Genomic DNA, 64,142 nt, shown 5'->3' on the forward strand with positions numbered 1-64,142 from the left:
TACCCAAGACGTCATTTATGTCCAAATGTGTGCACCCTGACAGTTTAAGTATTTCAGTTTGAGAATTTTTTTTAGTCGTGGCGGTGAAAGCAGTGCTTAGTCTAAGGGGAGAGAGATACGGGCATGGAGCAGCATTGGTATGCGCCAAGTTAGACCGCGATGAGCACACTAAGGCACCTTTCCTCCACGCTCGTCAAAAAAAATAAAATAAAATACGTGCTGTTGCATTGAATCAGCGTGTATACTGTGCAAGAGGCCAGACTGGCTTTCAGTGAGCGGGAGTGGGAGGAAGAGGGAGATTTTCGACGGCCTGGCTAAATCATTGCATCGCTGGACAGCAGGCAGCCGTCCGCTTAATATAGAACCTTTAATAAACAGCCATTCAGAAGAGCTGGGTTTCAGACCGACTGCAGACGGAGTGGGTGAGGACAGCCCGGTGAGATATCGTTTCAGTCCCGCATGCCAGTCATCCCTCTGTTCCCGGCTCTGGCGGGACCTGTCCCCGTTCCCCCGTGACCATTCCGGAGTCGAGGGGGGGGTGGGGGTGTCACCCGGAGGGGGGGACACATTTACAATGAACGTGTCCCGGGGGTGAATGCCGGGGTCTTCTTCCGCAATTAAGAAATTAGCTGACCTTTTCACAGTGATCCGACTTTTTTTTTTTTTTTTTTAACACGCTAACAGAGTTTCTGTTTTTCATGTTGGCGGCGTGAGTGCGTGAGAGAATGTGCGTATGCGTGCACGTACGTGTGTGTATGCGCGTTCGCTCGTGTGTGCCAGTAACGACATGCACTGACCTGGTTTTCACCAGAGTTACAAGATTACAAAAAGCTACGAACATCTGCTAAGACTTATGGAAAACCTTTTGGCTTTGGATAAGACGATGAATGACACGTTGTCGTATGCGTTACAAAATCCTTTTTTTAACTGTAAATAGTCATTGCAATCAAACAGACGAAATTGTTTAAATTTTAAATTTAGCCCTACCAAAACAGCAGGAAACATCTGAGGTCTTACAGGCTATAATCTATGCTATGTACAATTCTTAGATGGTAATAGTTCATCCTTTATTTCTTTTAAACTATTACTTTTAAACTTGCATTTTTTTTTTTTAGCTTTTCATATTTTCAGTTCCCACCCACACACACTGATAATCCCTCCAGATTGATATCTGAGCGTGTTGATTTTGCCTTCCAGTCATGGGAAATGCATTGTGGGAAATGTAGTGTTTTGCAACAGAAAGCAAGGCTACAGAAACCCTGCAGCTGACTGATGGCTATGCACTCCCTGATGTATTAAGAATGGGGTAGGGGGAGGGGGTCACAGTTATAATGATTACAAGGGCCCTGGCTGACTGGGACCCTCAAAAATCCCAGGGATGGGATTGGGGCCCACTGTGAGGTCTGTTCATGTTGCCCAAAATCAATGGTGGTGACCGTGTTCCTACCACTCCAGTGCCACGGTAATGAGAGGGTTGAAAATGTTAGTGCCCCTAAAAAGGGAATTTGTACCACGCATAACGATTCATGGCAATTAATGCACAGTGTAATTCAAAAGTAGTAGCGGCCTCCGTAGTATACATGTATACTGTATGACCTTCCATTAAAATAGAGATATTGCCTTGGTACTGTGCTGTGGGTGATTCATACACAGTATTAAAAATACACCACCGATGCAGCGTGGTCAAAACTCTCGACAGCGCAGCTCGGCTCTTTCTAGTGTCCGTTCGTCCGTCCATCCAGCATTCAACACTCCAGCACCGCTGGGACTCACGGCCAATCAAAACAACGTTACGGTGGCACGGGCCGGTTAGAGTCCGCCGCGGAGCGAGGATCTCGTATCGCATCGCGTAGCGGATTGCCCGGGAGATCGCGGTCCGCGGGTGTCTCAGTCAAACACGGTCGCGTACACAAGGAAGTCCTTCTAAAAAGGGCACCGTAATCCCACCGCCGTCTAAGGAATACGGGCCGGTGCTGACCACGATAATTAGGGAGGAATGCGCTTCCTGGAGTTACGCGGGTCGGCTATTGGTTTCCACAATGCGGCCGAGGCGAGAAGGACATTCCTCCCCTGGACCGCTCGCAGCTGCCCGTGTGCGGCTGATACCGACTGTTTTGACGACAAACTCACAACGGCTTCTTATCTCCTTCAGCTGTCGTAATGCCCGAGAGACGGAACGGGAAGGACACAACCTTACCGTCTGTTAAAGGCACCGTTCACTTTCTGGACCATTTAAATATACATTTATTTTGAGTTTATGTTTTTTGATTGGAGAATAGAATAGAATAGAACAGATTAGAATAGAATTATTTTATTTCTCTCGGGGGAAACTTCAGGTGAAGTAACCAGCATGCAAGAAACAAAAAAAAACCCTTTACATTAATTATGTTAAGACATTACAAAACTTGCATTCACAGATTCCTAAATTATATTACTATTATTACAAATTAGAAATTAAGAATTTTATTAAGGAAAATTCTAGTAAGAACTTCCATACATAAATTATATAGAATTTACATAGATTACTTAAAATCAGGAAATTACTAAAATGAATTTCAGACTATGCTAAAGCAAAAAATGAAATTCAAAATGAAGGTGTTCCGTGTCATTGATGAGCTGAACAGATGTCGGCACAAACAGCTCGAACGGATGATTTCAGAGGATGTCGTGGAACACGATCTCTGTGCTTTCTCCTTCCTTGACCGTCAGCTCTCCATTAAGTTGTTTCGTGTTTTTTATTTGTTTGTCTCCCTGTGATCTTACTACACAGTAATGTCATCACCCTCTCCGGTGTAGCTTGGTCTGGTGGTATTTAGAGGGCCAGACCAAGCTGATAGGCTAAAGGTCAGTACTGACTCAATGAAGCAGGTGTAAACTGCTTGCAGGACTGATTGACTGACTGACTGACTGACTGACATTCAACGTCTCAATTGACATTTGGCATGCACTCGATGACGATTGGCTCCAGAAGTCAGCTGACTGTCTGCGATGATGACCAGATATTTAACTTCTTCCAACTCTTTCTACTGCTTTTGCTCCAACGGTAAGGACTCTCGTGTGAGGCAGTGTTCTCCTGAAGTCCATCACCATTTCCGTTGTCTTTTCTGCATTCGAGTCTTAAAAAGTTTGCATCGCACCGCCGTTGGATCGGGTCGATTAGCAGTATGGAGCGTTTCATCAGAGCTGGAGGAGTCCACAGTCCCTGTGCCACGTGATTCCGTAAGAAAGGTCACCCCACAGCATTAGCTCCAATTAAGCATTTGATACCTACCGAAGCCTCCAGGACCTGGGATTGCAGCACTCCTGGAAAGCGTCTGCGTGATGATGTAAGAGGATATAAAGACACACTCGCTGTATATTCATGTGTGGAACTGCACTTAAATGCTGTGAAATTAACACACTTATATCGACAGCCTCTGGAGACCTGAGACACAGGAAGCGCACAAACGTTCAAAAAAACTCAGACAGGTGGCAAACAGGAGAATGGACTGTATAAGCTCAATCTAAACTCAATCTAATCACAGAATTGTATATCTCTGGCCAACATAGAGCCATTATACAAATTGTAAATACATACGGATAGCCATCCATAATAAGCCAAAAAAACAAGATACTAGAATGCACACACTAAACCCCATTACACACTCCACCCACAAAACCTGGGTCTCAAAAAAAGTATTCTTATTCTTTTAGAAAATAGATTTATTTGTTTTTTTTTGGTTTTGTTTTTTTTAAATAAATGATCTAACATTAATGTCACAAACATTCCCTTTTCTTCTGAAATTGGCAGTGGAGCTGCTAAATATGTACTGCTTCCACCAGCATGCCGATTCAGCCAGCAGCAGTAATGACGTGTGAAGCACAGTGATCTGTCTCATGTCGCCTTGCTGAGCGGAAGATGACAGATTGCACCTGTAGCTACAGCACTCATTCCTTCTACGACTCTAGTGTTCACCAAGTATATTTTTGTAGCCACGCTGGTATTCTTTCTACTCCAGCTGAACCTGTTAAATGATTGATGTACGTTAAAATAAGCCACACGAAGTATGTTCTCGAATATTTACAAATGTCGCCAAATGTCTTTCATGATAGCTTACTTTGTATGCATATTATTATGCAAATACAAAAGTAATGCGTGCATTTAATTTGAAACAGAGGTCAGAACGATATAGGGATATCTGGAAAATTACATTCTTATAAACATAACACCAAGTTATTAGTTTACTATACACATATGTTTTGGAATATCTAAGCCTCGGTATCTGTAAATGTATTCAACCACCTAATATAATATATAATATTACAGTGATTACAATAATATTTAACATTTTTTAATATCATTGTAAAAATTCTGTAGATGACATGGATATTGACTGATTATCAGGCTTTTGCTGCCCCCACATGGTCAGGCTACGCAAGTACAATAAACAGTGCTACTAATAGTATTGAGATAGCGGGGAAGGCCTCTACAAAGTCATGGGGTGAAGGGATCCTATTTTAAAAAAATAATAATAATAACACAATTTAATTAATTCATTTTGGTAAAATATATTCTGTACAATAACTAGGTGTCTTAAAACCGTTTCTCTAGGCCCTTTTCTCACTTTGAGCACCAGCCCCCCAAAAGGTCTCTGCACGGGCCATTTCTCCCTTCCCAGCACCTGTCTGTGATTGGACCAGTTATGGAAAGCGGATAATTTTTTATGTGGCCATTTTGTCTGTTGCTGTTACACCTTACGCGTAGTTATGAGTGTGATTAAAAACTATTAAAGTCAACTTTGTTGTTTAGGTTTTAGCTGCCCCTAAGAAAATGAACCAACAGAATATGAATTGCAATGGTTAGGGAACTCCTCACTCAGAAATAAAATCATTAAAAAAAATTTGCACACATTCTGGCCACTTGGGGGTGCTATAGTCAAGGTTTCCGCTTTGAGATCCAGATAGTGAGGATTTCAGTACAGTGTCAATCAGGTCAACGTTAGGGGAAACGTGCAACAAACGCTGATCTCTTTATCATTGTTTAATCCCATTTTGATTATTAATTTATTTCAACAATGTTGCAGCATTAGGATAATGTAAGTGACACTTCACAAGCATTGTGATATTTGATCTAGCCATTTCTTATAAGCTGACAAATTTTGTGGGGGTGGTCAAAAATATTTTCAAGCACTGTTCAAGCAGAAAGTTTCACTACATGATGCTTAGGAGTGTGATAGAGCCATGCTCAGACTTGACTGTAACACTAGAAAACACTGGATTCCAGGATTTGACGAGTGGTGTATTTCCAAATATGGCGATTCACAAAATATTGTCATAGGAACAAGCCATTGCACTGACGCAGAGTGAATTCTGGGAGAGAAAAAATACATTGTTCCAAATATTGCGCAGATGTCTGTAACAACCTCCGTTGATGCAGAAAGATGCCTTTCTTCCAACTGACAAGTTTGTACAAAGCCCCTTTAAAGAATGACAGATAAGACTGTTAAACAATAGGCTGTGATTCATTTTAATCATAGTTAAAACCTTGCATTAAAATATATATTTATATATATTAATTCATTCGAAATTTCCACACTGTTGTGAACAATTGTCATGGTTATGTTAGCTATTGTTAATTATTATAATTAAACTTTTTTTATCACTTCCTATTATACTTATGGAAAAAACATAAAAATGCCTGCGGTGTGTTTAGTTATACGCACTGAGTGCATGACAGCGTGTGAACATGGCTGCCAATCTGTGCTTAATTAGTGGTAATTGGTGTGTATTACTGGGGCGGGGCAAATTGATAATTGAATGACCAGAGCGGGGGCTCAATCGATCTCTTGCTGAGGAATGCTCTATCTACGGCCTTGGACTTCGGCAAGTGCAACCAGTGCACGCCATTACCCAGAGTGCATTGCGACGGTAACAACAATGGCGCCCTACGAGTTAAAATAGCTAAAATCTCCCATTTGGTTTTAAAGACACACATATATATAATTGAGCGCATTTACAACATATTAAGGCCTACATGTCTTAACAGGCAGGGTTCCCTTTAAACTTGAAGGACGTTTTAAAATGTGGACGTTACGTTACACCCGCTGAGTACCAGATGGAGACATTTACCAATTAGGACCGCAGCTTGGGCCAGTGACGTATACATTAGTTCATCTGCTTGCCGAACTGAAGCATGATCAGCGTCGGAGCTGAATGTGGACTTGCTTGACACAAACTAGCAGCTAGAATGTAAAAAAACGCATTGGCCTACCAAAATGTACAGGCAAGACAACCACAGCGTGCATAGTCGCATACAAGCAAAGGATCCCTTCATCACCATAATGGACACACCTGAAGCAATTGCACCTGGTTTGTTCAGAGGATCTCCCGAATTTATGAGGTAATTACAGCGATAACCTTTGATGGACCGCTCACTAAACCGATACGCACTATCGTTTAGTCAGCTAGATGACAGAATACAGAGAACTATGTGCAAAACGACAGCGACTATTTTGAGGGTGTATAACAGGAACAAATGGCGCTGGATGACCATGCACAATTTAAAAGGTCACCATGTGGCCTACTGTCATTTGCAGTGCACAGGGTATTTCATGTACACGTTTTTATGAGTGCATTCTTCTCCTTATTCTTACATGCCCCCATTCAGACCACTGTCCCGTCCCGTGTTTGCCATGTCAACGATCTCAATCCTCCCCCCCTCCTCCCTTCGCAAACTCATTCTCAATTCAAAAACCTCAATTGCAAATTGTCCATCACTCGCCATACCCAAACCACCCCCACTGCACGGTCGCTATCTGATGTCCCCTGGTTTATAAATCAAACTCCGCCTATGCACCAAATTACTTCGTAGCAGGAGTTATTAACCTCCTCCCGAGTACAGTAGCCCGTGTGTTAGATTACATTGTTAAAAAAAAATTCTTGAATGCGATATAAGAACACCGATCAACGGTGACAAGAAATTGTGCATGTCACTTTTACAGACTTGCAATCTGTTTCTGTCTCAAGTGTCATGTCCTCGGGGAAATCTGAAAAACGTTCGCAGGCACCGGTTAGACTATTGTATGAGACAGGTCATTCAGAATTCCTTATTTTTTTTACGTTGAAAAAAAAAAAAATCACGCATTTCTTAGCAGTCGCTTTCCTCCGCCTGTCCTTTGGTATTGACACAGATGTGTGTTCACCTTAGGCAGGTGAAACGAGTATCTTAAAATGCCTCTGCTTATTCCACGAAGTGTAATTAGCTTTTGCATTAAAGCTTATTAGAATTCGTTTTTATTTTTTATTTTTTATTCCTTTGTGTGGTTTTCTGTGTGTTTTATCTTTGCTGTGTGTGTGTGTGTGTGTGGTAGACAGCTGGTTTTATGATATTTTCAATTTTGTGTTTTATGTGCTGCTGGCGGCGTAACTGTATTAATCCTTGCAATGCCGCCTCCTAGTGGAAGGATACATGCCCAGATTGAGTTACAATAGATCCAGTAATGTTTTTTTTTTTTTGTAATCGGTATATATATTTTTTATAATACAGTTACAGTGTTCGGAATAATGGCTTGCCAGCAGGAAACAGCCTGCCCTCCTGGGACAAACTGTGGCAGTTAATATTGAGATAAAAACAGGCCAGTGGCCTTGGCTGTTTCTCTGTGACTTGGACGCAAGTTAATAAGTTTGTGCTAAGATCTTTTTTCACCTGCAATGCTATCAGTTAAAAATAACTCGGTTTCATTGTTAGCTGTGTACTGTCACTCTAATGGGAGTATTTGAGAGTGAAGGTAATTGATAACTTGTTGACCTAACTCTATCTCCCCCCTAAGTGCAGGTGTTGTGTTGTGGTTAGAGAAGAGTGGTGCGTTTCTTATTTTAGGCCACCTCTGTGATGTAGGGAATAGCTGATTGGTTCATTATCTTGTGTTGTTCAGAAACACAAGGTGATTAGAATCTTGTTTGTGAGACCTCTGAGAGTTGGTAATTTTTTATTTGGGGGAGAAGGTACGCACGCACACGCACACACACACACACACACACACACACACACACGCATACACACACACACACGCATCACAAATCTTACTCATGAAGCCCCTGAGTGAGACATGTTTTAACAAGTAAAATATGAACGCCATTTTGGTTTCTTCCTGCCAACAGCTGAAAGTGCTGGTCCATGGCCCAGGCTACAGGGCTTCGTGCTGGAGTAGTTCCCTTCCCATCATGCAAGAGTCTAGAAGAAGAGTAGATGCTCCTGCGGGCTCTTCTGTCTGAGGCTGCTGACAGGCGGGCTTTGGACCCCACGCCCTTCAGCAGTTTGGGGGTCCCCCTCCAACGACAGACAGCCGCACACCTGCTCGGGGTGGGGGGAGGGGGGTGTGATATGCTGTCGGGGGTGGGGGGTGGGGGTTACTTTCACTTAGGCTGTCTCTGCTGGTAAATTGGGGGCCGTGTGCGACGACTGGTGTGCATCGCTGGCGAGGGGGACTCCAGTGTTCAGTCTTCAGGGGGTGCTGGGGGGGGGGGCAGAGGGGGGTGGGGCGGGAGTGACAGGACCCGCTGCATTTTGTCAGATCCAGCGGGGACGGCTCGCCTTGGAAACGCGGCGCGCTGACTCTTCAATCTGCGCTTGCGTGAGGGGGGGAGGGGGGGCGCTCATGGGGAGAGACTCAAACACAGGTCCTCATCGGCACGCGATGGAGGCGGCGTGCCATAAATCTCTCGGGCGAGCGGTGACAGCCGATTCCCTCGCCCCGTCCGCCACCCTGATGGCGGCAGCTAAGCACCCAGCCAATAAAAGGATGGCTCTGAGCCTCTGACACCCCCCCGGCTCCAACCCCCTCCCCCCCTCCCCCGGTGCTGGGCAGAACGGTGCAGTAAAGCAGCGGCACGTTTTGAGTGGGGAGTCCCCTAACTTTGGGCTCACCCCCTAACTACTGGCCTTCTCTGTGCCTGTCACAAGCTGTTTAGCCATGAAATTTGTGTGTGTGTCCATGTGTGTCTTTGCCCAAGCATGCATGCATGCACACACACTCCTTTCAGTTTTTTGTAGAAAAAATGAACAATTACGTTTACAATTACATTGTCGCAAGCTTGCTGTTTAGCCATGCAATTTTGTGTGTGTACATGCTAGTATGTGTGCGTGTGTACGTATGTGTGTCTGTGCCCAGGCCTGCATGCACACACACAGCCCTTTCGGTTTTTTAATAGAAACAATACGCAGTTACGATTTTTTCGTTTCATAAGTTTAGTGCTGTGCAACTGCACAGGGGGATCTAAGTGCGTAGCGAAATGCATTATGAAAACAGGAAGTGCACCCAGAGGAATCCGTACGTATTAGGAAAGTGAGATAAAGTGGTTTGTCTCTGACAGGAATGAAGAAGTGGCCCAGGCTCTTACTGGAAGTGCCCCCCTCTGTTTCCCGTAAGCTTCGCTTCCACGTGTTACACAAACAAAACAAAAAAAGCGGGGGCGTCTTTTTTCGGCCCCCCCCCCCCCCTTTCCGGAAGTGCGTTTTGGTGTAAGTGAGAGTGAAAACATAACTGTCAACATCGCTGACTGGCTCCCCCTCTCCGCGAGCAAGGGTCCCTGGGTTCGAGAGAGGGGTTGTGGTTGCGCGGTCGGCTAACCCAGGGTTTTTTTTTTTTTCACAACCCTGGTCCTGGGGACCCACTGCCCTGCGTGTTTTAGATGTCTCCCTGCTCCAGCACACCTGATTCAAGTGAATGGGGGTCGTTATCAGGCTTCTGCAGAGCTTGATGGGGTGGTACTATGGCCTAGGTCAGAATAGCGTTCGCTGTGTGAACTAAACTGTGTTCTTGGCTAGAAATGGCTGTGCGAAGTGAGTATCGTACCTTACTGAACCTGTGTTTAGCAGTCGTCCGTGACCATGAAATGCACTTTTTGTACGTCGATTTGGATAAAAGCGTCCGCCAAATAAATGTAATGTAATGTAATGCCTGATAACGACCCATTCGTTTGAATCGGGTGTGTTGGAGCAGGGAGACATCTGAAACACGCAGGGCAGTGGGTCCCCAGGACCAGGGTTGAGAAACACTGGGTTAGCCTACGCTAGGCCGGTCTCCGTGCAGGCGGCTGGGCTGGTAGTGGAACCTCGCGGGTTTTGGCACGGACCAGGCGCCCCTTTTTGCCAGAGACCGGGCTTCATGGCGCATAAATATATTTGCAGGGTAACACGCCAATGAGGTGTTTTTTCCCTATATGGGCGTTGACCGATATAAATCAATCAATCGGGCGATCTGTTTGGCAAGAGGCCAGGCATCGTCACCGGCAGCCATGTAGATGCTGTCAGCTGCCCTAACCCTTTAAGGTATGAGGTCACAGATGTGCGATTAGAATGCACTTAAATTGAACATTCTAACGCTGATGTCACAATCGCTGCTCGTGACTGAAAGCAGTGGAGTTCTAGAACACTGGTTTAGAATTTTGAAAAAAAACATTTAAAAAATGATTATTTTTTTTAAAACTCCCACTGCTCTTCGAAGGGTTAAAGCAGTGGTGTCAAACTCGTGCCATGGAGGGCCGTGTGTATGCAGGTTTTCATTCCAGCCTCAGATCTTGATTTATATAATTAGTTAAATTATTTGCTGAATTAGGGATGCAGGTTTGTGCACAATGGTGACCCGACGTCTATGGTGACCCGCATTGTCTAAATAAAAATTTTCTTATATTCTGTGCTTCAATGCAGTTAAACGCATATGGCTGAATGAGTAATTGGACTCAATTAAGGCAGCATTAATTGGTTGGAATGAAAACCTGCATACACACGGCCCTCCATGGCACGAGTTTGACACCACTGGGTTAAAGGCTTGGCCTTTAGGGTATGGCCTGCAGGGGGCGCCATAAGACAATGCAAAGACTTGCCGAGTACGGCGCAGCATACGCCGACCGAGCTGCTGTGTAGCGTGCAGTCGCGTGGTCTCTCTCGCAAACTCGCTGACCCTTGGCCGGCGTTCACCCCCGGCCTGCCGCCTGCCCCTCCCTGGCAGCGCTCTCCGCCCCCGCTGACAGACGTGACGGAGTGGAAAAATATTTCCCGTTCGGCGGCGTTCCTCAGCGCCGCGCATTCCACCGACGCCTCATTCCTGTTTTTCGCGGAGATTTTAGATTCGGTCACATGCTTTCCTGAAAGTGGCTCGGCCGTCCCTGCTTTCTTGCCTGAAGGTTAGCTGCGAGTCGCAGCGCTTGCAGCAGGGGGCTGGCTAGGTGTTTATTTAGGATGTCGGGTGGGGTGGGGTGGGGAGGGGGGGGGGTCGCGCTCTGATGAGCGATGGGTCGCGGCTCAGGGATCCTGATCGTGCAGCAGCTCCTCGCTTATCCAGCGAGCTATTTCTCGCTGTCGCAATGGCAGAGGATGTGCAATTGGGCGATTGCACCACAACATCCCCCCCCACCCCACGGAAATGAAATAATTTCCTGAAACATCGACTCCCGGTACATTTCTCACACGGGCTCATGCGGTTGGTTGATCATTGTGTTCTGTACTTTGTACGCCTTCATTCCAGGAATCATTGTGCCATATCTGAGACCGGTTACCTCACTGGAGGCAGAGGAATTTCTCTTCTGTTGTAAGAGAATTCTTAATGTTTGTTGGTAGTACACACAGACGCCGCCATTTGTACCTGTGTGTGTACCTGTGTCTGTTCAGTTAACGAACCAAAGTGTATCCGTATCTGCAAGATCGGGGGGCAGACAAACCTTCGACCGGGGGAGGGGTCTTAGAATGGCATTGTCGTAGAATGAGTCATAACTCAGGAGTGTGCAGTCCACTTTAAATGGAGACTACGCACCGACTGGAGTAAAAGGCCATTTAGAACATTCCTGGATATTTCCGTTTATGTTTCCACGTGCAACACAGGAGCCTCTGAGATCTATCTGCGTATGTTTCCACCACCTATTGCTGAGCATCGAGCTGAGAGGGCCTATGGCTCACTGAAGGCCATTGAATGAATGTGTATTCTGTGTGTGTGTGTGTGTGTGTGTGTGCGCATGTATGTGCACAGGCAGCCATCTGTTATGAATGTACTCGTACAGTGCATTCATGCACAGCTGGGATGGACTGCTAGGGCGGTCCTTGCATCGAAACTCACTGTCAAAAGCCCAGATCCAATCAATCAAATGGAAAATTCACCACTGGCCAGACGCTCTCAGCGGTGTCTATGTATCATGTATCTGTCTGAAATTTTAAAACACTTCTGCGAGATCTATTCACAATTCAGGCGGTGGCAACTCTGAATTCCAGTCCTGTCAGATATCAAGTATCTCATTTTAACAGTCAAAGTTGGGTATTAGTGAGTGTCCAGCAAAAACATTGACCTAGCTATCAATCAGAATTCTGACAGTTTGAACTTGAGCCAACTGTCAAAAATGGGCTTGTAAAATCATGAGAGTCATTGAAAACTTCCACGCTGGCCTGTGCTCCAGAACCAGATTACTTTTCATTTATAAAAGCTCAGGGTATTGAATGAATGAATAAATGAAAGAAAACTTAAATTCAAAATGCAATAACGACCCTGTGACGTAGTGTGGCCCCTCTGGGCCCTGACATTCTGAATGGCTTTGTGCGCTAGTGTCTCTTCCAGGAGCCGCCATGACCCCATTACCTCAGACGTCTCTTACATCAAGGCTTGTGATGCTGTCTAGACCGGGGGACGTTTGTCAGGTTCGTTGTATCATTCATATGCAACAGACACCCTGAAAGCAGTTTGTTTGAAGCCAGAATGCCCGACTGAAGGACAGTGTGGGGTCATGGTTTCATTCATACAGTAACTTTGCTTGTTTTTTGCTTGGCAGCTACGAAGAGATGTTCGCAGACTTTGCTGTTAAGAATTTTACCTTTTGTGTTTTCCCCTAAGAATTTTAAGCTTTCAAAAGCGGCCTGAGAGGAAAGCCAATTCAAGTTTGTCCTTCAAGCTGTTTTTTCCACTTGCATTTAGTTTTGATTGAATATAAACAAAGATGCACCATTTTGAAAGTGTTAGGCCTTCGTCAAAAGGCTTTCTGTATCGAAGTCTCAGTGTGATATCCTTGGGTTCTGAAAGGAGGCCAGGTTGACAGGTGGAGGTGAGCTCGAAGGCCGTTTTCCTCTGTGCGTAAGCCTCGATCTATTGCCTCAATCAAATCCGGCACTTGCTCCTTGAAGGATATAATCACACAGAGCCGTCGGTGCGAATTGGCTCGTGTTCAGCGGATCAAAGTAAGCCCGGTCCGCGCGTATGCGCGCATCCGCCCCCCCCCCACTCCCTGCCCCCCTCCCTCGGTAACGTTAAAGTTAATGTTCTTCGCGCGCTAATTCTGCCTCGGCTCGCGTAGACCGCGTCGCGCACCGACGGGTTTTAGGGCTTCCGTTCGGCCGCGTCGGTCGCGAGGCGGAGAGGGGAACAGTTAAATGAGGCTACCGCTGCGACATCAGACTGTAGTAAATGGTTTCCAAGGTAACGGTGGAGTTTTTTTTTTTTTTTTTTTTTTTTTTTTGGCCGGCTGCCAGCCAGCCCGGCCCTGCAGTAGCCGGTGCCGCCGCGGGAGAAAGCCGGCCGGCCTAAAATGCGTCCGCGCCTCTCTGCCGAAACTCAGCGCCGCAAACTCGATTGCGTAAAAAATAAGTAAATAAATAAATAATCTCTCTCGAGCACGACTCGGAAATGCGTCTCTCTTAGCAATGCGAGTCGTGAGCCGTCTCGGATTTGCTCTGTGCGCGTAGGCAAGTGTGGGGTCCCAAGACGGTGAGGTGTGGGCGGGAGTGTGGGAGTGCTACGGAAAGGGGGGGGGGCGGGGGCGGGGGCGGGGGCGGGGGTGGCTTGCAGACTGCTGGGCTTGGTGCTTCAATGCCAGGGTTTTCCGGATAAATCTGGAGCCCCTCGGTGTCCTCAATATTCTCCCCATTCATAAAAAAAGATTCTTCGCCATGGTAACCACACACACACACTTTGAATCTGTGCTCATTGAAATTAACTGATCTAAGAACGCTGTTTGTTTTGTTAAAGGGAACCTGTCAAAAAAATTTTTTTTAGAGCTTCACACTGTTTAAAAAAAGAAGTAAAACCTCCATTAGATTCAAACATTTTATTTTTTGTAAGTCCTGTTTCAGTTCCTTGTTAATTTATGACATGATAACAAGCACGCGAGTGGTAAATTATTTTCTTTTTGACTTGCGGTAGGAGGGGTTGGGTTGGGACATTACATTCTATAAGCATGAAATGAGCTTCTGTAAGCTCTGTATCTCTTACAGTGGGAGCAGGAGAAGACGCGCATCAGGGGTCCCAGAATTCACCAGAGGCTGTAGACCATGACATCACCCCAGAACAATGCCCACCCCTACAGTGTAGGCCCTACAGTACAGAGTCTGTCTCTCTATGGTTTCCCTGCAGCATTATTTAACCGGTGGCTGCAGTTTGCCACACCGCCCATAGGTGGGGCTGCAGAGCGAGCCCCGCCTCCTCGAGCAGTCAGCTGACTGGCCTCTGAGGGCACACGGCACCCCTGAGAACCTTTCCCAGCACCGTTCTGACACAATTCACTTTCCATAGATTAGTCATACAGTGTGTGTGAAGAAAGTGGCCACTGCCTGCCTATTCTTCCGAGTATAAATGAGGTTGTGTGTAGGGTGGGGTGGGGTGAGGTAGGGTAGTGGTGGTGGGGGGGTCAGTGTGAAGGTTCTCCTTTTTTAGCAAGAGAAAAATCCTCTGCAGGAGGCGACATTTCTTAGGCAGCCGACATTTCATTAATGCTTTGAGAATGCAAAATACCTTCAGAAAATTTTAAATATATTTTTTATTTTTTTCCCTTAAAACCCCCCCCCCCCGGCTGCTCCTCTTCGCTCAGGGCCAGAGCGTCTTGTTCCCTCTCTCCACGCCTCACTCGGTACAGCAGCAGCAGGGACTGTGCGTTCCCCCCCCCTCAGGGGCAGGGTGGGGGCGCGGGCTGTGGGGGGAGGGGGGGGTTGCCTGTCAGCCCTGTAGCGCTGTAGCACTGTAGAAAGGGCAGGAGCAGGGAGCGGAACCGGGAGCGGGGAGCTCAGAAATGCGTGACCGCTCCCGCCGGTGTGTGGCTCCTCCCCCTGATGTGAGGGGGGCCACTCTCCCCCCGGCGTGTGGTCCTCCCTGGTCGTGGCCTCCGGCCTGTGCTCCTCCCCCCTGCCAGCTATACTGCTGAAACGCGGCCTTTTCACCCAGCCTTCATTACAGGCCCTGGCATCCCCATAGCTCACGTTTCCCTCCAAAATAATTGGAATGCATTTTCTGTGCACATAAATGGCATTCAAAATGCCAGTGTATAAGCAAATGGATGCATAGTACAGTCTTAATGAGGACTGAGATGTATTAGAAATATTTTAATATAACAGAGGAGCCAGGTTTTATTTTTTTTTACGATTTAAGGAATATATTGTTAAATCTGAATGATTACTGGTTTTTATATTGACTATGCTATCATTTGTACAATGCAGAAATCTTGCCTGAATGTTCAAAATTTCATTTGTGGAGACAAATGTCCATCACCCATTCAGGCTCACTATAAACCAGCGTGTGTCCCAGCATGCATCTGGCAGCTCGGCCTAACCCCAATTCCCCGCCCCACCCCCGCCCCCGCCCCACTTCGGGAGCTCCTCCGTCAGCAGTAATCGTTTCTGACTGCCGTTCCTCTCAATGAGTCTAAACGTGGGGCCCTCCGGGGGTCCCCCCCCCGGCCAATGGGGCCATGGGAAGAGATCTCGTAACCCAGACCCACCCCCCCTCTGCCTGGCCCCCCCACCCCACCCCCGCCTTTCATCTCCTCCGAGCCTCTGGAATCCCGGGCGCGGAATGCTGTCGTCCGCGGAGTTCCGCCCTCCCCTCAGGCATTCCGTCGGGGCATTGTGGGTGGGATTCAATGGGGGTCAGAGCCAAGGAAGTGAACTAGGAAGTTTTCACAAGAGTTTAGGGCTCCTATTTACGATTGGCTCTTTAAAACCACTCAAAGGGGGCCCTCTCCCCTGCCAGTGCGGATCCGTTTCAGCGCGCCAAAGTCTCTGACACTCTTTTAAAAGCACATAAAAGGGAAATGGAGGGCTTTTGTCCAACGTCGAAATACCAGGCCTATCTCCGCCGATGGAAAGCTATAGATCAATTGGAAACTGTTATACAAACTGCTTAAAAAAAAAATAAATAAAAAAAAAGTTCAAACACCAGTTTTGGTTTTTTTATTATATGAAGGTAATACAAATAAATAAATACATTCCCAGGATGAATTGAATAAGGTTATTTATTTGTTTATTTATTTTATTTATTTATTTATTTATTTATTCACTTGGATGCTGGCCTCGCTCCCCTGGTTGTTCGGACAGCGGAAGCCGCGTTGCCGTGGGGATTTCGATCCGGCCGGAACAGAGCCGGACTTCGGTGGCGTCGGCGCTGGCACCGTTCCGCCGGTCAGGGTTCCGGAACGCGAGTCGCGACCAGGGGGGGGGCGTGGTGCGGCGCGAGGAGAGAGTGTGAGTGTGTGTGTGTTTGTGTGTGTGTATGAGAGAGAGAGTGTGTGTGTGTGTGTGTGTGAGAGGGAGAGTGTGGAGTGTGAGTGTGTATGTTTGTGCGTGAATGTGTGTGTGTATGAGAGAGAGTGTGAGAGAGAGAGAGTGTGTGTGTGTGTGTGTGTGTGTGTGTGCGAGTGCGAGTGCGAGTGCGAGTGAGTGTGTGAGAGAGTGAGCATGAGTGTGAGTGAGAGTGAGTGAGACTGTGTGTGTGTGTGTGTGTGTGTGAGAGAGAGTGTGAGTGTGTATGTTTGTGCGTGAATGTGTGTGTGTATGAGAGAGAGTGTGAGAGAGAGAGAGTGTGTGTGTGTGTGTGTGTGTGTGTGTGTGTGTGTGTGTGTGTGTGTGTGTGTGTGTGTGTGTGTGTGTGTGTGTGTGTGTGTGCGAGTGCGAGTGCGAGTGCGAGTGCGTGAGCATGAGTGTGTGTGAGAGTGAGTGAGAGTGAGTGAGACTGTGTGTGTGTGAGAGAGAGTGTGAGTGTGTGTGAGTGCGCCACAGCACTATTCACACAGAACCATTGTGGTGTTTCCAGACCCAAGCGAGTTCCCACAGACACCGAGAGATCAGGAGAGCAAAGAGGGGCGGAGCTAGCTGACATCAAAGGCAAATTGGACTCTAAATGCTAACCTGCTAGCCTTTTTTTATTTATTTATTTTTTAACAGACATTGGGCAATGTGGGCAAATATCAACATGCCGTTTTATCAAATACACACATTTAAAATGAAATGAAATTCCAGGAAACCTTTGCCAGGTTGCCAGGTTTTTTTTTTTGTAATTATAATGTACAATTTTGTCATTTTTAAATTTAAATTGGAATTGGAATAACCTGCAGTGATTGGCCCCCTGCTCATAATACATACTGTAATGAATACAGTACGGTAGCATCTTGTGTTCTATGCACTATGTAGTGTTATTTCAGCTGGTTAACTGATGTTTTTGATGTGTGTGTCCTGGCCACTAGGGATTATTATTAATAATAATATTAATAATGAATAATATTTATTAGCAGTGGACTGTGAACATTTTCCTCTCATCCCCCCCCCCCCCCTCTTTCACAAGCCCTGCTTGCTGGAAAACAAGGCTGTTCTCTTTCTTCTAAAAACAACAGTCTTATCAGATCCTGTCCAGCGCTGCAGAGGAGAAAAATAAGGGGACAAATTGAATGAGCAGCACAAAATGAGCAGATCGCTCCTCTTAGGTTTTCCTAGAAATAGCGAGGAGCCCGGTTGAAAATAGACTCATACCCCCCACCCCCCGATGCTTTGCGCCCCCGCCCTCCCCCTTTGCTTTCCCGGCCGTTCCGGCCCCTTTGAAGCATTAGCGTGCCGTTCATTCGATCAGCTCCATTAGCGACCCGGAAAGCATAGCACCTGCGTTTTTTTGGTCTCTCTCTCTCCCTCTCTCTCTCTCTCTCCCTCCCCCTCTCTCCCTCTCTCTCTCCCCGCCATGCCAGCGGAGGTTCCGGAACGTTCCTGCGCTTCCTCAGCCGACGCCGCGTCGCGACCTCTCCGTATGCTTCTCGTTAGCCGCCGGGGCCGCCGTCATTAGGACGGGCGGTCCTTTTTTTTCCCCTCTATTTTAACAGGGGGCAATAAATCAGTGGAAAGGGACCTTAATGTCAGCTCCCTCTGCCCCCCTCCCTCCCTCCCTCCCTCTCTCTCTCCCTGGTCTTTGGTCAGGTTTGTGTGCGTATTGACCTTGGAAGAGGGGGAAAGGGCTCTGGAGGGTCCCCCCCGAGCTCGGCCGTGCTGATGAGGCTCTTTTTTCGGGGACGCTCTGGAGAGAGCGAGAGAGAGAGAGAGAGAGAGAGGCGGCGGAGAGAGAGAGAGAGAGAGAGAGAGAGAGAGAGGCGGCGGAGATCGCGAACGCAAAATGAGCGAGAAATGCGCCAGCGGGCACTGACCTTTCCTCGATGTGCCTGCTGCTCTGTGGCGGGAATGGTGCTACAGCACTCGTACCGCCTGGGAGAGTTTAGGGAGTGTGGTGGGTAGGGGGTTTGGGGGGGGGTCTGGTGATTGGGGGGGTGGGGTGGGCGGGCAGGCGGGGTTCCACGAGGGGCTGGGAGAGAAAGATGACGGCACTGACCTTTCCTGGGTGTGCCTGCTGATACATGGCGGGAATGGTGCTACAGCACTCGTACTGCCTGGGAGAGTTCGGGGAGTGTGTGGGGAAGGGGGTCGGGGGTAGGGGGTAGGGAGGTGGGAATTTGGGAGGGGGGGCGGGGTTACACGAGGGACTGGGAGAGAGAGACGGTTCTCACCGCTTCTCCCTGTCGGGATTCCCGCCATTTCGCTCCCCAAATCCTGTTTCACGGCCAGTGGGTCTCAATGCGGGGGCCCCCGCTGGGGGTGGCGCTGGGCTGTGGGACGGTGAGCGGGACCTCGTATTCGGCCCCCGGGGGGGGTGGTTCACAGAGGACCTCGATCTACAAGGGGGTAGAACCCCACCCCCCCTCCCCTTTTCATGTAAAGTGGGTCAGGTGCTCAGACTTGTGTGTGTGTGAGAGAGAGACAGCGAGAGAAGGGTCAGAGTAAAAAAATAAATAAATAAATAAAGTTGAAGTTGAGATGTGGCTCTGAAGAGTGCAGGAACAAATTTTTCCTGGGTGCCCTGCTTGCCCCCGGAATGTTACGCCTTGGCGCTGCCGTGAGAGAACACCGTGTGCCCGCGTGCCCGTGTGCCCGTGGCTCTGCGTGGCACGCCTCCTAATGGCGTGTGAAGTCCTTCGCTGAAGTTTTGAAAGTTGTGCCTTTCACCGTCGTCATTAAAAGTGTCCTGATATATTATTCATTTTAACGACCTGCAGGATGTTCTGTTTGTTCCCGCACGCATTCTAGCACACCGTATGCTTTTGAAAGTATATCAGCACCTTATTCATATGTCTTAAATCTTATTTAGCCCCTTTGAATTTATGGCAGGCCTTGGTACCAAGAAGACATGGGCTGCTTAGGTTTGCGTGCACAACGGCACAGGTGTCAAACGAGCCAGAGTGTCTGCTGGTTTTTGGGGGTGTTCTTGCCACCTGTGGCTCATTCACTCCTGTCATTGATTGGCTAAGGAGTCCACACACCTTCTTCTCAAGGCCTTAATTATCAGCCGATTGAAAGAAACCCATAAAGACCCAGTGACACTGCGGCCTCCTTGGTATTCAGTTTGACACCCCCACACTAGCCTCACAGGGGTGCTGTGTTGAATGTTTGTTGGAGCGCCCCCCGGCTGGCTCTGATGGCAGTGCACGTGGACCCAGTTGTGTCGCCTCAGTGTCTGACACCCCATTGCCACTGATTGGCCCAATCCTCCTCACATACTTTCCTTGCGTCCTTTCCTCGCTTCCTTGGCTCCATCCACTGGAGGACACGAGGACTGAGGAATCGAGATGGCGGGTGTTAGGCAAATGGAACATTCCTGTTCAGTCAAACGTCAGTTTGAAGCTACGTCAAGTACAGACGTCGCAGATGGAGAGAGGTGGATCCACAAGTCGATCATTTATACGTCATGCATTCGGTGAAAAAAATACTTCCTGCAAAGAATGCACTCACGTTTCCTTGCTCAAGCGTCCTTCGGGAACCTCCTGGCTCCTTCAAGGAGCATTTAAATGGTTTGGAGTGTCCTTAAAGGTGGCAAACCTCGATTGATTTCTTTGGGTCAGACGAGGACCCGATAAAATGAGGGATTGGAATGAACACCTGGGTTTCCAAGTGTCTGCTCGTGGTGCTCACAGCCAGTTTTAATTCTTCCCCTCTTAACCGTGACTCATTTAAACCCGGGACGCCAGGTGCGTTAAATCTCTGACCAATCGATGGCATCAATCAAATAAGTCAACTCTCAGGCATTAAAGGAAAAGCGGCAGAGCTGCTGGCCTCGAGGGCCAGGTTTGAGTACCCTTACTCTAATACGTGTTCTGCTGCGGTGTCTTCTCCCTGGGCGGCAATGGAGACCGTTGTAGCAGCCGAGAAAAAGAGGTATTGATGAAGTGATAAAAGCACTTAGAGCTCCGTTTCCTGGCTGTGTACTTCTGGCCTTTTCGAGCACTTTATCCTGAAGCGGTACTGATAGATGGCCATGGCTGGGCAAATGGGGACATTAAAATCTTTTCTTTTTTTTTTTTAAATTGAAGCAAAGTAGGAAGTCTCTCGTCCGATTGGCTGAAATACGTGATGCTAACAAAGCTCACTTATGTAGTCTCTCTGAAGACGTTGGTTACTCCCCAAGGCCATGTGAGCACCCGAGACCAGCAGGCCTGCGGCCTCCGATCGCAGTCGAGTACAGTAAAGTACAGCGTCTTGTTTGAAGAGAGGCGCACTGCCCCTCTGCCTCCGGGTCGCATTTTTATTGATTTATTTTTTTCAACCACGTGGCTTTTCGCGACCGCGTGGCGGCGAGGAGGACACGTGGACTCAAGGTCTCGAATCGCTCGAGGCTCGGTGGCTTCGCCCCCCCCCACCTTCCCCCCCATCCCCCCCCCCCCCACGTCCCCCAACCCCGAGAGAAGAGCGGGAGAGATAGAGAGAGAGAGAGAGAAGGGGTCACTCTGGTTCATCGATCGCTGAACTGGTCACCTTTAGTCCCGTCGACGGACATCAAAAGTGCTTTAACCCTGCTTGACCCCCCCCCCCCACCAAGGCCCCCAATTCTCGGCCACATTAATCGCTGGCAGGGAGCCGCGTGTGTTCGAGCCCCTTGCCCCCCCAAACAATGGGAGAGGACCTCAACGGGGGCAATAAGGGGGAAGTGGAGCGATGGCCACTGCGGTGACAGCCTTCCCTGAGAGAACCTGTCTCTCGGAGTGTGCTGCACAGGCCAGTAGCACAGGCCAGTAGCACAGGGCAGTTAAGATTGGGCCTCCAGCGTGGTACCCTCTGGTCCGCTCGTACTTACACATCACGTCAAAGAAAAGCCTGTACAGTTCATATGTATGTGTCGTCATCAAGGTCCTCATAACGTAGGGAAAATATGTAGGGCTCATAATATCGCAATGCTGAAAGAAAATGTGTGTGTGTGTGTGTAGTACCTACAGTACTTATATGTGGGTGTGTATGTGTGTGTATCTGTAACTATATTTGTATATGTGTGTGTGTGTGTGTGCGTGTGTAACTATACTTGTATATACGTGTGTGTAATACTTGTGTGTACGTGTGTGTGTGTGTGTATACAGTACCTGCATATTGGTGGGTGTCCATAGCTACATGCTTGAACATGTGAACGTGTGTGTGATTGTGTGTATATAGAAGCTGCATGCATTCTCGTGTGAGCGTATGCGCTTGTTTGTATGTGTGTGTGTGTGTGTGTGTGTGTGTGTGTGTGTGTGTGTAACTAGTGTGTGCGTGTGTGTGAGTGTGTGTATTCGGCTGCATGCATTCCCGTGTGAGCGTATGTGTTTGTGTGCGTGTGTGAGCGTGTGTGTGTGCGTGTGTGTGTGTGTGTTCGGCTGCATGCATTCCCGTGCGTTCCCGTGTGCGCTCCTGCGTGTGTGCTCGTGCGCTCGCTTCCATATTTGCACACAGCTCAGGTCCACGCTAATAATCTTCCTCAGTGGCAATTTAGTCAGCTGAGCTCTAATTCTCCATTCGTCTTCTGGCCTCGCTGTAATCCTCCGGCGGTAATGAGCTGGGGGGAGGGGTAAGAGTAGCGGGGGGGGGGTGGGTAAAGGGGGGGTTTGTATGGAAATGGAGCGCGGAGTGTGTTCACTCCATTGGGCAGGAGTAGTACGGGTGGGTGGGTGGGTGGGTGGGGGAGGGGCGCTGCTTCTCTTGAAAAGACTTCGCTGAGGAATCTCTCCTTTCATCTCTCCGTTCATCTCTCCGTTCCCGCCATGTCGGTCCTCTCAAACAGCGGTTAAAAGAAAGCGCCGCATTCCCCGACTCAGAGTAACGCATCCAAAATCGTTAAGGTGCGGGGGGGGGGTGCTCATTCCTTATTCGGGACTGGAAGTGAGTTAAAATCTTACTTGTAAAAAAAAAATTTATAAAAATCAGGTCAAGAGAGTTCAAGCGATTAGCCTCATTCGTGTAGGGACCAATGAACCGTCACTGCATATATGTAGAAAAAACTTGTTATAAAACGCGCGCGCACGCACGCATACACACACGCGCGCGCATACACACACGAATACACACAGTCACACTGAACAGATATCATATTGCAGATTGCCCAACGCAAACGGTGAAATGCTCAGGTTTCTGAACAATGACACACTTTATGTTCAGTGGGTACCCACCAGATGGTCCAGAACACTGTGCTGCAGTTGTGTGCTTCAGTTCTTAACCTGGATTTTTACTGTAAATGTTAAGCAGCATAAATGGATGATATTGTGATGCTGCTGCTGCTGCTACTACTGCTGCCACTACTAATAATAATCGATTTAGTCTTTTAAGTGTGGTTTTGCTAATATTAAATGACTGTTACGCTCTTGTCCTATTTATAAACGCTGCGATTCTGTGAAGTGATTCATAAAGAGTGTTGTTGTTCCGTATTTAATTGATTCGTTTATTTTTAACGACATTTCCAGAAGAGGACACATCGTTTTCCTGTCGCGAGTCTACATTTATCTCCTCCGTGTGCCGTGCTGTGGAGGTGTAAGCGGAGAGCCAAATTTAGCGTGCGTTTAGCATATAAATAGCATGCTAAATTCAGAGCCTAGCAGGCCGCACTTAGCATGAAAAGTCGAGGATTTGCACCGGTGTCTGAATAATCAGCCATAACCCTGGATGAAATTGAAAAAAGGTTTTTTTGGTTTCATTAATACTCATAAACAGTCAAGTTGCTTTTGATTAGATCCCCCTGTGAAGCGATTATTGTGCACCTCTTAATGTCATGTGTTTTTTTATGAATAGCATGTAATATATTGTACAAATACGGACCCTTGTACTGTGTGTCACTGAACACTGGAGGAAAATTTAAAGTAGACCCATGCCTTGTGCTACTGAACACACACTGTCACCCAAAAAAACACACCGCTTCACCAGTAAGGCAGTAACACAATTCTTATTCCTCCTGTTTCCAGTACTGAACACTTAATAGGATGAACATATACCACTAGTCGCAGGACAATTCTACAATGTACATAACGGAACACTGTTGCCCATACGCTACATGGCCAAAAGTATGCGGACACCTGACATCCAACATCTCATCCAATACTATGGGCGTTAATATATGAGTCGGTCCACCCTTTGCTGCTATAATAACCTCTGTTCTTCTGGGAAGGCTTTACACTAGATAAACGACATGGTCCCTGAGGAGCTGTGTTGAGATTGGTGAGTGAGATGAGCGGTGGTATCACTGTCCAGGAGTGTGTTTCTCTCTCCCTTGGAGAGCAGCACAAGTATTTGGGGGGGCATCATATTGGGGGGTGGGGGGGGGGGTGGAGTAAGGATGATTCCCAGGGCCCTGACTGACCGGGGCCTTCAAAAACCTCTGCTGTGATTGGGCAGGGATGGGGTGGCCTGGGGTAGTGGGGCCCAATGTGAGATCTTTTCATGGGGCCTCTAAAATCCCTGGTGGTACCCTTGTGTGTATTCTCCAATAGATTTGTGACGGCAGTGTAGTATAAAGGGTAAGGAACTGGTTCGGTAACCTAAAGGTCACAGGTTCGTTCCCCGGTTGGACAATGCCGTTGTACCCTTGAGCAAGGTACTTGACCCACATTGCTTCAGTATATATCCAGCTGTATAAATGGATGCAATGCAGAAGTTGTGTAAGTCGCTCTGGATAAGAGCGTCTGCTAAATGCCTGTAATGTAATGTGACTGAAGTATAACTGCTAAACAAAATGTACCAAAAGCATGTCCTACCAGTTACATTTTCAGTTCATGACATGAGTTAATGAAGTTCATGACATGCGTTCATTTCTGTGTGGAGTCTGCATGTTCTCCCCGTGTCTGCGTGGGTTTCCTCTGTGTACTCCGGTTTCCTCCCACAGCCCAAAGACATGCAGGTCAGGCTAACTGGCGACAGTAAATTGCTCGTAGGTATGAGTGTGTGAGTGAATGGCGTGTGTGCCCTGCGATAGATTGGCGGCCTGTCCAGGGAGTATTCCTGCATCTCACCCAATGCATGCTGGGATAGGCTCCAGCACCGTGACCAGGTTAAGTGGATAAATAAGTACCTAATGCTTGTGTCCTCGAATCACCTCATATTTTGACAGGAAGTACATAATGCATGTGCTAAAATCACCTCATATTTTGACAGGAAGTTCCTAATGCTTGGGCCCCTGAATCACCTCATATTTTGACAGGAAGTACAGTACATAATGTGTGTGCCAGAATCACTTCATATTTTGACAGGAAGTTCCTAATGCTTGTGTCCCCAAGTCACCTCATATTTTGACAGGAAGTGCCTAATCCTGAGGAAGTATCTAATGCTGAGTGCCAACTCTGCTTTATCACAATAAGGGGGGGGGGAAAGGAAATGAGCAAGCCTGTCTGCATTTTCTGTTTGATCTAATGTTTGTTCTGAACTGCTAAAGTATGAAATAAGCAAAAAAAATAAATAATAAATCCCACAATCACTTGGGGAGATTAATGAAGGGAAATATTGGCAGCTTGCAACACTGAACTGAGACTGGGGCTGGATGCAAGGCAGTGGGTAGAGAAAAAAAAAATCAGATTACCTTGATGGAAAAGAAGTCCAGTCCCTTGTGACATAATTTTCCGGAGCAGTTGTGAAGAGAACGCAGGAGGTATTTCTTGGGAGCGCTGCCATTGGCAGACCGGCCTCTGTAAAAGCACTGTAATTGGCTAATGAACAAACCAGATGAGCTGAAAGGAGATCGTCGGTGGCTGGGAGAAACCCCACCTGCTCCTACAACGTTCGTGGCGTCGTTGGGACGTTGTCCAAATGTCTGAAGTCCACAAGTTGGCAGAGTGGTTAAGGACCTCAGCGAATTACTCACCTGTGGCACAAGTTTGATTTCCTGCTGGAACACTGCCCTTGCACCCTTGAGTAAAGTGCTTTAATCTGAACTGCTGTACCAAATTCTCATTGGCCTGTAAACTGGGGGAGTAGAGTGTGAGGTCTATAAGCTATGCAAATGGCCGCCTGTAATTTGTGGCTGATAAGAAAATGACTGATGACAATGGTCGATGTCGTGAAACCAGCTTCTGGACTAGAAGAGGAGACGGGGTGAAAAGTTAGCAGCAGGAAGTAAGACCAGGCCAGGACGCAATGCATGGGATAAATTGTGCTGGACTTCAGGTTCACAAGGGTGTATAGGTGAATGGGTGATTAGTTCTCTTTGATTGCCTAGGATATTTTTTAAAAATCACAAGAATTTATTTTGATTTCAATGGATTGAGCTGATGGATGTTGGCTTAGCTAATGAGTCTGCCTGTTCTGTAGAGTTATCCTGCAGTGAAGCACATAGTGTTTCCCTGTCTTGCCATTTCTGAATTATGATTGACAGATCCATACTTGTGGATATGACCTCTGACCCTGAAAGTGAACAAGCTCTCCTGTGTCGTGTTCTCTTGTCTCTCCGCGCCTGGTTATCTTTACAGTGCCCTGTGGACACACCTTGCTCTCACCTGGCTCTCACCTGGCCCCCTGACACACTGCCCACCTGGGTGTCTGTGCCTTGTCTCCTTCACAATGTACAACTGTCCTCTTACACCTGGGCTTGTACCTACCGCAAGGCAATGAGCTCGTCTGTCATTGGTAGAGGGGACCGGCTGTGGTTAATCATGGCCGTGGCTCTGCGAATGAATGTCCTGTATTCTCTCCGCACTCAGAATTAAGTCACGGTGTGGGGCTGACTATATTAACGGACTCCTCAAACAGACGGTTACAAAAAAAGCTCTTGTCTCTCCTTTCAGGTGATAAATCTTTCTGTCCTCTTCAGGTGAGAGGGAGCTTGGAGGAGTACAAAAAGAACGTTGATACGGAAAGGCGGCCTGTCGAGCGCTGACTGTAATTGAGTTTGAAGTCGTTGGGACCTGGTGATTCGAATCGAGCGAGAGGCCGAGCGGAAAGCAGGTGGGACCTACGGCAGGGCAGGGTTTGGGTGCGACGCGACGAGAGCGAACGTTAGCGCTAATCATGACGATCGCGGCGTTTAATTACGCACCGTACGAACCCAGAGTCCCCAGCTGTGCCAGGCAGAACTGGCGGGGGGGGGGAGGGTTGGGCTGTACTCATTAGTGAGTTCACAGTGTGCTAGAGAGCAGTTTTTACTGTAATATTTGTCCGGGATAATTGAATCTGTGCACCTGGGCATGATGTATGATGGTAATGATGTAAATAATGTACGCAGCCTTACCAAAAACGTAGCTATTGTCACAGTGTGACGCTTGTGGGAGAGGGATGTTGGCTGTGGGGTTGCGCCCCCTCCTGGTGGGAGGTTAAATGCGAGTATAGCGGGGATTGGAGGCGTAACTGCGGAAGGGGGTTGCAGAAGGAGGTTGTGTCTCCATGGAAACGCAGGCGATGTGCTCGGGGAGGTGCTCCCGCGCTGTTTACGCTCCTCTCTCGCTGCACGTCCCGTAACCAAATAAGGGCAGAGGCGCCTCTGCCTCCGCTCCGCTCCGTGTTTATAACCGTAACCGTGGCGATTCCAGGAACAGCGGGGAACGGAACGGGGCGACCTCAGAATTCTGATGAATTTCTCGGAATCCGTCGCTCCGCTGCCGCCGCTGCTGCTGCTGCTGGTGCATCATTGTGAGAGAGTGAGAGAGAGAGAGAATAAACAGGTCCGGTCTAGCGTAAACTCCAGGGTTGCCACGGTAGCAGCTCCTTGCCGCGTTGTGAATAGTGTATTGTATTGTGTGTGTGTGTGTGTGTGTGTGTGTGTGTGTGTGTGTGCGTGTGCGCGTTACTTCGCCTGGAACCCGACTTGAGAGTCGCCGTGACGCCCAGCTGACTCACCGGAGGAGGCTGCCCGCGACGGTCTGGGGAACTCGATCACCGCGACATTTACAGGGGGGGGGGAGGGGAGGGGGGGGGGGGGGGGGGCGGTTCGGTACATGCGGGCCCGGGGAAATGTCAGCCCCCTCCCCCCCCCCCCCCCCCCCCCCGCTGCAGGCTGGTGCTGCGATCAGCAGATCACGGCGGGGATCACAGGGTCCGTGGGAGCGCAGCCAGGGCCACGCCCCGCCCCGCGCGCGGTCTCATCAGAGCCGCCGCGAGTCCGCGTGTCGCTGCGGCCAAATTCCGCGCATTCCCCGCGTTCCAGCAGCAGAACTCCTCTGCCGCCGGGGTCAGGCTGCGGGCTCGTGCCTCTGCAGAGCACCGCCATGTGAGAGAGCGCCGTCACGGTTAGCGCTGAGGCAGTCACGGGTTAGCGCTGAGGTCCTTTAATGTTAGCGCTGAGGTCCTTTACCGTTAGCGCTGAGGTCGTTTAGCGTTAGCGCTGAGGCCATCACGGTTAGCGCTGAGGCCGTTTACTGTTAGCGCTGAGGTTGTTTACTGTTAGCGCTGAGGCCGTCACCATTACCATTAGCGCTGAGGCTGTGTACCGTTAGCGCTGAGGCCATCACGGTTAGCGCTGAGATTGTTTACCGTTAGCGCTGAGGTCGTTTACCGTTAGCGCTGAGGTCGTTTACTGTTAGCGCTGAGGCCATCACGGTTAGCGCTGAGGTTGTGTACCGATAGCGCTGAGGTCGTTTCAGTGAGAAGTTCAGGCCGCCAGATGCATCAAGGTCGGCTCACGGGCGGCTCTCTCTGACCTTACACTGTAAGGCTCATGGTTGAAACACCTGAGCTTCCTTTCAGCGGAAACACCGTTGCCGGAGTTTGGTTTATATGCACCGGTGTGCCATCGGGGAGCGGGGGTTGGGGGGCTGGTAGGGTGGGGGGGGATTAGATTTACGATTGCGGATGAGGGAAGGGGGATGGAATTGAGATGGTGGTCATGGTGGGGTTTGACATTTCAGTCGTGGAAGCAGGGGGGTGGAGGGTTGGGGGGGGCGTAGTGGGGTTAATCGCAGGCGCTTTCCGTCCCTCGTCAGTCGTCCCCTTTGGGTAACACTGCACTGCATTATGCTGTTCACACATGATCGCTGGTAAATGTCAGCCCTTAAAAAAAAAAAATGAACAGAAAACTTTTTCCTGTCACATGAAAAAATTATGTGGAGATTATCTTCTAAATTCTGCCTGGAATTATTCTGCTTGTTCTTGCCCTATTTCACCTTTTCAAAAAAAATCTTAACATTTCAACCACTACGGTTTTTTTTTCCAAAATGTTGTATTTTGTATGAAGGGCCCTCTGCATGAGATGCATATTCCACTTTGCAGTTCTTGTTACACAAAACCGTACATTGAATTTATTCCCTATGAATAACACTGGCTGCTTGCTGGTGTTTCAGTAAAACAGAAAAAAATGTTTTACCAGAAGGTGCCAGAAAAAGTCTTCTGATGTGGGCTGTGGTTTAAGCTGGCTGTGTAGAAGGACCCACAGTAAAGCAAAAGAGCAGTTTACCCTGTGTGAGAACGGAATACAGGCAGGGTGTGGCCATGAAAAAAAAATACCATATTGGAGTTTCACTGCTAGAATTTACCGCCTTGGTGTTGCATTGTGGGCACTCCTGCACTCTTGTCAGCTTTTGATCACACGTTCTGCTGTGGTGCACGAGGCAATATTGTAGCCCCCCCCCCCAACCCCCCCCATTTACCACACCCGTGTAGTGAGAGCGTTTCATCATGTGCCAGCTTATAGCGTAGCGTCCGTCGCTTCGTAGCTATGGCGACGTGTCAGCTGGTGGAGAGAGAGTACGCTGTGGGGCGTGCGCAAGGTCAAAGCGCCGCTCAGCGTTTGAGGCTCGTGGAGCGGTTCGCTACATCGTACGCTAATGGAATCTGTGCGCTATATTCATGTTTTTTTTTTCGTATTTTTGATCATCTGTGCGGCTTCAGTTGCGAGCGCCATGATTGAAGTGTGTGCTCGCTAAAGCTGGATATCTGGTTCCCTCACATGCTACGTTGGACTAATATTGTCGGTCATTCACCAGAATATATATATTTTTTTTACGCTCGCGTCTAATTACAAGCAAAGATTAAAATTGTGTAACTTAGCCTCTGTCAATAAAGAATTCGTTTCTGTGGGATTTTTTTTTCCTTTCTTTCTTTTTATCCGTCCATGGTTAGATGTTTACCTTGAGGAGGAAGGGGGCGGGGGGGGGGGAATCCAGCTCAAGGAGAATTTGGATTAAATTATACGGAAGCGTGTCCTCTCTCTCTCCTTCACCTCCTCCCTCTGCTGCCCTCTGCTTCTCCCTCGCCCCTCCTCTCCGCTCCCCTCCCCCCCCTCTGCCGCGGCTCAGGCGGCCCTCTGACGCGGGGCAGGTGCGTGTCAGGTGATCAGCGGCTCTGCGTTAATGTGCGCTCCGTGGCTCCGCGGGGAGGGGCAGAGACCTCGGGGTCTGGGATTGGGGGGGGTGGGGCCATATGAGCGAGGGGGGTGGGGGAACCAGCCGCTGTCAGAGGCGCTTACGGCGGCGATATGGGGGGGGTCGGGTTAGGCAGGGGGGAACCTCTGCCGTCGACGGAACGCGATGTGAGCGGTTGTCGCTTTTCTACTACTGCCCAACGGGCGTGGCTTGGATGCGAACGAATCCTAATGTACAAAAACCTGGAGTGCACTGCAGACCCCCCCCTCTCCCCCCCTCGCTCTTACCGCCCCCCCACCCCCCCAATCCCAGACCCCCTGAGGTCCCTGCCCGCTCTCTCCTGGTGTCAGGCCAGTCCAGATGGAAGCGGGCTGTCGTTACCGCGGTGACGGGCGCGGCGGCGATCTCCCTCTCTCTCTCTCTCTCTCTCTCTCTGCGGAGCGCCACGCTGAGGGAAACCGGAGCGGGCGGTAACCACGGTGAACAGCTGTGCACGGTTAGGTCATGTTGCCCGGGGCGACCAAACACAACCGGGTGAGGTGCAGCGTATCTGCCTGCTATTTTTAGGAGGGAACGGTTTTTTTTGTTTTTCGCGGGGGAGCCTCTGGGCTCCTCCGGCCCCTAATCCCCACGCGCACGAGGGGGGAGGGCGGGACAGGGGAGGACTTCACTGAGGGGTACCGGTCGAAATGTTAGGTGTTTATCAGCCTGGGAAGCCCTGTTGAGTGGGTAGGATAGTGTGAGGAATGGGATTTGTTTTTGCTAAACGGTGTGGGCCGCGGGATGGGGGTACGGGGGTGGGGGTGTGGGGGTGTGGGGGATTCCCTTACCGCGGCTGCCGCTGATGTGGGGAAGCCTTCTCTGCCTGCGCAGCGCTGCCCCTCCTCCCCCCCCCCACCCATTTCCTGTCACATGACCACAGCTCAGGTGTGTCTCTGTAACAGAGGCTTGGTTTGTAGAGGAGAGGTGTGCATGTGTGCGCACACGTGTATGTGTGTGTGTAAGCATGTGCATGTGTGCGCGCGCGTTTGTGTGTGTAAGCATGTGCTTGTACATGTGTGTGCGTGCGTGCGTGCGTGTATGCACGAGTATGTGCGCGTGTATGTGTGTAAGCATGTGCATGTGTGCGTGCGTACACGTGTGTGTGTGCATGCGTGTATGTATACATGTGCTTGTGCATGTGTGTGCGCGTGCGCATGTATGTGTGTGTGTGTGCATGCGCGTGTGTATGCATGTGTTTGTGCGTGCATGTGTGCGTGCGCATGTGTGTGTGTGCATGCGTGTATGTATGCATGTGCTTGTGCGTGTGTGTGCGTGCGTGCGTATGCATTTCTGTGATGCAGAGACACACCTAAGGCGCTGGTGGTTCTTATCCTGCAGTAGGTAGAGTCTGTACGTGCTCTCCGGGGACACTGTGCAGGTGGAGCACTGTGCAGCTGTGTGTCCATCTCCTGCATGCGCTTACAGACGGCTTCTCAGGCTACAGTTACTGCAGAATCACCTCTCTATCATCTCCGCTCAGCCCCGAATTCTGAGCCCTGGCAGCTTGCAGCAGAGAGGGTGAAGCGTGACTGTGGCAGGGATGGGGAGGGGGTGTGGTGGCGGGGGGGGTGCGGGAGAGGCAGGGTTCCCCCCCTCCCCCCCCCACACAGGGACTCCCTGCTCTCCTCCTCTCTCTGCTCCCCTACCCACCCCTGCTGCCAGCCTCGCAGTAAATTACCCTCCATCCTTCCCAGAAAGCAGCGAGTGTGAGAGTCCACATTCTGAGATGCAGACAGTGTGCGTGTGTATGTGCGTGTGTGCGTGTGTGTGTTTCCGTGCATGCGTGTGTGTGTGTGTGTGTGTGTGTGCATTCGTGTGTGCGTGTGTGTGTGCATGTGTGCATTTGCATGTGTGCGTAAGTGTGTGTGTGTGTGTGCATTTGCATGTGTGCGTGAGTGCGTGAGTGTGTGTGTGCGCGTGCGTGTGTGTGTTTGCGTGCATGCGTGTGTGTGTGTGTGTGTGTGTGTGTGCATGTGTGTGTGTGTGTGTGCATTTGCATGTGTGCGTGAGTGTGTGTGTGTGTGTGTGTGTGTGTGTGCATTTGCATGTGTGCGTGCGTGAGTGTGTGTGTGTGTGTGTCCTGCATGGCCACTGTCTACTGCTGCGATACACAAAACAGCACAACTGTTCTTATTATTCTGTCCCATCTCTGTTGTTCTCAGTTTAAATATTTTATTTTATCATTTATTTATTTTATTTCATTTTTTTTCAGGGGCGGGGCCATATTAGTTAACTGTTAATTAACGTTTGCCTAAGCAGCGAGCCAGGCAGCTTGAGAGGAATTAATAGATTAAAGAGCACGTTCATTTCCCTGGCAGGCAAACGTTATCCCTCTTTGTAGCGTCATATTCTCATAAGCTGCTGTTCGTTTGCTGTTAATTGAAAATACTGCGTCTCACTGAAGATATCTAACTTGTGTTCTCGGCTTGTCTTGCATCCCTACCGTGGCTATTGCTTCTGGCCGTGTGATCAAACTGGCACGGTTCCATAACGGCCTTATCAACCCTTAACACAATCTAAGATGGCGCCTGCCATAGGCTCGGCTCAACGGCTTTGCACCACGAAGGCGCCATTTTGGCTCTCTTTGTGCCGGTTCTCGCTAAAGCTGAAAAAAAAAAAAAAAAATGCAGATGCCACAAACCTGTGCCATTTCAGAGAGGGTATCCCCTCTCCGCTTTTGATTCCCGTTTCAGCTTCACGCCTCGATCGGCTAGTCTTTGTTTAGCAAGAAGCGAGTCGTCCCCTCTGTTAGTTCAGATACACCGTGCACCCCGAGCCGGGTCTAGCCGTAGGCAATTGCCTGGGGGCCCCATCTGTCTGGAGGGGCCCCCAGGTTCACAGTCGCAAATCCCCCCCATGGCTATGAAGGATGGTAACTCAAACGGGGGCCTTCAAAAAAAAATTTTTTGCCTCGGGCCGGCAACAGTGTAGAACCGACCCCACATTAACCAATCACGGGATGCCCTGGAACCTTTTTTACGTTTCTGAGAGGATTTAAAATTTATCCGCTGGAACTAAAATGCGTGGCAGCTTCACTTTAAATTTACCGTCATTCAGAGGTGTGGCGGTATTGCTGTTATGTACAGAAATGATAAAAAAAACTCCCTGAATGACGATATTAGCATTGCACATCTTGTTGACTCTACACAATCTTAGGAGGCGCTACATGTAATTGTCCCTTGTTTTGGTAAGTGTAAGATGGCTTTTTTATTTATTTTGTGAATTCCATCTGAAGTGAGTTGATATATCTGGAGTTAATCGGAGTATTCCCGGCCCTCCCTCTCTCTCTTTTTAGCCTTTCCCGTGTCTGTGAACACGGGGGATGGGAAGCAGGCACTGGGCAGTCTGTCGTTTGGTTCTCGCTAAAATTCCTGAAGAAAATTAAAATAATTGCCCTAACTGCACTGCGCGAAAAGGAAGTGGTGCGACGTTGGGGGCGGTTTAATAGGTCGGGGGGTCAAAGGTTGAGGGTCAGAGGTCGCCATCCGTGACCCCTGAGAACGGACGCACTTTCCCAGAATTCCTCTGCGGCGGGCCTTGGTAAGGGGCCAGCATACAGAGCGTAGGGGGGGGGTGATGTGGGTGACCCGGCCCACGATGAGATCGAACCCCAGGGGCATTTAACCGTTTGGCTGTGGGTTTGCTTTCTCATGGTGGCAACCATGATGTTCAGGGAACTCCTCACAGAAGCGTTTCTGTGGAAGCAGGAAGTGAATGCATTTCGGCGGGATTCTCCGTAGAGAGTGCTGCATTATTTCCTCGTACCTCGCGGTAAATGTTTTGCTGGGCTTTATCTGACCTTCTGTAGCGCTGGCGCTCGAGGTCAGTGGATTCGTACGTCCTTTGAACGAACTACGTTCTCAGCAAACCGTTTCATACGCGTGCTTTTCTGTGCAGATTTACAGCTTTAATATATGTTCTGTTCACGTGTGTAGTTAAGAAAGAATCCGGTCACTATTGTCTTCAGTGCTCCTGTCACTAAAGGCTATGTGTATAATTTAACTTATAACATGTTCTGTATACTGGAATACACAAAATGAAAATTTATACATATTTGAACAAACTCTCAAACTAAAAAGAAATTTAACCCGGTTGTTTTAATTAAACAGTGACCGAAGCTTTCCCTGGTTGTTCAGTTGTACGCTCTTATGCAGCCACAGACCCTCAGTGTAGTTAGTTTATTTTTTCACTGGAATGCTAGTCCTCCTCCTTGTACAAAAACTGCGGGGCTATCGCTGTAGGAATTTCGTTGTATAACTTTTTAAAAATCTGTGCCGCCGGCCAAATTTAGAGGGGACCGGCTGAAAGGTGGGACGATGAGTCTGAGCGAGGGACGCGTTCAGAATAAATCACACGGTTTTGACGTCATGTGAGCCCATTCTGCCCAGATCCGGTATCGACGGCGTCAGCGGCGCCCCCTCTGCGTGGAAGGACTTATCGTACGTTTTTTTGTTTTTTTTTCCTCCTGTGATGCGGGCAGGTTTTATAACAGTCTTCTGAAGGCTGTTCCGCTCCGCGCTCCACTCCCCCGCCAGCCCCGGCATCATGAATCACGCCGTGCCAGCGTCTCCCTCGCAGCTCACCTCCCCTCCGCCCCTCCCTCGCTCGCATCGACTCCGCGCTTTGTCCTGGGTCTCTCTCCTCTCCTCTCTCTCCCTCTCTCTCCCCTCTCTCTCTCCCCCCTCCCCTCCTCTCTCCCTCCCTCCTCTCCCCTCTCTCCCTCTCTCTCTCTCCCACTCTCTCTCTCCTCTCTGTCTCTCTCTGCCTCTTCCTCTCTCTCTCTCCCCTCTCCCTCTCTCTCTCTCCCTCTCCTCTCCCTCCTCTCTCTCCCTCTCCTCTCTCTCTCCCTCCTCTCTCTCCCTCTCCCTCTCTCTGCCTCATCATCCCTCTCTCCCCGCCCGGAGCGCTGCACCACGCTCCATCCTCAGCCGATCCCATTCATCCCCGGCCTTGATAGTAAGCCTCTTCTCTTTTTTTTTTTTTTACACTTCTTTTTTTCTTCGTGTCGTGACGAGCGGGCGTGGCAGAGTCGTCACAGGAAGCCTCGTCATCAGAACTCGTGGGGGGAGGGGGGGGAGCTGGCGAGGGGGGAGGAGGAGGAGCACGCGCACGCAGGAGGGGTTTTTACGTTTACGCTTTCTCCCCTGGCGTGGTTTCATCGCCGGCATGCGCACAGCCACTCCTGCCTCCCTCTCTCTCTCTTTTTTTTTTTTTTAGATATCTCGACGATGATGCGTCAGGGTGTTTTTAGGTCAGATTTGCCTTTTATGGGCATACGGGCAGATTGGCTGCCTTGATCGTTTCCTTTGTTGTAAAAAAATTAATTAATAAAAAAAATGGTGTATTTGAGTGTGACCGTCTATGATTTGAGCTGATTTATAGTATGTCTCGTGCACGATTTTATTGTCCTTTTTTTTTGTTTCCCACAGTAGTGTTCATGCGCTTGTGTCTCAGGGACTTGGTGTGTGGTCAGTGTGCCGATCTGACAGAGGCTGGGGCTGAGAGACCCCAGGCGTAGGAAGCGTGCCTTGCTCGGACTGCGTGAACGCACACACACACACACACACACAGCTGAACTCTAGTACAGTGCGGCCCCGCTGGTTTATTCCGGAGCGATTACTCTCTCCCAAGCGTTCGGCTGCAGGATCGAGGGCGCGGCTGGTGTCCGTATCGCGGGGGGTGGGCTGGTCGTCGGGGGGTGAAGCATTAGGCACCTCGCGTTGGCTCTGTGTGCGGTAAACGCTTAGCCCCCCCCCCCCAGCTCGCCCTCTTCCCCCTCCCCCCCCTCCCTTAGTGCCAGGCTAAGAGTGATGGAGTGGCCGAGCTGATCCCCACAGAGTTGTGTGATATTTTTTACTGGGCAGGGAGACAACAGGGGTGGGGGGTGGGAGTGGGGGTTTGGGGGGGGGGACTGGGGGGGGTGGGGTTTGGCGGTGGGGTGGGGGTGGTGGCGGTGTAGTATTTATAAGCAGAGGACACTCAGATGCTCCCTCCTGACTTGAGTAATGCTGGCTTTTCTTGAGCCTTCCGGCCATTTGAGTGAATGCATAATGAGGCTGCGATGGTGAGAGCTTCCTGTCCGGTCACTGGTGGGGGGGGGGGGGGGGGTCAGGCAGGGCGTTTGGGGCCGGGGGGGTGGGGGTGGGGGTGGGGGGGGCGCCTGGGCTGTGACACCGTTCCGGGAGGCATTAAGTGAGAGTGAGCCCTTCTGCCCCGTCCTCCAGCAGCACAGCTAAAGGTCAGGATGCGCCTGAGACACCGTGGGGGGGTGGGGGGGCGTGGGGGGGGGGAGTCAGGCGCACATGCTTCCTGCGCCAAGGTTAATGGGTAGCGCTCTGTCACAGTGAAGACACTAAACTCTGTCTCCGCGGCGGCGGGGCCGAAAATGGGCGGGGCCTGCGGCCGAGGGGGTTGCTGGGGAAACGTGACGGACAGTAAGTATTTGGGTTTCCCTCTCGCCAACTTCCCAACACCGGTCAGCGGGTCTGAGGAGACCGACCAGCTGAATGAGTTTTTTTATTTAATTTATTTATTTTATTTTTTTGAAACACCACCCAGAGTATCACTGTCTAGTTTCAGAAATGTGATCGGTAATAATAATGGCAAAAGAATCCATCACCCAAATCGGACACATCTACTTAAATAGATTTTATGGAATGAAGCCGGGCTTGAGAGAGATCGCTATGAAAAAGGGAATTCGGCAAATAAAGCATCTGTGTTATTAGTTTGAGGACAATCCCCCCCCTCTTCCCTCCAAATATAACCCCCCTGCAAGCAGCGCTGGGCTCTGGACAGTGCATGAATCCAGCTGCTGAACCGCAATCTGCTGCTTCATGGAAATTTTATAAGCTTGTTAAAAATCAATTTTATGGGCACTGTCTCTCTCCCCCGACAGTCTTTGTGTTCCGCTCTATTAACGTTAAACCATCGGAGGTGCAGGGGCTGGGGGGGGGGCAGGGTGAGCCTGTGAGAGGTTTACATTTACAGGTTAGAGTGTGTGTGTGTGTGTGTGTGTGTGTGTGTGTGGGGGGGGGGGGTGTGGGTGGGTGTATCTGTGTGTGTGTGTATGCGTGTCTGACACAGTCTGATGGGCTCTCCCCACTTAATGCACTCACAGTCCCTGCTTGGCATTTTGTACCCCTGACACGCGCCCCCCCCCCCCCCACGGCTCTGCAGTGAGAAGCACGGAGAGGAGCCCGGCTCCTTTATTCACTATTCAGAGGGATTCCTGCAGCTCAGCTCCTGCAGCACTGTGCTCCTCCTGCAGCTCAGCTCCTGCAGCACTGTGCTCCTCCTGCAGCTCAGCTCCTGCAGCACTGTGCTCCTCCTGCAGCACTGTGCTCCTCCTGCAGCTCAGCTCCTGCAGCACTGTGCTCCTCCTGCAGCACTGTGCTCCTCCTGCAGCTCAGCTCAGCTCCTGCAGCACTCCTCCTGTGGCTCGCCTCCTGCAGCACTCCTCCTGCAGCTCAGCTCCTGCAGCTCAGCTCCTGCAGCACTCCTCCTGCAGCTCAGCTCCTGCAGCTCAGCTCCTGCAGCTCAGCTCCTGCAGCACAGCCTCCTGCAGCACAGCACTCCTCCTGCAGCTCAGCACTCCTCCTGCAGCACAGCTCCTGCAGCTCAGCACTCCTCCTGCAGCACAGCTCCTGCAGCACAGCTCCTGCAGCTCGCCTCCTGCAGCCCTCCTCCTGCAGCTCACCTCCTGCAGCTCAGCTCCTGCAGCACTCCTCCTGCAGCTCAGCTCCTGCAGCACTCCTCCTGCAGCTCAGCTCCTGCAGCTCAGCTCCTGCAGCACTCCTCCTGCAGCTCGCCTCCTGCAACACTCCTCCTGCAGCACTCCTCCTGCAGCACTCCTCCTGCAGCACTCCTCCTGCAGCACTCCTCCTGCAGCTCGCCTCCTGCAGCACTCCTCCTGCAGCACTCCTCCTGCAGCACTCCTCCTGCAGCACTCCTCCTGCAGCTCGCCTCCTGCAACACAGCCCCCCCCCTACACCCAGGCCAGCAGCCGGCCCAGGGGCCACACCCCGTTTGTCAGGATGCGTTGTTTTTTTTTTCCTGCGTTTTTCAGCTGCTCCACCTTAACGGACCGGCGTGAGGCTCCATGGCCTCACATGGTGATGTCACGGGACACACCGGCCCTTAGAAGGTTCTGGGGGGGGGGGGGCTTCGATCTGAGGGAGCGCAGGCCGGCGTGCGCGCTGTCCGTCAGACGGGCTCCACCTCTCATTACGCTCCCGTGTGAGGCGCACCCGTGTGAGGCGTCTGCACCTCTCATTACGGTCCCGTGTGCGGAACACATAACGGAGCTCTGCCAGGCTCAGATTACAGTGCAGGAACGCTAGGAGGCCGTGTTCAGAGCTCCGCGCGCTCTTTGTTCTTCCTTGGGGGGGGGGGGAGGGGTGAATACCGTGTGGTGGTACTGGAGATAGTCAGGGGTGGGGGGTGGGGGGGGGGGCTGGCGGGATTAAGCTGCCTCAGGGCGATCAGGACCGCGCCAGCGGCCCCTCCGGCTGGCCACGCCCGGATTCGGAAGGCGCGCGGAACGCGACCCTTCACGGATGGAAGCCGTGCAGACTGTGCAGGCCCGGTCGCCATGGCGATGGCAGAGGCACGCTGACCTGCGGGCCCGAGGGTTCAGAACGAGCCGGTTGGGCTTTCCCGCTTTTCTTCTTTAACGTTTCCATACGAACCCTACAGATCAGGCGACTGCGGGTTTGACCGCTAACCATCGAGGACACGGTTCTTGTTCGATCCGTTTCTTAAACAGTTTCCATTTTTTTATTCTTCTTTTTTTGGATGGTAAATGGTAAATTGTAAATGGACTGCATTTATATAGCGCTTTTATCCAAAGCGCATTACAACTGATGCCTCTCATTCGCCAGAGCAGTTAGGGGTTAGGGGTTAGGTGTCTTGCTCAAGGACACTTCGACATGCCCAGGGTTAGGGTGTATCGCTACACATGTGCATCCGTGCGGCTTCTCGAAGGTAGTTTCTCCGGGGCGTCTCCCCGCCCTGTCTTAATCTGCGCTGTCTGTGAGGGATGCTTACCCAGGAAGCGTCGGCATCGATCATGTGCTCTCCCTCTGATTAATTACCCAGGATGCCCGGCGGAGAGCCTAACCTGACTTAAATATCTCGCAGCCGGTTAATCCGTGCGGGGCTCCTCAGATCCGTTACCGTGCCTGCTTCCTGTGCCACGGGCCCGTCCCGAGCCTCACGCTCAGTCCAGAACCACGGGTGCCCAACCCCCCACCCCGCCCAAACTCCCTTCCCCGATTCAACAGAGAGCAACAGGGCAGCTTCCATCCACAAAGGTTTCTGGGAAAAATAGAACTCGCTTATAAATGGTTCACTGCTGCAAATGTGCTTCTTTTAAGAAATGAATTATATGTGCCATGCAGAGCTGTGCCAGGCTGCATCGGGGTGGAATGTGACCGGCACTGCCTCTGGCCGAAAGCTGGACACACAGCTAGCTCACTGCAGCCTAATGCCCCCTGATGCAGCCTAATGCCCCCTGATGCTGCCTAATGCCCCTGATGCTGCCTAATGCCCCCTGATGCTGCCCAATGCCCCCTGATGCTGCCTAATGCCCCTGATGCTTCCTTAATGCCCCTGATGCAGCCTAATGCCCCCTGATGCTGCCTAATGCCCCTGATGCAGCTCCTCTGCAGTACAGCCAACCACCAAACCCAACTACTGCCCCAAGCCCTATACAGTCACCCGCTTGCTTCCTCTGCTACTAGACCCGACAACGCTGTTCTGCCCAGTGGCTTCTCTCTCTGTGCTTTGCGCTCGCTACGTTTAAGCGCGGACGTGGAGCTCGCCAACGCCGGTCAGCCAATCGGAGGCTCTCGAATTCGCCCTGCCTGCGGCAAACAAGCGTTTTGAATGTTCTTCCCCGTACAACACCCCCCCCCCTCCTCACCCCCCCTGAACCTGGCTCTGCAGGAACTTCGCGACATGCGGATCTTCCTGGTAGGGGTGTTAAGGAAGGGGGGGGGGGTAAATTAAATCCTCAGTAAATTTACCCAGGACAGCAGGATGTTTGCACATCGCAGATACAACGGCTAGATTAGCCCAATAAAAATAAATGCGGCAGGCGTGTTGGCAGGGCAACTCGTTAGGTATCAGTTTTATTTGCATGTCATTGATAGGCCCCTGCCAGGAAATGCACACCTCCTGTGATGAGTGATTAATTAGTATTCAATCAACATCATTCATTGGCAATTTTTTAATTTATTATGACTGCTTTAATATTTCAGGGTTTCTTTCTCCATAAACTAGTCAGCATATTTACGAAAACTGCCCAAATTAATTTCTCTGCAAATACTGCTAATCGTCGATATAATGAAATAATTATTTAGCTTTTTTTAATGCATGAAAGTAATCATCCAGCTCTACTGTCGTTGTTTCATAAGTTAATAACAAATTAGATTGGATCAAAAGACTGTATTGTTATATCCTAAAGGTAAATGTTGAACTTAAATATTTTCATTTTCGGAGAAACAAGGTATTTGTGCCACACCCCCCAAAATGCAAATGTATATATGCATGTGTATGTGATTCCACGTGATGGTGTTCTGGTCAACAACGTTTTCAGTAAGTGAGGCGCAGTTTTACGGTAATTGACATTGAAATGATTACGGTCGGTCACTTTGGCAAAATAGCTCTCTCAGTACAGCTGTGGCGGGTCTGTAGAAATGAAATATCTTACAGCACTATTCAAAAAAAAAAAAAAGCATTCAAAAAGTAAGCAAATTTTTCCAACCAGCACATGGTTCCAACGTTATTATCTCTCGTGTTTGTTTTGTTTTTATCTCTAAATGTTGAAACCCGTTTTTATGACTGCAGGGGTTTTTTTTTTTCTTCGTCATCGTTATTGTTCCCTGAAGGGGATTTACCGAAAACAGCTTTTTGTTTTTTACGAGCGCTGACCTTCACCCTCGACTCCTCTTCCTCGTTTCCAGCGAATCCCCCTCCGCCAGGAAGGGTTCTCCAGCAGCCGCGCCGGCTGCCACGCGCGCGCCGCCACTTCCTGTCCGGGAACGCCGTGGCGGGAATACCAGGCAGGCCGTGTCCTGGCAGGCCAAGCCCGGGGGAGGGAGGGAGGGGGGGGGGTCCGGTTATTCCCGAATTCTTTTGGCGTCAGGCACTACCCCGGGGGCTCCGCTGACTGAGTCAACAGGACGTTTTCGGCACGCTTCGCGGGGGGGGGGCGGGGGGGAGAGCCGCTTGTTTCCTGTCATGCCGCCGTAGCGCTTCTGCGGCGCGGCGGCGCTAGCAGAACGACCTCCCGTCCCGCCCGTGTGTGTTCGTGTGTGTGTGTGCGTGCGTGCGTACATAATGGCCTTAATGGCAGCGCCTGTGACACGCTCATATTTACTCCAGATTAATTATATTTTATCTGCGCTCCGCACACAGTCATCCCCCCGCGCTGTCGTATATCTTACAGTACGGCTGTATGTCTGACCGTACCGGGGTCTGTTCTGGACGGGTCAGGTGTGTTTGTTTTTTTTGGAGCTGGGTATAATGTAATAAAGTCATATTGGTTCCATATTTCTCTAGAGTTGACAGTCTGACAGAGTACTGCATATTTTTCAGTGTCTGACAATGTTTCTAAAATGTAAATACTTTGTGACACAGTGATGAACTGCACGTGTGTGTCCAGAATATTTTCCTTCTTCTGCTGCCTCTGTCTCTTTCCCTCTCTCTCGCTATCCCCCCCCTCTCTCTCCCTCTCCCCATCCCTCTCTCTCTCTCTCCTCTCTCTCTCCCCCCCCCCCCCCCACCCGCCCTCTCTCGGTGACTCCGCGGTCAGAGGTATTGTTTTGGTGCAGGAGCCAGGAGCAGGAGTACCTGTGTAACTCAATGCAGGGGTATCCGTTAACCCCCCCCCCCCCCCCCCCCCGGGGTTGAGGCAGTGTGAGGCTTGCCGACGGGCTCATAATGGATTGGCGCTGGTGGAAAGTGAGCTGTGGCGCTATATTTAGCACCTGCCCCCCCCCCCCGGCAGGCGCTGGGCTCTGCGGTGGCGCCGCTATTTATAGAGCCGGGGAGGGCAGCTGCGGGCACGGGCCGTGGAGGGGGGGGGGGCAGGCGTGGTGCCTCTCTGCTGGGTCGGGACACCCCCCCCAGTCTATTGTTCCCTGACGCCATCCGCTATCGTTCCCGCTCACGGTGGACGGGCATTCCCCGCCATGACCTCCCCCCCCCCCCCCCATGGTGGCGGGACCCCCCCAGCGCACGCCCTGTCTGCCCCAACGCGGCACACGCCCATGTTTACCGCACTCAGTGTACGCGGCTGGACCCTCATCTGATAGCGAATAGGATGCTCTATGAGTGTGTATGTCACTTAAGGACGTGACGTGATTTGTTGATCATAGAATCCATATTTAGGGTCCTTTAATCCAGGCATACTGTACATGGCGCCAGGCGGCGCTGCGGAAAGGTATCTAAACGATGTTTACGATGTCAGGAAGCGGCGGGACTTGCGTACGTGATTTCCGGAGCGGGGATTTACCTTGTGAGTAGCTGTAACCCTCCCTCCCTGAACTCTGCAAGCGAGCGGCAGCCTGGCCCATATAAAGTGACCTATATAAATCTGTCGCTCCGCCGTAGAGATGGGAAGATGATTCAGTGAAAGTCTGCTGGCTTGCATGTTTCGCTCTGTTAGCCCAGCTACATGCAGATGCCCTTTTTTATTTTTTTAATTTATTTTTTTAACCCTTTTTAAGAGTTTTTTTTATGAGCGGAATGTTTTTTTTCTTTTTTTTTTCTGTCGAAGTCAGTGTTGTAGAACTCTACTGCTGACAATCTGCTGACTGTGACGTCAGCATTAGAATGTTTAGTTGAGAGCACTCTGATGATCACATGTCTGTGATGTCACAGCTGAAAGGGCTGAAGTGGGGCAGCGGTGCTGCAGACGTGCAGAGTGATGGGCGACTCGGCCGCTGGGCTGGGTTGAGTCAGCTCCTCTTTCACAGGTGTTCCACATCCTGAGAGAGCGAGAGAAAAAATGAGCACACACGTTCTTCTCCTCCTTCTTTAATCGAGGCCCCTTTTAAACACAGAGGGGCGCCCGGCTTTCTCTCCCCCCTCTTCTTCTTCTTCTCCTCTTCCTCACGCGCGGATCCCCTCGCGCCTCCTGCGGAGGGGTGGGGACGGAAAGCCTTTCGTTCCAACGGCACGTCGCGCCTGACGGGGCTCGTGGGGCCGCGCGTGACGAACCCGCCCCGCCCCGCCCCGCATTCCGTCATGCTAAATGGCGTTTTGCACGCCGGTCCCCCCCCCCCCCGTCTCTCTCTGTGCCGATTCCCCCCCCCCCCTTCGCTGTGATCACCAGAGGAGGTTTTTGCTCCCCGCCTGATCTGTTGTCCTTTTCTGCAAAGAATCTTCCGGAAGGATCTGTCGTTGCCTGGCGCGCGCACACCCGTCAGGGTCCTGTCCGAGAATGATTGGCTGTGCACGGGCGTGGGGCCGTGGTCCGTAATGCAAAACCGTTTGAACGTTGCCGTTTATTTTATTTTATTTTTTGTACGTGTGGGTTCGATCGGGTGCCTGACAGCAAGGCTTTCCCAGATGAAACCGGCGGTGCCTCCTCCCTGATTGGTGCTGCCTGTGCGTGTGACTGAGATGCGCTCGCAGGAAATGATATTTCTGGGACAGGAGAGAAGGACCTCTATCACTCTCCCCCCCCCCCCCGCTGTCCATCAGAGAGCCTCTATCTGGCTCCCAGGTAATTGCTAAGCGCAGGAGCGGCTCGGGGGGGGGGTGCTGAATGTGGGGGTGCGTACGGCCGTACGATAACGTGCGGTAAAACGAAACGCTTCCAGGAAAAAAAAAAATTAATAAATATTTAAAAAATCACCGCTGATCACCAGTGATATCTGTTGGGATCAGCAGCACAAGGTCGTACAGCTTTCCGTGCTGATTGGCAAAAGCGCGTCACGTGATCGCGCGGAAGCTGTACGACCTTGCTTCTGATTGGCTGTCTTATCAACACCCGATAGATATCAGTGGTGATGCTTTTTTTTTTTCCTGGGAATGTGTCACATGACCTCTGAAATTTTGAGGTTTTCTACAGCATCAGGTGTGGTTAAAGAAGAAGGAAGAAAGCCGATACATGTGACTGTGATTGTTATTACACTTTAAAAAAATAAAATAAAATAAAAAATAATAAACATTCAATAGTCATGGGTGTGGTTTATCGCCCCGCCCTGGGCTAAGGCTCCTGGACTCACGCAGTGTGCCGCTGAAGCTGATTGGCTCGTCAGTCCATGACCAAGGCCTCTGGTTCGTCCACGCGCTTCGTCTACTCTCCAGGAGGAGAGAGAGGGCGGGGCCAGCATTTGCCCTGACGTGGGCGTACGTCCACTCACCAGTCGGTGGTCTGACCTTTAACCCTGAACTCAGCTGCTCGTGGCTCCGCCCTCCACGCTGGGAGTTGGGCCCTTTCCTCCCTCTCCCCCTCTCCCCCTCTCCACTCCCCCCTCCCTGAGTCCAGGACTCTGGCCCCCCCACACACGCGCGCGCACTAGACATCATAAATTATTCAGCGCCGAACGCGCAGATGAATTTTTCAGCAGCCGGGACAGCGAGCGAGAGGAAAACGCGTATCGAATAACCCACGGGCCGCCGCGCCGGGGCCCGGACACGTGTCGTCCCCCGTCCCTCCGCCGCTCGGCCCGACGAATAACGCATCGCAATTATCCAGCGGCCTCGCTGTTATGGCGGCTTATGTGCTTAACGTGCGGATTCCCGCTACGTTCAGTTTACCCCGGCCGTGTCCTAAAATTACTGCGTGTCACTCACGCTAGAGCCTGCCCTGAAAGGTATGAAACAGTAACGGGGGGAGGGGAGGGGGGAGATATCGGGACCCACGTCAGGGTCCCCTCATACACTGTGGCCTGGTTTTAATTTTTAATGGGAGCCCTACTTTGTTTTCCTGTCAAGTGCATCGCTGTGTCTCTAATAATCTGATCGTGTTACTCCCAGATGAAAGGAATCAGAGTAGATGTAGCGCACGGTGGATGTATGTCAAGCGCATACACACACATACACACACATACCCACTCACACACACACTCACACACACACACACACACACACACACTCACACACACACACACTCTCTACCTCATACACACACTCACACGCACACATACACACACACTCACACACATGCACACACCCTCACACACACACATACACACACTCACTCACCCTCACACACACACGCGCGCACACACACTCATACACACACACACTGACACACACACTCTCTCACACACATTCACTCACACACGCACACACACACACACACACACACACACACTTCATAAGAGTTGTGGCTGTGGCATAAGAGGTGAGGATAGAAAAAGAAACTGAACTGTGTGATTACGGTTCAATTTTTCTGGGTCAAGTCTGACACGACAGGGATGGGAACCCTGTGGTTTGCAGGTCCCCCCCCCCCCTTGGGGATTTCCACGGCGACGGCGGGCCAATCAGCCGCAGGATCAGGTGCTGACTGCGCGAGGTTGGCGGGTCTCGCCCGCTGCAGTACCCACGCCCCAGCCGCAGGACGCCCCAGCCTGGCTCAGTACGCTGCGCTTCTGCAGGGGAGAGAGAGAGAGAGAGGCTGCAGATTCACACCTCGCCCGCATTCGGACATCTGCACACCGCAGATAAGGGCGGGGGGGGGTGGTGTGTGCCGTGATTCCCTCCCCACCCCCCACTCCACCCCCACCCCCCCTCTGAGCCCGGCACCAGGCAGGCAGCTGGGTGGGGGATTCCTGCTCGTGCTCCCCCCCCCCCCCCCATCACGCTGCCAGAGGCACACAGGCTGGCAGGAGCCTCTGTCTCCAGATTGCTCATTTCCCCCTTCGCCAACGTTAGCGAGCTTTATAGGGCACGACGTGGGCACGCCCAAGACACTGGCACATGAGCATGTGTGCCAGTTTGGGCACTGGCACACACGCCAGCGAAGAGGCACGAAGGGCCATGCAGGCATGGAGAAGCACTTAAACATGCAAGCACACGCACGCATGCGAGTATATATGCGCATGCACTTCATTACACACACACACACACACACACACATACAGGCGCATGGCTGTGTATGTACAAGCACATGCATCCTCAAACGTGCACATGTGGACATAGAGTAGATTCAGACACACATGCATCCATGCACGCACACACACATACATACATACACACACACACATTTACACATGCACACATACACACTCTCCATCTCACGCACACAACACACACACCCACACACACACTCCTTCCCTCATGCGCGCACACACACACACTCCCTCACGCTCATACACACACACACACATGGATACACACATCCTCACACACACACCCACCCCCTCACACACACACACACTCCCTCACGCTCATACACACACACACACATGGATACATACATCCTCACACACACACCCACCTCCACACACACACACACACACACACACACACTCCCTCACGCTCATACACACACACACACACACACACACACACTCCCTGCTCCAGTGGAGACTGCCCTTTCAGCACTTGGTATTCTGTGCCCAGGCTCTGGCTGCCTCGGCAGGCTGCAGCCCTTTCTGCTCAGGCTCCTGGTTATGGTGCTTGAAGGAAATTAGCAGCGTGGAGAGCTGCGCAAGACTGCCAATGATGGAGAGTCTCAGAGGGACCAGGGAGAGATACACCAGCTCCTTATCCTCCCCCCTACACACAGGCGTACACACACACGCGCACACGCGCGCACACACACACAGGCAGACGCACGCACACACACACAGGCATACACACACACACATCTCACACACACACACACACACAGGCATACACACACACACATCACACACACACACACAGGCATACACACACAGGCGAAACACACACACACACACACACACACACACACACAGGCAGACACACACACAGCCGTACACAAACACACACACAGGCGTACACACACACACACACACACACACACACACAGGCGTACACACACACACAGGCGTACACACACACACATACACACACAAGCATGTACTTACATACATACACGTGCACACACACATGCGCACACGCGTATGCACACACACACACAGGCATACATGCAAGCACACTTGCACGCACGTATACACATGCATACATACACGTTCTCACACACACACATGCAAGCGCATGCACACGCATGCTCACACACACGCACTTCTAAATGTACCCACATGTACACACACAGAAACAAACACGCATACAAATGCACGCACACCCGCCTGTGTGCGCGCACACACGTGCACACACACACGGACACACACACGCGTGTACAGCACATGTGAGCTCTCGCACAGGGGCCGCAGTCTCCCCCACGGACCTGTGCCTCCCGTATCTGCTAGGTGCCAGCTGCAGATGTTGTCAGCGATGCTGTCTAACTGGCCATGCATGTGACCGGCTCTTTCCTTCAGTGTGAAGAACAGGCACACACGCACACACACACACACGCAGTCACACACACACACACACACGCGCACACGCACGCACACACACACATGCACACACACACACACACGCACACACAGTCACACACGCATACACCCATGCACGCACACACACATGCACACGCACGCACACGCACACACACGCATACACACATTCACGCACACACACATGCACATGCACACACACACCCTCTCGCTCACACATACACACACACGCACACACACACACACACACACGCACACACACACACAGGCACGCACACACACACACACACACACACACACACACACACACACACGCACACACACACACATGCACACACGCACACACACACACACACGCACGCACACAGACACACGCACACGCACGCACGCGGGCTGGTGGGGCACCTCTCTGTGGCTTAGTTGGTGGTGTGCTAAGTGGATTAAAAATGGGACGGTACAGCGTGGGGGGGGAGGGGCAGGGAGAGGCGGGGGTGGGGGAGGGGAGAGCAGAGCAGCTGCTCCTCAGACATAATTGCCTCAATTAGCTTGTGGAGCTGCTGCTGCCGCGGCAACGTTTGCCACGTTGTCATGGAGACAACACCAAGCCCGGTCCCTCGGGGGGCCCCGCGTGTGATCGCTTCATCTCGTCCTGCGCTGGTGGCGCCGGTAGCGGCGGTGTGGGGGAGGGGCATCAGGGAGGGGCGGGGACCTTGTAGTAGACGGGGGTCAGGAAGTGGGCTTGACCCCGTCATCTTTGCAGCGGTGTTTTTTTTGGGGGGGCCGGCCTTTTCTAGATGACCGCGAACGGGAGCAGCGTGGCGCTGTCACGTTTACCCCGCCCCCTGAGTGATGAGGCTCCCCTGGAGGTCCCCACAGACCCCGCAGAAGGGCGTGGCACCCAGGCCCCCCCCCCCGGGCTCAGGTCGTGTCGCGCTCTCCGTGCTCATCCAGCAGTGCGGTCGCCGCCGCCGCGGCATCGTCCCACTCATAGTGGCTGCGTGATTCATCAGCGGTGCATTCCGAGCGCTGGCGACGTTAGGCGGCGAGCGGCGGGGAACGCTGAGCGGGCGGAAAGCCGTCTGCTCGCCTCGCCGCGCCGCGTCAGAACCCCTCGCCGGGGCCCGGATGGGAAGGGGACTGATTTACGGCCCCCAGCCCCTGACAGCTCCAGTCCGGGTTTAATATCCTGTCCCTGGCAGAGCCGGGCTGGGCTGGGCTGGGCTGGTCTCTGGTGGGGGGATGGGGGGTGGGGCGGGGCTAGTCCGCTGCAGAGCCGGGTGGGCGGAGCTTGCGTGTGTCATCGCGCGGAGATGAACGGTGTGACAGGTGGCGAGGAGCGATGGAGCCGCGGGGCGGCGGGGGGGGGGGGGGTACACACCGCTGGCAGGGCCCTCCAGGTGGCTGCCTCAGGTGTGTCTGAGCAGACCCCCAGCCCACGCTGAGGCTCGCTCTCGCATTCCCAGAATGCCCTGGGATTAGAGAACATCTGCACGTCCTGAACAGAAAATATTACACCTCCCCCCACCACCACCAAATCATTAGCAATGGAAGAATGGAGAAAAGTGATACAGTTCATCGAGTTCAGTCCACAGGTAATGGCATTGATGCTGATAATTACCCCAAATTAATTCTTAATTTGTGTGGTACAAGTTACAAACTTTTGCCATCAGTAGGCTGTACTGTACTTATTTTGAAAAAAAATTTTGGTTAATCATTTCAGTGATTGTGATAATTGAAATGTTTTACAGTGATTGAGCCCTTGTAGAACTGGCAGATGACATAATTTGCCAGTGTGAGTAATCTGTCGGTCTTAATCTCAGAATTGTTCCTCATGTTTCATAACGCACGCCAGTTCACTTCAGTTAATATGTCTTGCGGTCGTTAGGAATGGGTGTTTGTGTTCTTTGAGAGACACTTCGGAACCTTAAAGAGGAAACCTTTTTTTAGCTCGTTTTTTTTTTTTATATGCCTGTGGGTCCCTGAAAGAGCAGAGGTGTCGGCGATGAGGCGAGGACAAATTCGGTGACCGAAACCCACGCCCCCGTTGGGCGACACTGTGAGAAACGATGCGTGACCCTGCAGGACTGCCCTCTACATTAGGCTCCCCCCCACCCGTCCCGTTCAGATACGGCTATGGCTGAACCTGCTGAGTCAGCGCAAACTGTAAAACCAGGAGAGCCCCCGAGCAGATTTAAGGTTTGGGTGTTGATTTTTAAATTACCGTAAATCATATCTGGGCCTCCGCAGTGACAGAGTTTCCTTTTTCTGTCGACGCGTGGTAACCGCGGTAACAGAGCGGGCCCCACCGAACGTCGGTAATCGATGCTCAGATAAACAAGCCGTCGACGTCGGTGGCAGTTTAACGCCCAATCCGATAATGCGGTCGCAGTAAAGGCTGGCCCCGGCATTACACGGGCTGTGAAACTTCAGTCTGGGGGTAATATTCCACAGCCGTCGCCCTGCCAGCGTGGAGAGAGAGGGAAAAAAAAAAGCAGGGGTTTGATTTGGAATGCACACCACGGTGGGAAAAGTGCAACACGTCTTTCTCTTTTTTATTACCTCTCTCTCTCTCTTTCTCTCTCTCTCTGTCTCTGTCGCTGCCTCCTCTTTTCCCCTCAGTTAAAAGAGTGGCGCGCATCACTAAACTCAAGGTTTAGCCGGATGAGCCACTCGGCAGCCCACCCCCCCCCACCGCCACACCCTGTTCGGAGTGCAAAGCAAAAAATGAAGCGTGGTGTAATGGAGGGGGGGGGGGGCTTCGTGGTTAGTAATGTTTTTGGTTAACCTGCACGCTCGCCCTAAACTCGAGGTTTTAGCCGGATGAGCCACTCAGCAGCCCAAGCCCCCCTGAAGCCCCCCCCGGGCCCACCCACCCCTTTTCCGTTCCATAAAAATAAGAAACGGGCGAATTCCGGACTCCCGCGTGACAAATGAGAGACAAATTGCCGCCACGAATGGCGCCATCGGCCCGTCAGACGCCATCAATCACTGATTGGCTCCTGCTTGAGTGCAGCGCAAAAAATGAAGGTGGGGTGGGGTAAGAAGGGGGCGGGGCTTCAGTGGTGAGTAATGTTTTCGGTTAACCTGCACGCCCCACACAGGGGGCCTTGTCATCCTAACCTGGTGGCGTAACAGAAGGGGGGGTGGGTGGGGGGCGGCTTCTGTGATGAGTAATGTTTTCGGTTAACCTGCACGCCCCACGCGGGGGGCCTTGTCATCCCAACCTGGTGGGTGAGGGGCAAATTATAAAAGGGATGAAAGGACACTGGCTGATTGGCTGTCCTGGAACTGAGCGTGATCGACAACCGGGCCAGTTTAAATAGTCAGCCAAGTCAATTTTTATTTCATTGTGGTTACTCGCAAATTATATGAAATTGTATTACTTTATAACTGTAAACAAAAGAAGCTGGTTTACTTTTTAAAGCTCTCTCCAGGATATTTCAGAATTACATTTTTAAAAAAGATTTAATGTAGGCTGGGAGATTGTTATCAAAGATTTTTTGTGTGCCTGTTAATTATGAAATACTGAAATAATTCTGGGGTGATGATCTGTTCAGAGGCACCGTGTTCTCTGCTCCTCCTGATTCTTTTATTGGCTGCCCTCGCCCTCTCTGCTCTCTGTGTTCTGTGCATGAGAACGCTGGTGCGCTTCAGTATCCCCCACAATGCAACAGCGCGTGTGTGTTAATGTGTGTCACCGCGGGCCCAGCCCAGAATAGGATTTGGGTTAGGCGCTAACAATGGTGCTGTACCGGTAACCCCCGTAGCCACTGTCACATGGCCAGTGCAGACCTGAACCCCCCCCACCCCCCCCCATTCACTCCGGCGTCTAATTCAGCTCCCATAATTAGGGAATAAGTGGGGGCACCCCCCCCCCCCTCGCCCCATCGTAGGAGGTGGGATACAGTTGTACACAAATCTTCCCCTCTGCGTTCAATTAATTATCCTCATCAGTGCCTCTGTGCTCATTAATCTTCCACATGTATTCTAACCATTATTCCTCGATTGTTCTCCAACCCCCATTCCCCATTGTACATCTCTCTCTCACACCATCAACCTCTCTCTCCCTCCCTCCCTCTTCCTCTCTCTCACACCATCAACCTCTCTCTCTCTCCCTCTTCCTCTCTCTCACACCATCAACCTCTCTCTCTCTCCCTCTTCCTCTCTCTCACACCATCAACCTCTCTCTCTCTCCCTCTTCCTCTCTCTCACACCATCAACCTCTCTCTCTCTCCCTCTTCCTCTCTCTCACACCATCAACCTCTCTCTCTCTCTCCCTCTTCCTCTCTCTCACACATCAACCTCTCTCTCTCTCTCTCTCTCCCTCTTCCTCTCTCTCACACCACAACCTCTCTCCCTCTTCCTCTCTCTCACACACATGGGGCGACATAGCTCAGGAGGTAAGACCGATTGTCTGGCAGTCGGAGGGTTGCCGGTTCAAACCCCGCCCTGGGCATGTTGAAGTATCCTTGAGCAAGACACCTAACCCCTAACTGCTCTGGCGAATGAGAGGCATCAATTGTAAAGCGCTTTGTATAAAAGCGCTATATAAATGCAGTCCATTTACCATTTACCATTACACCATCAACCTCTCTCTCTCTCCCGCTTCCTCTCTCTCACACCATCAACCTCTCTCTCTCTCCCTCTTCCTCTCTCTCACACCATCAACCTCTCTCTCTCTCTCCCTCTTCCTCTCTCTCACACCATCAACCTCTCTCTCTCTCCCTCTTCCTCTCTCTCACACCATCAACCTCTCTCTCCCTCCCTCTTCCTCTCTCACACCATCAACCTCTCTCTCTCTCCCTCTTCCTCTCTCTCACACCATCAACCTCTCTCTCTCTCTCCCTCTTCCTCTCTCTCACACATCAACCTCTCTCTCTCTCTCTCTCTCCCTCTTCCTCTCTCTCACACCACAACCTCTCTCGCTCTTCCTCTCTCTCACACCACAACCTCTCTCGCTCTCCCACTCTCTCACACCATCAACCTCTCTCCCTCTCCCTCTTTCTCACACACATATCCTCTACCCCATCTCTCCCTCTCCCCCTCTCTCTCTTTCCCTCTCCCTCTCACACATATCCTCAACCCCCATCTCTCTCACACCAACAACCTCTCTCTCTCACTCTCCCTCTCTCCCACTCTCTCTCACACACATATCCTCAACCCCCATCTCTCTCTAACTCTGTCTTTCAATCTCTCACATACCCTTAACCCATCTCTATTTCTCTCACACACACACTCTCAGCCTCCCCCCTCCCTCTCAATCTCCCTCTGTCTCTCTCTTACACTCACAGAAAGTTTGCTGTGATGCTGTGTCTATGGTAGAGATGATGGTCGTATTGCAGTGCCCATATCAGAATTGCGTAAATGCAAGTCTTACTCTTCTGAGGTTCTGAGTGCAGACATCTATGTGCAGAAATTGGCAAGCGATGAATCACGGTTCATAGGGTATGCTGGAAGACAGCATTTACTGCAGGAGGTCTATTTCAAAATTCAGGGGAGCATCACCACCTATGCATGTGGCACACATGTAAGGATGCAAGTGCTCAAATAAACAAATATCACCAATGTCACCAACACTTTTCCTTCTCACATGAGTCTTCCCTTTTCTGTTTCTCTCACTCCTTCACAGGCTTTCTCTCTCTCTCGTTTTCCGCAAGCTGGTCTGATAAAGCCTCACAGGTTGGGATACAGGAGTGTGTCCTTTTCAGACGGGGGCTGTCAGGTAATTTTTTATTTGTGAATTTTTCTGTTTTTGTTTACGCTAGTAGCGGTAGCAGCATACACTCTCACCATTTCCTTGATGTGTTCTAATGCACCTTTAGTTTAATTGATGGACTTCTGCTTCGGCCTATTTACATCCCCCAAAAACTAATCACATTAAACTGCAGCTCCACAGCCTCCGCCCGATTTCCCCCCCCCCTCCCCCATTGCGCCCCCCCCCCCCCGCCCCATTTAATAAATGTGCACCCCTCGGTTTTTCGATTCCCCTCTCCCGTGTTTTAATTGGACATTTCTGTTATCGTTTAACGGGGCAATCTTAATAACGAGCGGACCAGCTGGCGCGCTCCTTTTAAATACATCGCGGGGGGGCCCCATTTGGCCGCTGCAGGTGCGAGCGTCATGGGGGGAAAAAAAAAATAATAATAAAAATAATCATTTTTCATCCACTGGAAATGGCAAATTGGTGCATTAAGGTGAGTGCTAGGTTGCGGCCAAGCGCACTTGCAGAAGTGCCCGGTGTTTGAAGTGTGTAAGAAAAAAAAAAAACGCTGAGCTGTGCTGGTTTGCCACACAACATTAAGGATCAGTACATCTTTCTAATTTGATCCCTTTTTTTAAGAGTACCCCGTTTACATTATTCTGAACTGGAACTGATATTGCGAATCAGTGGTTATAAATGATAGTTCGTGTCTGTTGCACGCATGTATTTTTACATTTTAATTAACCTTTTATGTAACCAGGGTAGTCCCATTGAGACTGACATCTCTTTTGCAGGTGGACCCTGGAGCCCACATGCCTTTAGACTGTCACAGACTGTTACTGGCATTGCTCCATTGCAGGTGCTGAGTATCTTATTACTAGAGTGCAGTAAGAGTAGCAATGTTACAGTAGGTATGACCGTGTAAAGCAGTGGTGAACAACTCTGTTCCTGGAAATCTACTGTCCTGTAGGTTTTCATTTCAACACTGATGTGGCACACCTGATTCTATGAAATTAGCAGCTCAGTGAGATCTCTTGCTGTTGATTGAGGTGTGTTTTTGTTAGGGTTGGAATGGAAACAAGGCGGTAGATTTCCAGGAACAGGGTTGGTCACCACTGGGGTATGGTATTGGTAAAATGGTGTTTAGTTGCTCGTGCTTATGCTGTTTAGATTTTCTCATGTGGGACTTTTACATTACATTACGTTTATTTGGCGGATGTTTTTATCCAAGGTGACGTACAGTCAGCTGGAAGATGGTGTCGCCTCTTCAGCAGGTGCTTGTGGCCCTACAGTCATGATCAGCAGTCCAGTGGTGGCAGCTCAGAGGGCTTTGTACTGGCAGAAATAGGTCACGGTGCATCTTCCTTTGTGCCCCTGGGGTACAGGCTAACACCAGCCGGTGAGAGGCTACCAGTAGCCGTAGCAGGCTAACACCAGCTAGCCGCTACCGGCTACAGCTAGCCGAAGCAGGCTAACACCAGCTAGCGCGTCAGAGCAACACCAGCTAGCCGCGTAGCAGAGGCTAACACCAGCTAGCCCCGTAGCAGAGGCTAACACCAGCTAGCCCCGTAGCAGAGGCTAACACCAGCTAGCCCCGTAGCAGAGGTTAACACCAGCTAGCCGCGTAGCAGAGGCTAACACCAGCTAGCCGCGTAGCAGAGGCTAACACCAGCTAGCCCCGTAGCAGAGGTTAACACCAGCTAGCCGCGTAGCAGAGGCTAACACCAACTAGCCGCGTAGCAGAGGCTAACACCACTGGCCGCGTAGCAGGCTCCAGCCGCTGCTACACAATTCTCTACAGGGCTAACACCGCTAGTACCCTGCTCATTCAGCTCCGCCAGCGGTGGTTGCGCACACATGGAGCGGTGGCGGAGGTGGCGGCTCCCCGTTTGGGGAGCGTGGGGAGCTGAGCACGTCGCCAAAAACCGCCGTGCGTAACGAGGGCGGGGAGCGAGCTGCCAGGTGGAGAATCCCCATCCCCCCTCTTCACCCTCTTCGCTTTACTGAGCCCACTCACACTTCAAAGGCAAGCTGTCTCCGCAGCACCACCCCCACCCCCCACCCCCCACCCCAGCCTGCGGGTACGCTTGCCTGTGTCCCTTTCTGATGTCGGCACGTGTCCCCCCCCATAACCCCCACGCACACACACACACAAATTCAGTGGTTCAGTTCGGCCTTTTCAGCTTTAATAAGTGCAGACTTGGCACATTCACAGCTGTCCAATTCCCCCCCCCCCCCCTTTCATCTCTGGCCACGACTGCAGTCTTAACCCCGCCCCCACCTGCCCGGTCTGTGGTCTGTGTAAACTCCACCCCTTCTGGTCCATAATCATAATCACCTGGGGATGTGACCAGTACATTTGCAAACAATACGCCCAGAACTTTGTTAGGAAGAGTAAATATGTTGAAAGACTGCTTTGGGGAATTTTCTCATCATAATGCTACCTCACAACCATACGGGTACCTAAAGAAAATGTTTTCCAAAAATGAACCTCAAGAACGTAAAAAATGTTTGCCGCCGGAATTATCCATCCCCGTTAACCCTGAACGCTTCTCGTTTCTCTTGTTCGGTAACAGGCCGTGCAAGATAACGGTTGGAAAAGGGCGAAGAAAAGAGGAGATTAGAAACGCCGCCCCTTTAGGCGGGACGGGTGCAGGTTCTGCTGCCTCCGCAGCGTTAGGCCCAAGGCTGGCCCTTTTGACTCTCGCCTGAAGCGTTTTGCTAGTCGAGATCCTCTTTGACCGAGAGACGCGTTATTGGAAGATCGGTGTCCTCCGCGCGTTCGTCTGCGTCGCGGGGAAACGGACTCGGCGAGGTGGCGAGGCGTGGGGTTGGCGGCTCCGCGCTCACAGGCTGCAGCGACCTAGCGGCGGCGGCGGCGCCTAACGGGCTACAGTGACCTAGAGCGGCGGCGCGCCGCTTACAGTGACCCGGGCTAAGGCGACCTAGCGCAGCGCGCTAACGGGCTACGTTACGCACGACCTCAGCACGCAGCCGCTAACGGGCTACAGCGACCTAGCAGCATGCTAACGGGCTACAGTGACCTAGCGGCAGCAGCGCGCTAATGGGCTACAGTGACCTAGCGGCGGCGCGCTAACAGGCTACAGTGACCTAGCGGCGGCGGCGCGCTAACGGGCTACAGCGACCTAGCAGCGGGGGCTCAATGTTTTCCCAGCGAGCGCGTTTCGTTCGGCGGCTGCCTGCGAGCATCCGCGGCGTCTCCCTGGCTACACGAGGCTGGCAGCCTCTCCGGGAGTTCCTGGAGAGCATCTGTCACCTGAGGCCAAATCTGCAGCGATCAGCCAACCCCCTCCCCTCCCGCCCACCTCCTCAAACTGCAGCCTGGCTCCGCCTCTGGGTTGCTAAGCTACCGAGCGGGGGGTTCTGAGAAAGCCGGCTGCATTACCACGCTGTAGCGCGATTTGTGTTTTTTTTTTTTTTTTTTACGCACCGCGCCCTCCCTCCCTCCTCCTCTCCGAGCGTGCGGCGGCGGCCGGGGCTCGCCGTCTCGGGGGAAATGAGCGCCGAGCGTCGGCTAGCGATGCGCGACCGAGCAGGAAACCGCTCTTTCCAGCATTTTTATGCCTTTCTTTTTTCCTTTTTTCTTTTTTTTTTTTTTTTTTGGAAACGCGTAATCATATTTGCCGGCTCGTGCCATTGACAGGATGCAGTCCGTAAACCTGGCAGAGCACGAGCCTGGCGTGTTCCTGCGGAAGCAGTGGGATTCGATTCCAGACTGTGGGGGGGCGGAGTGTCGCACTATAAGGGGCCGGTCCTCTGAGGTGGACAGTCCCACACGGCTGCTTCAGCCTGTTCTCGGCGGTTTTTGGATGCCTCGAAGCACACCGCGTTCAACGGTGTGGGCGGGAATCGGCGTGGGCGGGAATCCCAACCCTGTTCCTGGAGATCTGCTGTACTGTATGGTCTCATTCCAACCCTAACAAAGCCACACCTCATTCAACAGCTAGAACAGTGCTGCCCAACCCTGTTCCTGTGGATGTACTCTCTTGTAGGTTTTCAATTCAACTCTAATTTGGCACACCTTTGGCTACTAATTAGCATCTCAACAAGATCTCCAGGAACAGGGTTGGGTAGCCCTGTTCTTGCTGTTGTACGAACTGTGCTTTGTCAGGGTTGGAGCGAAAGCCTACTGGACGGCAGATCTCTAGGAACGGGGTTGGGCAGCCCTGCTGTAGCTGCTGAATAAGCTGTGATTTAGGGTTGGAGTGAAACCCTACTGGACGGCAGATCTCTAGGAACGGGGTTGGGCAGCCCTGCTGTAGCTGCTGAATAAGCTGGGATTTAGGGTTGGAGTGAAACCCTACAGGACAGTAGATCTGTAGGAACGGGGTTGGGCAGCCCTGCTGTAGCTGCTGAATAAGCTGTGATTTAGGGTTGGAGTGAAAGCCTACGGACGGCTAGCCAGGAAGGTTGGGCAGCCCTGGCTGTGCTGTGAATTCACCGCCGGTTTTGCTTGTCCGACGCACGCGACGCACGCGACGCACAGGACGCACAGAGCTGTATCCTCGCTAGCAGGACGTGCCGGGGGACAGAAGCCCAGGGCAGTTGGCGGTATCTATCGCTGCGCTGCGTTCACCACGGGAGCAGCGGCTTTGCAGATAACCGTAGCCGCTAAACGCATCCTCCCTTACACCGCCAGCACCGCCCACACCGCCCACACCGCCGCCCATGCATTAGGCATGGCTGAGCAAAAGCCGGCTTTGGTCTTCAAGGGGATGAGGAACGGCAGCGGGGGTAGTAGTCTCTCCAGGAATCGCGGGAAGCGCGGCGGCGGCGGCGGCGGCGGCGGCGGCGCCCCCCTGCGTTTTAATTCCGGGAGCGGTCCGATTCGGGGCGGGTCTCCCGGGTGGAGAGGGAGGGGAACTCGTTGGACCCCCGGGGAACCCCAGGGCCCGGCCTGGCGGGAGACCCAATGGCGGTGAGCAGATGCCACGCCCGGTTCGGTTCTGAGGGGTGCTGATCAGGTTTAGAGAACCAAGGAGGCCTGTCACACCCACACTCACTCGCTCCGCCCAAACGGGGTGGGGCTGGGTGGGAGGGGTGGGGGTCGGGGGCTCCCGGTTCAGGAGGACGAGTCCACCGCGAAGACGAAGGCCGAGAGGAGGAAGAGGAAGCGCGTTCTGGACGCCAGCGCCGCGGCGCGCGGCTCTCCTCTCTCGATGACGCGACGCGCCGCTCATCGCCTCCTCGTCCTTCCGCTCCCGCCTGCACGCCGCTCCCACGCCATCGAGCTCGCGCTGCGCACGCTCACACGCACACAGAGGCCCGAAAAGCCCTCTCCAGCGCCGCCGCACGCAGAGCTATCCTCGGTGCTGAACGCCGCGCTCACCTGACAGGAAGCGGCTTTAAATAAACACGCTTTCACAATGTCCTGTGATTCCTTTTATAACACCGTGTCAACACATCGCCACGGGGTACACTCCTGTGTACATGTATGCATATGTGCACACACACACACACACACACACACACATACACACATACAGACACACACACACACATACACACATACAGACACACACACACACACACACACACACATACACATACATACACACACACACATACAGACACACACATGCACACCTACACACACTCACACTCACACAGGAGTGTGTATCGGCTATAAAATCCAAAACTGTAAACGTTACAATGTAAGACTGCATATATGCAAACCAGGCACATGCACACAAACACACCCACATGCACGCACTCACAAACACTCGCGCAGGCACACACTCACGCGCACATGCACACACACACAAACGCACTAGCACACACACACACACACCCACGTGCGCACACACCCTTGAACAGGCACACACACACACAAACACACCCACATGCACGTGCACACAAACACTCGCGCAGGCACACACTCACGCGCACATGCACACACACACAAACGCACTAGCACACACACATAAACGCACCCACATGCGCGCACACACAAACACTCGCGCAGGCACACGCTCACGCGCACACGCACACACGCACTAGCACACGCACACAAACACGCCCACGTGCGCGCACACCCTTGAACAGGCACACACACACACACACTCACGTGCGTGTGACATTTGCACACAATAGAGTAATGTCGGGGCGACGCGCTGTCAGAGTGTGTTCCCGGTTAATGGTGCGTTCTCTCGCGCTGCATTATTCAGAGAGGCTCAGCGAGCCGGAGAGAGCGGGGTTCACGGAGTTCAGAGCTCGTTCCCGTACTGACTGAGCGCTGTCCTCGGGCTACCCTGACCTCGCGTGCACTCAATTGCTTTTGTGAAATGGAAGGGTTCAGTCGTTTTTAAATAACCTTCCCCAACCGCCCCCAAACCGTTTTATTTATTTATTCATTTTACTATTTTTTTTCTTTTAACAGGATTGCTGGCCTGAAAGATGAGAGAATTTCGCTGAAAAGCTACAGTTGCGTTCAGGTGTAGTGTCTCTGCTCTGCACCAGATTGAATCGGACAGAATGTCAGTGGATAGTAAAGGTATGAACACTTTTAATACGCGTAGATTTCACAGGATGTGCGGGTTCAGATGGGCTGCATGAGCTCCAGTAAGCCTGGGTTAGATACACAGTGCAGTACGTACAATATTATGGCACCATAGACTTCAGGACTAGCATCACAGTATAGACTTAGTTATCAATCCATTCATATATATATATTTTTTTTTAACTGGTGAGTGCATTTGTGAATTAGTTTTTTTTTCTGGGATCTTATTTGAATGAATGTTCTTGTTCAGTTTTACCATTAGAACGGTCTAGGTGACTGATTTTCTTTGGACGTTTAAATCATTTTGATACGTTTCTGATTTATTTCTTTATTTTTTTTAAATGTCTACAGTATTTCACATCGTTTCACTAATACGTGAATATATTTGTCTGCGCTTGACATAGCCTGATGAGAAGACAGAGTTATGAGGTTATGATAATGCCTGATGAATTATGAGGCCTGTAAATCGAGCGCCGTCCCTGTCACCGTTTGCTCGCCGGCCGCTTCATCAGCCCCTGTTCTCTTTGCCCACTCGAGCCGGCCGGTCATGAATATATTATGTTAATGAGATGGTTCATTAAAATACAAAGTATGGAAAAAAAAAATTTGATAAAAAAAATCTGATAATGATGATACTTATAACTTAGATTGTGAGGATGTTGATCTGTAACATACCTGATTAAATTAGACTTGTTTCATGTCATTTCAAATGAAATCTGAGTGAATGAAAGAGAAGGAAAGTGTAACTGAAATTTTAACGCGTGCTATGAAATATAAAGGCCCAAATGGACCGCAGGTTCTCTGCATATGAAAACTGGTGAGTAAATTAATCCCCTGGGGGGGGTTGGGTGGGGGGGGGGGGGAGCAGTGTCCGACAACGTGAGGTACATCCTTGCTCTGGTTAATCGGCAATCAGGCCCCCCCCCCCCCCCCCCCCCACCACATTTGTGTCCGTGGAAACGGGCTCCACGTGCTGTGCAGTGTTTTTCCTGGAGCCTTCAGTGAGCGAGCCTCTCTCAGTGATCTCCAGAGTCTGCCTCAGAATCGAACCCTGACCCCCCCAGCAGTAGATCAGTGTGTGGGGTGGGGTGGGGCAGGGGCGGGGGAGTGGAGGGGTGCAGGCCCTGCTCTTGATTTATACAGCCGTGCGTAAATGAGAGCCTCGTACCTTGCCTAGTTTTTGCAAGCAGGCAAGTGGGTGGGTGGGTGTGTGGGTGGGTGGGCTGGAGAGATTGGGGGGAGGGATAAGATGAGAGGGAGGGGTGAGGGGGGGGGGGGGTTCCAGGGCTGGGTTAATTTGCCAGTCCTGCTGCATGGGGCTGTCATTCAGAGCGATTGTGTCAAAGCGTGATTTAGGGTTCCCTGTGGTGAAGTGCTTTTGAGAGTGGTAAATGAAAACAGGCACTGATGATGGGCAGAGAGAGAGGGAGAGAGAGAGAGAGCCCACCAGTGGAACAGCCACATGAAGAGCATGAGAAACAGTTCCTATGATCGGCACATAAAACCCAGAAACTGGATAAGGGTGATAAAATGCTTCACACTTAAAAAAAAAAAAAAGAATAAAAAAAGAATCCAATGGTTTCCAGTTTTTTTAATCTTTATTATTAGACAATAAAAATGCACAAATGGTACATTTCTAAAAAAAAAGATATATGGTGTCCCAGCTGAGCTCTTCGTAGTTGTAAAATTTAGCACCTTTTATATAAGATACTGACTCAGCGATTGCAGTCAGTTGACTAAGAGCTCATTCTTACCTCTGTCCAACTGTAGCATCTTATCTTGAGTGACAACATGGCCTGTCTGTCTTACTAATTTACACAGCAGTCACCGACAAAGCTTATTTCATTTTCAATGGTTGAGAAAAAACAGATGTATTTATTTATTTGCTTATTTTTTTCTGTTTGGCACATTTCAAAATAAGTTTTTTTTTTTGTGGAAATGTGACACTGGTGTTTTGAAAATAAGCGGTTAGGACGCAGACTAAGTATGAAGCCTCACAGCCAGAACTCTCATGTTTATAATAAGCGGTTGTGCTGTGGTGGTTATGGGACCAGGATTGCCCTACGGACGGGGGGGCAGATTCAGGCTGGGGGAGGGCTAAATGCCCCACTCTTTAGCTTGATGCTTCACTTGAATCACTTTGATAAACCATCCAGCTAATATAAATTAATTTATTTAATATATAATTAATTAAAACTATGCTATGCAAATTGCCCTGGTGAAGATATCAGCTTATATATTTTAACTGCAAATATATATATATATATATATATATATATATATATAAATATTGCTATTTCAAAATAAGTAACATATTGAGGTGATATCCTTTTTTTATGGTGTGGAACTACGCAACTAACACAATTGTTCTCACAGTGTTACTTTTGTCAGTGTAAAACTGTCACTATATTGCAGCACCTTTGTGAGAGTGTTTTGTGTCGGCTGGGTTGCTCATGATTACACCCCCCACCAACCCCCACCCCACCTCACCTCACCTCACCTCACCCCTCTCCCTTACCCAGAGAGGTCATAGCAGGTGACACCATAAACCCTTTCCTCTGTGAGAGTGTCCTCACGAGCAGCGCTGTGGTCTTGTGAGTTCCTCTTCTCACGAGCGTTAGTGGTGTTAGCCGGAAGCCATGCTAGAGAGGGCGGAGCCTGATAAGGTCGTGTCAGGCAAATGTTTTCTAACTGGAGTGAGCCTTACTCTGTTTGGTTACATTGCATTACAGGCTTTTACCAGATGCTCTTATCCAGAGCGACTTACACAACTTTTTTTTTTTTTGCATAGCATTATTTACATTGCATCCATTTATACAGCTGGATATATACTGAAGCGATGCAGGTTAAGTACATTGCTCAAGGGTACAACGGCAGTGTCATACTGGGGAATCAAACCGGCAACCTTTAGGTTACAAGACTCCTTACTCCAGCTCCTTACCCATTATACCACACTGCCTTCACTGGGCCGTTAGATTTGCAGAGAATGGGGAGGGGTTTTCGATGTGGACTTCTGGCAGGCCCGGTTGGGTTTTATCTGTATGTTATTTAGATGTAGGATTTGTTTACTCGATGAAGGATGCTTTGACTCACACTACTGCTTTGCCAATGGGGGTTTAACACTGCAAGATGAATTATTAGTTTAAAGGCAGTGGCGCGCTTTGAAGTTCGTCTGATTCCGTCTGCTGGAATTCAGTCGCTGCCTTCCGTACTTGCATGTTCGTGCGTTCATGCATGTGTATTAGTGTGTGTGTGTGTGTGTGCAGGCGTGTGTGCGCATCTGTCTGTGCTTGGAGGAGATGTATGAGAGGTAATTAGCATCAGTAGGTTAGTGGGAGGCAGAGGGGAGGTTATTATTATGCATGTGTGTGTGTGTCATGCTGGGATGTTGGATTGTGTTTGCGTGGGGGGTTGTGTGTTGTGGTAGCGCTCGTGTGTATTGGGGGGGGGGTGTGCAGCAATGCCTGCTGGTGCATTTAGAGGACCCCCTCTCTGTGCTGATTGGGCTTCACGCTCACAGCAGATCAGTTAAGAGCCAGTCTCAGCATGTCCGCCTTCCTCCCGATGTACCAGGCCACTGCATCGCACGGCCATCTTCCACCGCTTATCCTGCCCACAATGCACTGCTCTCTCTCTCTGTGGTGCTATTTATGATGATTGGCTAGGGTTTCTATGTGTGTGTGTGCGTGTCTGTGTGCACCGGTGTGTGTGTGTGTGTCCGTGTGTATCCGTGTGTGTGTGCACACATTCTTGCAAGTGTGTATATTTTGTGTGTTCTTGCATGTGTGCATTGTGTGCATGCGCAATTGCGTTCTAGCATGCATTTGTTTGTGTTTGAATGTGTGCGTGTGTGTGCGCGCGACTGCGTGCGTGCGTGCGTGTGTGTGTACACGTGTGTGGCCGCTTGTGAGCCTGTGTTTAATTTACGCATGTAAATTTGAGGAAGTTTGTTCATCATTTGCCTGCGTTGCGTGTCTTTCTGTCTGTGGGCTGGCTGGCACGCCACACACTGCTAGAGATACTGCTGGATAAAGACAGCGGTGCACACGCTGAGCGCACGTTCGTTCGTGAGCTCGCTGCTCCGGTTAGCTCTTACCCCTCCCGTCTAAGCCCTCTTCTCTCTCTACGGTCCCCGTGCACCCTAAATCCACTCAGTGTGGCGGTTACAGCCAGACAGGTGAAAGCTTTATCCCATTAACCGTGCGCATTGCCCACCCCTACCCCCCCTAAACTCCCGCCTCGCCCCCTCCCATGTGACCGCTGCTACTGCTCAGGCCTGCGTGTGTCCTCCCTCTCCCTGCTGTGGAAGAAGAGAGCGGTGGCTGGAGGCGCGTTGGGTAAACGTGAGAGGTAACGCGCTGACCGCACTCTGTCAGGAAACACACACGTTGTTTTGATTCGACGAGATGGCAGAACATCGTGGACACTCCAGCACAGGACTGAAGGGTTTCATTTTGCTGTGGTTCAACCACGTGGTAATAAAACCCAATTAGAGCAGTGGAATGATACGATACTGGTGAGGCTGCATGTAAGCCACATGCCGTTTAAATTTCAATTT

General features: G+C 51.0%; 1 long non-coding RNA gene across 2 annotated transcripts; it reads left to right on the plus strand.

The window, feature by feature from the left end:
- The first annotated feature begins 5,917 nt into the window (after nucleotides 1–5,917).
- Nucleotides 5,918–59,594, plus strand: LOC135235108 (uncharacterized). 2 transcript variants are annotated; one of them, XR_010324280.1, is made up of 2 exons: nucleotides 5,918–6,379; nucleotides 59,465–59,594. It is a non-coding gene; the product is annotated as an uncharacterized LOC135235108 (long non-coding RNA). The 2 variants fall into 2 exon arrangements; XR_010324279.1 differs by lacking the exon at nucleotides 5,918–6,379 and adding an exon at nucleotides 52,994–53,085.
- Nucleotides 59,595–64,142: the final 4,548 nt, after the last annotated feature.

This window comes from Anguilla rostrata, chromosome 11 (assembly GCF_018555375.3).
Source record: "Anguilla rostrata isolate EN2019 chromosome 11, ASM1855537v3, whole genome shotgun sequence".
In the NCBI taxonomy this organism is placed as follows: domain Eukaryota; kingdom Metazoa; phylum Chordata; class Actinopteri; order Anguilliformes; family Anguillidae; genus Anguilla; species Anguilla rostrata.